The sequence below is a fragment of the Varanus komodoensis genome, unplaced genomic scaffold (assembly GCF_004798865.1).
Source record: "Varanus komodoensis strain SLA01 unplaced genomic scaffold, ASM479886v1 scaffold1, whole genome shotgun sequence".
NCBI classification, from domain to species: Eukaryota; Metazoa; Chordata; class Lepidosauria; order Squamata; family Varanidae; genus Varanus; species Varanus komodoensis.
The window spans coordinates 74,178,712-74,249,554 of record NW_025335268.1 but is presented as its reverse complement, the minus strand read 5'-3'; the positions used below and the strand labels follow the sequence as shown (position 1 = coordinate 74,249,554).

Below are 70,843 nucleotides of genomic sequence, written 5' to 3'. Positions count from 1 at the left end.
CAATTTAGAAAGAAGAACTATGATTTAAATAGAAATACAGGGCCCCCCACTCTGGTGGGGAAGAGAGGCCGGCGCAGACTCACCCTGCTGTCCATCAGCCGACTGGGCGATCGGCATCTTCTGGCTGGCCAGCTTGCCTTCCCACCTGGTTGTGGAATTCAAACTGGAGAGACTGGAGAAATCCCAAACAGATTCAAATGAGGCCGGATTCCCAGGAATCCGATCTGCAGATTCCCGAGCTGACTGACTTTGTCTCAGTTGCAGGGAATCTGCAGACAGGTTGTTTTGTACTTTCAAGAATTCTGTGCCATTTGTAGAAAAATAGAAAACACCAGCCCAAAATACACAAGCGCTCCCACAGGCTAAAGCATGAGAGAACGCTCGTATTTGGAGGAGGGGACAATAACGGGCAACTTCAAAACTGTCCTTAGCCAGCTCTCCCAAGCAGAGGCCCGTCCACTGTAAAGTAGGACACCTTATCTCCTTCCCACACCCCCCCCCCCGCCCTTTATGCAGCCAGAAATGGGGAGCCATCAAACCAGCAGAGAGCTTCCTCCAAGCCCACCCTCGGCCCAGCCTCGGGCACTTCCTTGGGGAAAGCAGAAATTCCAGTGCTGCAGTGAGGATCCTGCCCTTGGAAGGGCAACACAGAATGGGCTTCCACGGAGGTCGTTGAGGCCCCACCGGTGCGGGTGTTCAAGGATAGGCTGGATGTGCACATGGTGGGCATGTCATGAGCGGAGCCGGCTGGAGTCAGGGGTCAGACTAGATGGCCCAGGAGACCCCTTCTGGCTCGCTCGGTTTCTGTTTCCATCTTACTTTTCTCCACAGGAGTAGGTACCAACCATCCACATATCCATGCCGCTGGGGGAAAGAGGGGAGGTCCTGCAGAGGGGGGCAGGAGGAGACCCCTCGCCTGCTGCAGCGGAGGTCTCCAAGAGGCCCTCTGCGCTGGGAAGGCCGCCCCATTCTTTGTGACGGGAGATGTCGTGGGCGTGGGGCCAACCCAGCAGGCAGCGAAGGGCCACCCGCAGCTGGGCCGGGGCAAGGAGCGGGGCCTGGGGCCGGCCGAGGCAGCATCTCCCGGCCAGTCCAGATGTCCCGGGCTGGGCAGCTTCAGGCCAGCCGCCCCCGGCTTTGCCCCATCACGCCACGGCGGCGGCTTGCCCCGACTGCACAAGCTGGTCCCGTAGGAAGAGGGCTCCTTTGCCCTCTGTGACGTGGCTGAAAAAGTCAGGCGCATCCGGCAAGCCGCCCCATGTCCTCCCACAACCCGTGGGCTTGGCATGGCTTTTCCCTGGCCCACCAGCCACCCTGGCCGTGTTTCCGTGGCGCCGTCCGCAGCAGCACGGCGTGAATTGCGTGGCAGGCAACCAGCGTGCCCAGGGATTGTTAACCAAGCAGCGTCCGTGTGAACCCGACCGTTCCCAGTTCCCTGTCTGAATATGGAGGAAAGCAGGACCCCTTGACCTCCCCAGTCCTGGATGATTCCCGTGAAGCTTTTGGTACCTTTGAAAGAACTGGATCGATGCACAGTATCAGTAGAACATCGCTGACTTTCTTCGCTTTGCTGGGTAAATTTGCACCCGTAACTGAAGAGGAGACCCTTGTCTTATTCAGGCCAAAACAAACAGAATCAAATCCCGTCTTTAGCCCGAAGTCAGAATGTTCCGACTGGGGTGTCCCTTCAGATCTGGGGAATGGCAACTCTGAGGTCAGAGGCAGGGTGGCCAAGGACACCCGCACCCTGATGCTGTCCCTGCCTACAATTCTGATAAAACCGACTCCCGCAAATGCGCTGAAATGCGCTGCAAGGTTGTCTTTAAGGGATGCCTTGGTAGGATGTATCATAATTGCATCCTGTTGGGGCCCAGGGGCCTCTGTGAGGTCTTCCCCAGCTCCTGCCTGGCTTCAGCACGGCAACGGCTGGGCCAAAAGCACCCCCCACCCAAGTTGCTGCCTTCCAGGTAGGACTACCACGCCCGTCTTCTCCAACCAGCACGGTGCCAACCAGGCCATCTTTCGATCCTGACTGGTTGACAAAACCACACAGCCGGGAAGGAAGCGCTGAAGGAAGCACCACTGGATATTCGAGATAGAAGAAGATAAAAGCAGACATCAAGGTATTACAGTTTCCTAGCACAAACTTTGAATATACCCACTGCAATATATAATATACCTCATGTAACCCAATATATATGTATTTATATGGCAAGGTGAACTACTATTCTTTGGCCTAATTAGGCATAGACAAACGTCAGACCGAAGATTTGCTACTCAGGTTTATGACATACCTGGACTACAACTTCCACCCTCCAGAACTCACCCAGCCAGGCTGGCTGTGGAACATGGGTGTTGTCGGACTTCCCAGATGAGGCTTTAATGGCACCAGTGCCTTTTACTTCACCCAGATAATTTATTAGGAAGTGCACAGACATCACTGCCTTCCACTCATATGACATCAATTATTCACTTTCCATTGCAAAATAATCCCAAGGCCGGGAATAATCGGGATGCTGCCGATCTCACTGCTGATTTTAATTATCGTGGAACATCAGCCCAAAATGAGCCAAGCAAGGGAGGAGCGTAGGAGTGGCAGATCAGGACAGGATACAGCAAAGAGGGAAAGGGAGGGGGGATCCGGAGGGCACCAGGCTGGGAAAGGCTGCCCCGGAGCATGCACCGAATACGGCAGCTCAATCTGGAAGCTGGCCAAGGCCGGGCCCTCAGCTCTGCTGCACAGGAATTTCAGTTTGTGCTTCGGCACAAGCGAAGGGGGCGGCAGAAGGCTCGGAGGCTCCATCCTGCCCGCACCCTAATCGCTGCAGGAGGAGGGCTGGCGAGCCACAGGCCCAGATGTGGCCCAGATGTTGCAGGACAGAAGCCGGCTCAGTGCGCCCATCACGCACGCTCACCTGGACTCGGGGCGCTGGAGGGATCCGTCAAGCAAGCAGCAGAGAACTGAAGGAAGCCCGGTTCCAACATGGCACAATGGACGCGCCCCCATGCACCCCGCTGCAGACCGTGCTCTCCGTCCCATCCCGGCCGGGAGGACCCCCGTGGGGCACAAAACCAGAATGCAGTTGCCCCTAACAAGAAGGTCACCTTTTCTGTTTGGACTTTCTCAGGGCTTTGCAAAAGCGAAGGGAGAAGGGGTACATTTGTGGGCAGTGCACACAGAGAATAACAATTTAAAAAATCCATCTACAGCCTTCCTCTGACTGCCACTTCCAAGGGAGGCTCAGAGAGAGGCAACAAGGAGGGGGGGGCGCCTCTTCAGTGGTGGCCCCCTCCCCAATTGTGAAATGGTTTTTCTGCCAAGGCTTTTCAGGGTCAGGTTCAAATCGCCCTCTCTCCTCATGCAGATGGCAAAAGAAGGAGGGGGCGGCAGAGGATGAGGGGGCCGGATGGGGTCACTGGGGCAGTCGGCATGAGCTTAAGTGGATCTGGGGGATGGTGGAGGACAGGGGGGCCTGGAGGAGTGTTGTCCATGGGGTCGCGATGGGTCGGACGCGACTTCGCGACTAACAACAACAACTTCTCATGTAATGGCATAAGATGGGCTATGTCTGCTGTTTAAATTAGGCCTGTTTTTTTTTTTTTTAATGAAAATGTTTTAGATGTGAAACTGTTTGATATTTTTGTACCCTGGAATTTGTAGCTGTTTGAAATTTGCACACCGGGATTGTATACCGTTTTCATGCGTTTGTGTTTTAACTGCATCTTTTGCATTTGATGAATTGCTGCGAACTGCGCAGAGAGCTTTGGCCATTGGGCAGGATGGGGATGAAATAAAGAAACATTCATTTAAAAGTGCGCGGGTGGGGCGGGGGGTGATCGGACGAAGCAAAACGCCCCCCTAGAAATCCGGCGGGGCGTCTTCCCAAGAGCCGCTCCGAACCGCGTTGGTGGAGCGGGGGCGCCACCTCTCGGCGGAGCGCGGAACTGCCGCCCCCGGGAGCGCGGGGGCCCCGCTGCCTCCCGTGGCCGGGCGGGCGCGGCTGGGAAACGCGGAGGCTCCGCGCGGGGGCGGCGCGGGGGCCTGTGCGCTTTCGAGCAGCGCGCCTTGGCACAGCGGTGGGCGACGCCGGGCACGGACCCGATCCGGGGCTCGCTCCCGCGGGGGGGGGACGCACCGATGCCGGTTCGCACGTGCTCTGAAGCCTGCGTGTGTGCAAAGGGCAAGGATGGCCCCGTTCGCGAGGAGGGGAAGGGGGGGCGCCAGACTCCCGGGAAGCCCCAGGCGGAAGGAGCGGGGGGGGGAGCAGGGGAGGCGGGGGCGCCTTGGGCAAGGAGCCAGCTCACCCGCCTGGGTCCCGTCCCGCCGAGAGCTTCGGGGCCCCTGGGCAGCAGCGGGGGCGAGTGGCCACCCAGAGGCCCCAGGCTCCAGCCCCGCCACCGCGAGCACGCACTTTGCAGCCCCCCTCCGCCTGGGCCCTGCCGCGGGTGGGGCTACGGGGGGCTGGAGTTCCTCTACGGGGGGTCCCGCGAGGGTCAGCAGGGCCTCCGACGCCGGTGGCCCAGCAGTGGCAGCAACCGGCCCAACCCGGGCCAGCGGGCTGCCCGGAGGAAACCCAGCAGCAGGACAGGAGTGCAAGAGCACTCCCCCACCCATGTTCCCCAGGCACCGGTGGGCACAGGTGCGTGGCCTCTGCTCCCAGGAGCACCGCAGAGCCATCTGGACTAGCAGGCACTGCTGGGCTTCTCCTCCAGGAATTTGTCCGCCCCCTTTGGGAGCTGCCCAGGTCGGTGGCCACCCGCCGTGCGAGGGGCCATCCTGTGACCAGGAAATTCTAGGACGTGGCTGAGAACCGCTCCACGCCTGCTCTGCTCCTCGTCGGGCTCTTCTTGGGGCCTCCCTTCCCGCTCCGCATCGTCGCAATTAAACCGTGCCGCGTCTCGGAGGGGGGCAGGAGAGCAAGGTCACCAAGAGCTTAGAAGGAGCCCTGCTGGTCAGGCCCAGGTCCGGCCAGGCCAGCACTCTGTCTACCCAGGGGCCACCCAGCGCCCACAGAATCCTCCCAGCAGGATACGAGACCGTCACCCATGTTCCCCGGCAAGTGCTGTATGCGGGCTCATGGATAGCCTGCTCCTCCGGGCATTAACCCAGGAGCTCTCTAAAGTGGCCCGACTTGGTGGCCGCCACCTCCGACCCTCAGAGGAGTAAATTCCATGGCTTCAGTGTGTGAGGTGTGAAGAAGCCCCCCCCCCCGCTTTACTCTGAGCCCCCCACCCACCAGCTTCTTGGGATTACCCCTTCGGGTTCTGGCATTGCGGGAGAGGAGAAAAAGCCGGCCCCCCCATTTACCCCGTATCATACGCAAGTCTGAATCCCTCTCTTCTCTCCCCTCCTCGGCTGCTCTAACCTTTATTGGTGGCAGAGAGACTCCGACCCCTCAGTCATTTCCGTTGCCCCTTTCTGCACTTTTCCCAATTCAACAATGTCCTTTTCCAAGTAAAATCCTGGCAGATTTATTTTCAATTCCTTTCTTAATTATATGTAACATGGAATTGGCCTTTTTTACAGCAGCTGTACAGGGGTCTGTCTTTCTGTTGAGCTGTCAAACCTCGACCTGCAAAATCCCTGTTTGGTCCATCACCACGAGCTCAGATCCCATCCGCCTGTACTTGAATCTGGGATTCTTTTAATTTCTTGCCCCAATTAATTTACATTTGCTTATTTTGAGCTGCATTTGGCATGTTGATGCCCCGTTGCCTCAGCTTGGAGGAATTGTTTGGGGCGGACAAAAGGGGTCACAACACCATTTTTTAACCAGACTTTGTAAATGGCTCTTACAATTTTCAGTGCTGCGTTGATGCTTTTATTTTATTTTATCTAGAAATCTTAGGACTTTTTGTAAATTGCTGTGATTGGTCTCGGAAAGGTGGTAGAGAAATACTCTATGCATGGGTATAATTCTTGACACTCTCTGCCCAATATTCAGAAGCAGTCCATCCCATAATGCCAGTTGCAAGAGGAGGAAGCAGGAGGCGGCAGCTTCCAGAAGTGACCATCCAGCCCTGGCCGGAAACAAGATGGCAGACCAACAGATGCTCCCAAGGGCTGCCTAGAAGCGAGGAAGAGCTGCAGATGTTGGAAGTTAGAATTGCCATGGAAACCGATCGGGAGCCTCCGCGGATATCAGCGTAATGCTGAGCATCTGTTTCCACACCTGCCTAACACACGCCTGGCCTTGGCCACGCTCCTTGGTCTCAGGGCCTTGCTGGTTTTCTGCCTTGGGCTGCCACGCTCCACACAGAGCAGAGGCTGATCCAAGGCAGCAGAGAGAGACACGCCTTTGGGGGCCGCGGGAGAAAGCCCCTCCAGCCTCCCCTGCAGCCCTCAGGCTCTTAAGCAGAACTGAGCACTGCTCTGTGTTGCGGGCCCCCGGGATGGTGCCAGCCACCTTGGTCAGGAGTCTTTCCGAGCGCAACACCAAGCCCATCGTTAATGCCTGACATGGTTTGGGTGCAAGTTACGCAGAGGAGCTGCTTCTCCGGGACCAGCCTGCCTCCCCTTGTGGTCACGGAGGGCCTGCCCACCCGAGCACTGTCAAGAGGAGCTGGGCTCGCCAGTGCAAGAGGGAACGTCTTCCCGGTGGGGGCCCCCTGGCTCTAATCCGCTTCCAGCAGAGGCTCCTTGGTAGATCTTGAGGAAAACTGTTTTCACAGGCCTCCCATTGATTCGTTCGTGTACCTATTGAATTCCGGCCCCTCCCAATAGCGGTGCGGAGGGTCCTACACCCCCTGCCCCTTTCATAGCATCAGACTCCATAGTTTACGAGTGCGTTGCGCATACACACATGCAGAAGGCATCAGAGAAACGAGCGGCTTATCTGTTATCCAGGAGATTTGGGGTTGTTATAACTTTACATTTGAGTTTTGGGTTCACTGTATGCAGACGCAAAAAACCCGGAATAGAGTGTCCATGCAGGAAATTGTTAGATGTATTCCGAATGGATTCAGTACAATGAATTTTGTTATTAGGGATGCTAATGTGGCGTAATTAGTGGACCACATTCAGCGAGGGAATCGCTCAAGAACGATTTCTCCGTTAGGCGTAACACGGCATGCGGACGATGGGTTTTGGCAGGATTTATGTGGCATCCCCTGCAAAAGAAAAACAGTTGTGTCCAAAATGCAGTGGACAAAACAAGCAGCCAGACAGGGACCGGGCAGTCTAGGGAGGAAGGGAATCCAGACAAGTTTTCCAATCTGGCAGTTCAGCCTCCCCTGACCTGGTGGTCTGCAGATGTGTGGGTCACAGCTCCCAACATCCCCAAGCACACCCAATGGCCAGGCTGGCTGGGGATAATGGGAATGGCAGTCCCAACTGGAGGGTGCCGCATCGGGAAAACTTGCAATAACTGAATGGTCCCTCTGAGCACCAGGTGTAGAGGCTGAAGGCGCAGGAGGGGAGGTTGGATGGGCATTCGGTCCGAGCAGCAAAAGGGGGCTCTCACGAGTCGCACACGTTTCATGATTTCACTATCACGCTGTGTTTGTGCCCTGGTGTTTCTCCCTCTTGCACGGAAGTCAAGGCAGCTGACAAGCTTCTTCACCTCACTGTTTTAGCCTCACAAACAACCCTGTGAGGCAGGCCATGCTGAGAGACCGCGAGAGGCCCAAAGTCAGCCAGTGAGCTTCACGGCTGAGTGGGGACCGGCATCCGGATCGCCGGAGTCCCAGTCCAACTCTAGGAGCTGCTACACCGCTCTGGCGCTCAGCTTCCTGGGACTCCACACTCTTTCGGCTTCCCCGCTCTGGACAAACCTTCCTGCCCTCGGTCCCCTTCCCAGCAATTCCCGCTCGTTGGGTGGAGGCGCCGTCTCCATGCAAGGGTGGACCTTGTGCCCCTCCTCTGGGAAGGCACTCCCCCCGGCGGCTCGCTCCCGCAACCCTGGCCCACCTTGAGCCTCCGAGACAGGTGACCTGGCTTCTGCAGAAGCTCGTGCGGCATTCCGGTCTTGCTTCTGATGTTCGCACCACGTGGAAGGGCTGTTGCTCGGCGGGGAAAGCGCGCTCCGGAGAGCAGGTCTCCCGCTCCACGCCGGCCATCTCTGCCTTAAGTCCTGAGCAGATACTGCTCTCCGGAGCAGAGAGAAGCCGGGCGCAAAAGAGGCCTTGTCGGCACCGGGCTGCTTCCGATGCAGCTGACTGAACCCCCACTTCTTCGTACAGGTGGGGCACGGTCCAAGAAGCCTCGTCTTGTGGCACATGGGCCTTTCAGTCCAGGACCACCTTCCCTGCAGCTGCAGAGCCCGCAAGGATCCGGCCCCTGCGTCTGTGTACCAAGCTTGAAAAGGTGCCTTTTTTAGTGTTCAGAAGGAAACACTAAATCAGAGAACTCGGAAGGGAGGGCTTCAAAGGATCAGCCCAAGAATCTTGTCCCTACTGCCCTTTCCACATAGCATTTCCTCGGCTTTGCCTTCCAATCCCCATCCATTCAGCATCAGCTATAATTAAGCTGGCATTTCATTTTCTTTTAAGGAGACAATGCACCTTTGATTTGGTATCATAAAAACGGGGGAATCTGCACTTTGCAGCTGACAAATCTCGGTTGATTTTAAAACCAGCGCAGCGAACCACTTTTTACTGGTGGCCAGTGATGTGATGGCGAATGGTGAAGTGCAGATACTCAGCGTGACCGTCTCCACAGCTGCGGCCCAAGAAAGTCCAAAAATCCAGGCCGCCGTGCTAGTTCATGCCCACAAAGCAACTCCAGCGGTTTGCAGCTCTTTTGTAAAGCCAGCAGGGCCGGCCTGCCCTTCAGGAGCGAAGCTTCCTCGAACACTTTGAGTCCCGTTGCCAGGAAAGCACGTTTCCCCACAGAGGAGCTCAGAGCAAACGGCAATCGGGGAGAGTCAGGGGTCTCTGCTAGTAAAAGGAATACTGGTGCTCTGGGAGGCCCCGCTCCGCGGCATGCTTTGGGTGCCCTGGCTGTGGAAGACCCTTCATGGAAGGGCTTGCTTACTGCCTCTCTTCCAGGCATTTCTACACGATGCAAACAATTCTCCCAGCCTTTCCTTCGGTTTCTAAAGGACGTCATAATACCTTTCAGCCCTGCTCTCTGTTGTGAGCTTTATCTTGGTTTCACGCTGCAGCCATTTCCAACAAATATATGTATTCCCAAAACTTCAGGCTTGCACCATGTTTCAATATCAGACCGTTTGTTTTTAACCTGTTTTGCAAACCCACTGGAAGAGTATCGGGCAGTACAGAAATGCAATCGAAAGAGAACTAGTCTTCCATGCCAGCAGCAGCAATGGCATCGCCTGTTCCCTTCTCTGTGCACATCCCCTCTTGCTGCATGTTTAGGGCTACATGCTAGCCAGAACACTTGCCTGCTGCCATAACAACATAGAAACAGAGCGAGTTCGAAGGGGCCTCCCGGGTCATCTAGTCTGACCCCTGGCTCCAGCTGGCTCTGCTCATGACATGCCCACCATGTGGACGTCCAGCCTATCCTTGAACACCCGCACCGATGGGGCCTCAACCATCTCTCGTGGAAGCCCATTCCACACCCTCGGGGTCCTGACTGTCGGGAAGTGCTTCCTGGCATCTAAATGGAACCTGGGTTCCCTGAACTTGGCTCTGTTGGAGTGCGTCCTGCCTTCCTCTGCAGGGGAGAGCAGGTCTCTCCCCACCTCCGTCTGACACCCCCTCACATACCTGTATGTCGCCAACAGATCCCCTCTGAGTCTCCTCCAGGCTGAAGAGACCCATTTCCCTCAGTCCCGCCTCATACAGCATCCCCTGCAAACCGGCCACCAACCTTGAGGCCCTTCGCTGCACTGACTCCAACCTGGCTATATCCTTCCTGTAATGAGAGGCCCAAAACTGAGCACAATACTCCAGTTGTGGGTGCACCAGAGTTGTATAGAGCGGTAGTAATACCTCTCTCGATCTGGAAGCCACACTTCTGGCTATGCGACCAAGGGTGGCATTCGCCCTCTTGGCCACTGCTTCGCACGGCCGACTCATGTTCAGCCTGCAGTCAACCGGCACCCTGAGGTCCCTTTCACAAGCGCTGCTCTCCAGCCACTAGCCCCTAACCCGTACCTGCAACACCCATTCCTATGCCCCAAGTGCAAGACCTTGCACTTATCTGCACTGAGCGCCATCCTGTTGTCGAGAGCTCACAGTCCATTGGGACCTGGCATGTGCCCCCAGGGAGAGGAAATGCCCGCAAGGCCCCAAAGCAATATTGCAAAACTGGTAGCTGTCCCACAAACGGGAGGGAGGGAGGGAGGGAGGGACAGAGGGACGGGGTCTTTTGAAGAATGGTGCACTGAAGATCTCAACTCTCCCTGGGTAAATACCACTCAAGGGAACAAGGTATATACATATTTTATTTTTAAAAAAGTTTACAGTTTCTGTAATTATACACAACTATTTTGAGAGGTTATAATTCTTCGAAGAGGCATTTCCCTGGCATTGGACATGCCCACCTACATCATCACAATGCAAAGGGGGGTGGAGGTGGGGCGGGGAAGCTCAGGCTCCGATGGAGGGCCGGGTGCCCTGGTGCATCTCTTCAAGTATTCACACAATATGTACCAAATACAGTCAGTAAAAGAAAAATGGCCATTTCTCATGCAGCACACGCCAACTTCAAGTGCCAGCACAACTCAGACGAGCAAGAGGAAGCGAGAGGACAGACGTGTGTGGGTATATATATATTTATAAAGCCAGTGTTCCTGGGCCACACCGCCTCAAATGGTCCGGGGATGGGATGGCCAGTCACCAGCGGACATGCCGGATCGACGCCTTCCATCACCACCCGTGCCAAGTGAGCATCACTCCAGGGCCAAATCCTGGTCCACGCCATTGGGCATCCCCTGCCCTGCAGGAGGCCTTGTCCCCCTCCCCAGAAGGGCAGGAAGACACGGGCCAAGCAAGGGCAGAAGACCGATTACAGGAGCGCCCGTTTGGCCAAGCTGAGCTTGAGGCATGGAAGCAGGTGGGTCGCCTGCTTCCAACTCCGTAATCCATCTTCTTCAGATTCTGACCCATGTCATTTGCTCCCAGTCTCAGACCGCCTTCCAAGCTCCCTCCCTCCTTTTATCCAGCAATTTAAGAGCTAACAAGAAGAGCGAACGCGGGGTCAAGAGATGGACTTGGGAGTCCGGCAAGAGAAAACGCAAATAAAAAGCAACAAACATCAGAAGTCCTCTGATGAAGGTCAAGGACAAGCGAAGGGTTCCTCCTGTTGTGGGGGTGGTACTCAGAAAGAGGATGGGAAGGAGAAGGAGTGGATGTGAGAAATTAAGATCCCGTTTTGTCAAAATTATTTTTTACAGCACGCACACAAAACACGGCTGCTCATGTTGTGCACAGAATTTGCAGGCCCCGCTCGGAAAGGAAGGCTACGCTGAGCCAGCTTTGCGACTGAGCCATCGGATGGAGCAGGTGCCCTGAGAAGAGCCGAGAGCTTCTGAGGACAAGCCAAAGGGGCCCGCTTCTCCATTCCAGGGGGCAGCGGCTATCCGAACGGGGCGGGGAGCGGGCCCAGGAGACTGGCAGCGATGAGCATACCGGCGGGACAGGAGCAAACGAACTGCGACCTGCGCCTTGTCGGTTCAGGACTCCGGCAATTATTCCTCACCGGCGCCTCTTTCTAGGTGGAAAGGAATGCTGGGGCGCTTAGCTCTTTGGGGCCACACTGAGCATGGGCCTCGCTGGCTGAGGCCACGGGCGCTGCATCTCGGCCTCTGCAAGACCACGCCTGGATTCACCTGTCCGCCCGGATCACTCGGCAGGCGAGGATCATTGCCAAGGGACCACGAAGGTTTTGAGCCCAGCTCTGCCGCTGAAGGAGGGTGGGGAGATTCTGTGTCATTCCCGGAACCCCGTGCTGAGCTCAAAGCTGCCTCCCCCAGCCCAGCACCCTCCGGACGCGCTGGGCTCCAGCTCCCGGCCCCTCGCTCAGGGGTGAGAAAGGGCAGGAGGGCTGAGGCACAGCCCGGGGTGAGGGCGAGGAGGAGAGGCCGGCCAGCCGTCTCTGGACGCCCAGCTCGGTGCAGCTCAGGGCTGCTACCGGCCATCGCCGATTCAGGCCAGGCTTGTTGAGGGAAGGGGTCCGGAGGGGAAGAAGTGGGTGCCTGCAAGCAGGATAGTAGCTACGCCTCAGATTCTGTTTGCATGTCAGGATGGAGTTGTGGGGGATTTCTGAAAGGTTATCCACATAAAGGTAATTAGAACACTAAGATTTGTATTTACAAGACTGAAAAAATACACTTTCTTTCTTTTAAACAGGTACGACCATCACAACAGCCACCTCGGCACTCAAATCTATCCCTAAATTCATCTAAGAGGTCCTCGCGCAAGCAGGCGGCAAGCAGAGCCGCTAAGGGCTCCCCTGCCCCCCAGCTCAAGAAAATGGCTAGGGCAGGAGGGGGGGCCAGACACGCCTTTCGCAGGTAACCCCACGCCCTCCGGAAAGCCATGCTCACTAGGGCAGAGTATTTCGGCCCAGCTGCTCCCCGCAGCTCTAGATTAATGCTCTTTCATGTAAAAGAAAAGTTCATTTTTTTCTCTTTGCGCTTCATGCCCGTGATTCAAATACTTGGTATGCTTTTGCTTTATTAAAGGAAAATAATCATGCCAAAGTCAGATTCTACTATACAGAAGTTCTTTCCAAAAGGGAAAAAGCAAACGGATCACGCTTTAGGATTGTACTTTCTGACATCCCCTCCCACCACCAAAGAGACACACACACACCCCGACTCCAAACTTTCAAGGAAACAACCGGGGAGAAATACAATTTACTGAGCTTTGTTTGACATTCAGGGTTCTGCTTGAGTCACCCACGTTTAAATCCCATATTCTGCCTCCGGAGCCGACACCAACGGCTGCTCCCTACAAAGACTTCCCTTCGGAATCCTCCCCAATACAGCAGAGGCAGCATCCGAATCAGAGATCCATCTTGCTGGGCGCTCTCGCTCTGATCCATATTCAAGTATCACCGACGTCCCAGGTAGGCATTTACAGAATGAGGTTTGCTAACGACTAAATGCAAGGGCCGGGGGGAAGACCTCATGGGTTCAAAATGCACCAGAAGAAATTTTGGAAAATCCAATTACGCATCTCTGAGACCGGCACTCTTGCCCACTCCCCCTCTTGAAGAGAAGCCCCCACCCAGTCCACCACAGGGGGCTTTCCTAGGTTGCCTGGCCTGCCCACCGAAGAAAGGGTCCTTCAGAGCAGCTGGGGAGCAGGTGGACACGTGTGCCGACAGAGCTGCGAGCAGCGGCAAAGGGAGCGCACGGACACCTCGGCCTGGTCACAAGCCCACGCCTGCAGCCCACCTTGTGCAGCGCTGGCAGGCGCATCGAGAGGGCGCGCATGTGCATTGATGTATCTATGTAATGACTGCCCAGTGGCTTTTGCCAGCAGGACCGAGATGGGCTGAACGCTATGCACTCCGGGTGAGTCAAGCCAACCTTGAACAGTGCTTGCCTTCTGTGCCTTAGAAACAGAAGAGGACCCAGCGAGCATCCAGGCCGGGAAGGTGACGCAACAGCCCAGCCGTCGGCTTCCGGAAGCTCCTCCGAGCAAACCAGGCCAATTGCACCACCAGGCTCTAGGCAGGAAGTCCATACAAAGCGTACTTAGTAGCAAAGCCACCTTGCAAAATTCTGACTCGTCAATGCATTCAGTTGGTGTTTTTTTCAAAAGGACGACTCCAGTCAAGGTGTAAGCAGCCGGGAAGAAATGAAAGGGCACGGCTGACTTCACTGCCTCGTCTGTCTAGCATTTATCCCCCAATATTTTCCTTTTACATTCTGAAAGTGCTGTTCCATTTTTGCATCCAAGAGTGCCTGCCGTCTTTGGAACCATTAATTAAAAAAAGGAAGAAAAGAAGAAAAGGGAACATCCATGCCCTCTCCCTAGCAAAGCGTGTGGTTAGGTTGACAGTTCGGTAGCCCACAGGTTGACTCAGCTCAAATGGAATTATGGGTGGATGGATGCATGCACGCATCTGGGCTTCATATTGCTACCAAGTGGAATGTGGGAAATGCGCTTGGGTTCTGAGAAATGACCAATAAATCAAGATCTAAAGGGTGATATATATATGTATATATATCTCAATGCTATTATTCATAAAAACCTTGTTTAGTAATAAAAAATTGCTTTGTTTAAATATGAATATTATAGTCTGCTTCTCAGCGCATGGTTAGGAAGTCAGTCTCTCTGAAAAGCAGGGCGCTGCTTCTACTACAATTCCATATCTTGGGCCTCATCCTCTGAAAAGTCAGACATGGAGCTCTCCGAAGAGCTGTCCCCGGTGCCTTCTTCCTGTTCTTTCAGTGCTTCCTCTGTTGCATATTTCTGAATGTATTCTGGATGGGGTGAAACGGAGAGAGAGGGGAAGGGGAAGACGACACACGACATTTGAGGCCAGAGCCGCAGTATTAGCCAGACCCCAAGCACGTGGCTGCTCCTGGCAAGCCAGCGGCCCCTCCCCTCCCCTCCCCTCCCCAAGCGAGCAACCACGGATGGTGCTGATGCAGCACTGCCTTTGTTCGCAGCATCCCGAGAGGCTAACGTCCGCACGGGGCTGCCTGCCTTTGACCCTGGGATCGTCTCGGTCCGTTTCGCGGCGTCCGAGGCAAGGTGACTGCTGTGCCTTCCCGAGCAGAAATGCTGGGCCGCGAGCGAGCGAGGTGTTCTCTGAAGAACTGCCCCCGTGTGCCAAGCTCAGGAAGAGATCTGTGCTGGCGGGGAGAGGGGAGCGCAAGGCTTCAGAGCAGGCCGGGAGCATGAAAGCAACGGCCGGCTCCCAGGCTTCCTGCTTCACACTGCAGGCACAGAGAAAATCGCATTCCTGGCATGGCACTGAGAGAGGAGAGGAGAGGAGGAGGACAGCCAGAGAACGAAGAGGGGGATGGTGCTTAACCAAGCACTTCGAACGGCAGGAGCCGAGCGGGTCAGCGACGTGGGCAGCAGCCAGGAGAAGCAGGGTGCTATCAGGGGAGGGGTCACTTGGGGTGCTGTGCAGGTCCCAGGGGTTCATTTGGTGCAGCCAGGGCGGTGAGCTGGTGCGCAGAACTAGCCCCCCGAGACTCACCCAGCACCACGCCTGAACATGCCAGGTGCCTTTTGGAGCGGGAGAGCAGGTGCCCCCCCACCCCCAAAGCCACGAGCTGCCCCAGCCCTCCCGCAGATCAGGAAGGGGGACGAAGCCGCCCGCCCGCCACACCCCTTCCACATCGCTCCGCCGTGCTGCCTGCAAGGAGCAACGGCGCTGCAGCATCTTACAGGCCGGGCTAAGGACGGGCAAGCGAGAGCAGAGGCTTCGCGGTCTGTGGCGGAGGCGCCCGTGCCAGGGCGGAGGCTCCCCGGCCAGCCTGTGCTTCTGTGGGCATGAGCCCCATCGCCACCCCCGCTTTTCCTGAGGGTGCTCATGCTGTGGCCTCCAGGATGTGTGTGTCGGGCGGGGGGGGGGTGCAGACACTTGATGCAGAAGAGACCAGACTGCCAAAGGCAGCTGCCTCCTTCCTCGCTATCAAGGAAGTCCTTCTGAGCTGCCTCCCAGATCAGGGCTCCACCAGGTTCCAGGCCGGGACTCGGCCGGCTTGGGGAGCAGCCCCACCACGGAGCTTCCAGGTGTGGCAGGAAAGGATGGGAGGTGCCCGATATGGCATGGAGCAACTTCGACATGGGCTGAGCAGCCTGGGGGGGGGGGCAGACTGCTTTCAGGTGGCACTACCTCAGGCTTGGCCGGAGCACCTGCCCCTGCAGACCGGCCTTCCCCGGCAGGGCAGCCCAGATGCAGCAGCCTATAATTCCCAGGGTGGTTGTGGGTGGGAGGCTGGGCGCTTCGGTCCCATGCACCTGGTGGGCGGCGTGTGGGGGAAGGCTGGCCTCGGCGAGCCCCGTGTGCGTGCTCTGGCAACGTCCAGAGAGGAGCCCTTCGCAGCCCTGCCACAGCGATACTTCCTCTGGAACTGCGGGGAACTGGCGGGGCATCATCCGACTGCAGAGGCACACGCTACCCCAAGGGAGCCTCCCGCCCCCTTCCCAGAGTTCCTTTCTCCCTCAGGGAGGAGACTGGCTTGGCAACGTGCTGGCAGGATGCGGTCCCCGTGTGTGCTGGCGAGCCCCCTCTGGGGAGGGAGTCAGGACCAGAGGGTGGCTGAAGGGCTCCTGGAGCCATTCCGGGGGGTCCTGGGACTCACGGCGACGCCTCTGAGCAGCTCCCCCTGAAGCCCTGGTCCCCGGTCCTTCGCTCCACGGGCTGCATGCCCAAGGGTTCCCTGACTTAGAGGAGAACGTAAGAGGCAAGGAGAACGCCCATACTTGCAGCAAGGGGTCTCCCACGCTTCCTTATCAGGAAGTAAGTTCACTGAGAAATTTACTCCTGATAGACATGCATGGGACTGCGGAGCGAAGGCGGGCACCTGCTGCTCTCCCAGGCTGGAAACCCAGAGCCTGGCTTCCTTTCCTCCCCACCTCCCAGGGAAGAATCAATCACTGTGATGGGGAGAAAGAGAGGGTGGGGAGAAGCCGCTGTCAACACTAGATGAGGCTCTTTGATCTAGGCCCCTCTAGCTCTTTCGGCCTACAACTCCCATCAGTCTCATCCAGCACAGCCAGTGGTCAGAAAACGGGAGCTGCGAGCCAAACACCTGGAGGGACCTAAGCTGGGAGTGGTCTGCACTGGAGAAATAACTGATTGATTCAAACCTTCTTCTGGAGGCCGATCGCAGCCTTCCCTAGCCTGGTGACCTTCAGAGGCATTTGGACCAGAACTCCCAGAGCTCCCGTTCAGCGGGGCCATTGACTGGGAATTCTGGGTGCTGCAGTTCGAACGTGTCTGGAAGGTCCAGGATGGGGGACGGCTGGCCTCTCTCAGCACCTCCCCAGTATGTCCAATGTCAGATGAAGGCACCTCCTAGATATCACTTTTTTCCAAGGCAAGAGCTCTTTCACAGCACAAGTAACCGAAGGTTCATCTTGTGGCCATTTGGTGCATTACAGGATGTTTCCATACAAGGCAAAGTTCCCAGACACACCCCAGGCTGTTGACAAGGCGCCAAAGCCCTTACCTTTAATTTTCTGTTTGTATTCCTCTGGTCGGTGAAGGTACATGGCCGCAGCGTCACCATTAAGGGGATCTATGGGGTTGGGGTAGGCCAGCAACTGAGGCAGGAACGACTCGAATATATTGGTAAGATCTGAAAGTGCGAAACAAAAGAGCTGATCTCGGGCGAGTACCATCGGAACGGCTCTGCAAAGAGAGTCCTCTACACCACCACCGGTTTATTTCGCATCTGTGCTCCAGGTGACGTGCAGAGTGACGGGGCCCCTGCCCCAGTTCCTGTTAAGATGGGCGGAGGCGGAGCCAGAAGAAGGGATGACGGTGCAGCGACAGGGACGGCATCCCACCGCCTGCGTCTGGTCTAAGCTACAGGGTGGGCCGAGGAAGGCAGAGTAAAAAGCAGGGCTGCACCGTCTTCATTCCGCGTCTGTATCCGAATCTGCTCATGGAGGGCGCAACCTGCCCTGCGGTCACCCCTCCCGGGAATGAAGCGCCATCCTCGTGCCCGACTTCACCTGTAACCATACGGCCCCCTTTTAAGAAGGGTGCCCACCCCGGGGGCAGCCTTATGGATTCACATGCAAGGTTATTTACAGCCTACGAATGACAGGACGAACTCGGGCTCCACTGCTACAGAATCCTCGGCACCGAGCAGGTTCCACTCACCATAGAGAGCTGTCCAAGTCTGATTAATTACATCTAGACATACAGTTCCTGACCTGCAACGAGACAGACAGACAGACAGACAGACAGATGAGGGGGCAAGCTCCGGCTCACGGCCTGGCAGTGCTGGGGTGGCGCAGCAGCCCAGCTGAGAGTCCCGCTTCGCACCTCGCCTCTGCTATTAACACATGCCGTCGAACAGAAGCGGGCAGAAGATAACTGGGGGGCAGATGCGTGTGCTTGACGGACAGGGGTTCATTCCAAAGAACGGCTCTGACAGACGCAATGAAAGGGCCCGAGGAGCGCCAGGCGAGCCTTTCCGAGAACAAGAGCTCGGGCGGAGTGCAGGCTCAGAGGTGCCTGGTTCCGAACTTCCAGTATTTGCCTGCTCCGGGGGGGGAGGGGGCTATTTTGCACCTGGCAATGGCAGGTACGCCTCAATCTCTGAAGAAAGTGGAAGATCCTGCAAGCCAAAACTCTGCACACCTGTGCAGCAGAACATCTCAGCAAGAGTCCTATGCAAGAGGCAGAGGGCACTGCTTACATGGATCGTTAATTCATATTACCCAGCTTCACTGGCCTTTCTTGAGTTAATAGACCGTTACAGATAGTCCAGCAAACCTGGGTAATATGAACCTCAGTACTGCTAAAGATGGGCTGCCATTTTAAGCCGGAGCATCTCATTGTCCTCCTGGAGTAGCAGGGCTCGTACGAGTGGGCCCCCTCCGTTTATCTCAAGCCCAGCAGCTTTCGCCAGTACCTTGGGGAGCCAGGTGCGCCTCCTAAATTATGCCCCAACCTGCTGCAACATATGGGGGGTCCCCCCATATGGAAAAGGCCCCATCCAAGGCAGGCGCTGAAGAGCCAGCTTAAATCTATTAGCGTCGTATCCTATCCTAGGAGGGGAGGGAGTGAATAGAGAGCTCACCATCTGCATTTGCAAAATGTTTGAACTTGTCATGCCCGTTTGCCTCCCCCTCCCAGACTGGACTACAGAGGTTACATGACTAAAATGAAAGCCCCCCACTCAAAATAAGAAATCCTTAGGGCAGTAGATCTTAAGTGACTTACGCTTCATCAATGTTGGGATGGAAAATTTTATTCATGAATCCTGCAAAACAGAACCAAACAGAGAAGGGTTAGCAGGGACCTCTTGTTCTTAATTTGGGCACCGAGCAAATTACAGGCAGCAGCTACGGAGGAGGGAACGGACGCTTCCCAAGCTACCAATGGGATGCAGGAGGAGTCTCGCTGTGAAAGGAGATCCATGACCAATGGAAACGCTTTCTCCAGTTACAGCCCCCCTGCTGATGCCATGAACCCGTTCAGTGCTGCCCCTCCCAGCGCCACAAGGCTCCTCATTCTCTCAAAGGTCTGCCGGTCAGGCGGGATGAAAAGGGACACTGGCCCGTGAAGCACAGGCCTGCACTGCTTTACAAGGCAGACTCTGCAGGGCATCTGTGGGCTGTCATTCAAACACGGCGAGAAAATACGACGACGCAGCTCTACTAAAATCCATGACAGTCTGCAAAGGAAGCCATTAAGGGCAAGTGATGGAGGAATTCCGCAGCCCAAGACCCAGCGAAATAACTGGGAGACGGACTTATCTTTGGTGGTTGCCAAGAGACATGAATATGCCACTGCGGCAGACTTAATAGAGGTCGCGAGACACCGCTTAAATTTTTCAAGATCGCTCGTGATTTGCAGAATCACAAACAAGTGGAGACACTTCTAGTTGGCCGAACGCGCAGCCACTGTGCTGGGACTGGGCTGCGTGGCTCTGCAGTACACTGGATTACGACGTGCAATTAGGATGCCACGCAAGAGGCCGAGGCCAAGGCCAGCGCGTCGTGTTGAGACACCATACTCGCTAAGCCTTAATAACAGAAACCCCAATTAACTGATTAGCAGTCCCCAGAACATCTTAATCGTGGCTCACCAAAGCCCCAAATAGCAGCTGCCTAGCAAGCCAAGCCCATTTCAATGAAACATGAAGTTGGCACTTAAATACAGGCTTGCTTGCTGAAGAATTTATGGGGGATCCGCACGGAGTTGACACCAGATTGCCTAGAAGCTGATGAGCGAGGCGACAGATGGGAGAGGTGCTGGCCCTGTTCAGACTCCACTACTGCTGTGACCGTGAGGGTTTCCAGATGCCATTTCGGGATCGCAGATGGTGCTGGAGCCGAAGCCCAGGAGCCCCAGCTCAGACACAGGAAGCACAGGTCTGCTCCCTTCCCGAGCCCCAGCACTGCCGGCTCCCACCAGCAGGAGCTCCGCGAGGGCTCCCACGCGCTGGGGCCTTTCCTAGACGCCAAGCGACCTGGCTCCGCAGGCACACCGCGAGCCGTCAGCTCAGAAGACTCGAGAGCTGCCCTGAACCCATGGCCTGAGGCTTGCCAGAGAAAGATGCCTGCCAAGCATACCCTGAAGGGGCACAGGGCTGGGCGGGCAGCCTGCTGGGTGCTTTCTGGAGTTACCCAAGCAAAAGGCAGGCAGATGCCCCAAAGAGTTCACTACTGGGGTGGTTGTAAAGCACCGGAGCACTTTGGTGATGGGGAGGTACAGAAGTAAGAAGTAATAATAAACTTGGGAGAAGATAACAGAAGGAAGGAACGGTAATAGCAGGAGGTGAGAGAGCAGCATTCAAGAGGGCTGCATCTGCTTTTTTAAGCAGGACAAGAGTTCCAGCATTCCCGCGCGGTGCCAGATGTGCAGCAGCAGCTGGCACAAAACCATCCCTGCGGCGATCCGGCACTGGGGCCTGTGACCTCTCCCCTGCGCACTAAAAGCACTTATTTTTATTTATGTATTTAAATGTGTTGCATCCCACCCTTTACAGTATCTCAGGGTGGCGGCAGCACAGATAAATAGATAAATAAGACACAGCGTGTGCCTTGCCGTGGAGAGAAAAACAGACTGCTGCACCTGCACAAACAGAGATTATTTGTCAGGCACGAAGCCGCAGGGAATGCAATGTGGCCAAAGCAGCCACAGAAAAGGAGCAGGTCTGTGTTTGATCCCCGAAATGACACCCAGCTAACCTAGCCTATGGCAAAGGTGTCTGTGGGCATGTTCATTATGGTAACGCGATCCAATTTACATCAGTGCCCAACAGGATACTCCCAAGGCCACAGAAGTAATCAACTGATATACTTCTTTCCCTGGGATTCTTTCTCAGGCATTTGAAAAGCGGGTGGGGTGAGAAAGAGATGAACCTGGAAAGCTTCCCCAGTATTTATTCACCACGGGCAACTAGGCAAGGAAGGACTGTCAAACCCAGGCCACTTTTCCCTCCCTGGGATTTAAGCGTAATACCACCAGGCTCAAGGGCAAAATGTAAGGCAGAACAGAGACTTTAGATCTGGGATACAGACCTGGAGTACACGACATGAACACGGGCACTGGGGGGAAACAAGGCTCACCAAGGAAGCCGGCATTCACCACCCTTCCCTCTGCAGGACTGCCTTCGCTGCAGGACACAAAGCTTCCTGTCAAAGCAATGGCTGTGCTCCATGGGGAAAGCAGGCATTCAGAAGCAACGCACACACACACACACACAGAGTCAGGACCCATCCTCCATTTCAGGCACAGTTCCCTAGCAGGTCGCCTCTCGCCTTCTCCGCGACACGAGCAGGAGCTGTGCCCGTCCACTTCCGGATGCCTCCCTCGTGCAGGAGGGCCCTCGGAAGGCGAGCGCGGCCTGCTGGGTCACACCAACGGCCTCTCGCGCCCAGCTCACCACTTCACGGAGAGGCCGGTCGAGGGCGCCAGCAGCCACTCCCGGGGGGCCATGTCCCGTTTCTGGTACACGAGGCTCCAGGCGCAACTCGTGCACTGCAGCCTTCAGGCAAAAGGCTCTCAGGGAGGACATCTCAGGTCTCTTCCCCAGGTCCTCCGGGACCCTCAAAGGCAGGGACGTCCCACTGGAGACCAAGCCCGCGATCACGCATGGCACTGCATTCGAATCACCAGGCGTGCTGGGTGTGACTCTAGCCGGTAGAGAGAGCCAGACGGACGAGAGCAGGAAGAAAACCGATGCATTTGAAACAGGGGCTTCAAAGGCGAAGAGGTGGGCCTCAGATCAGATCAGATCCAGCCAGAGGTTTCCCTGAAAACGGAAACGATGCTAGTGAGGCTTGTGCTTCAGGCGCCTCCTGAGAAGGCCAAACGCCCTGGAGAAGGCAAGCACACCGAAGCTGGGAGGCAGGAAGCTGGCGGAGGCAGACCAGCTCTGAGAGGGTCCATCAAGGCAGCCACAGCCTCAGGTGTACAAGGCCTTGTACGCAGGGTCTTCAAGGACAAAACCTCTCGGAGGGAGCTCGTTCGTAGGGACACCCGGACTCCAGGATGACGTGACGGCACAATACAAACCCCAATTCTGCAACTCCTACAGGTGTGTCCAGGTAGCACTGCTAAGCCCCTTCCAGCCTCTCATATTTTTAATAGCACTTCGTTTTGGTGCTGTTTCTAACCCATTCAGTTACCATTTCTGTTCCTGCAGGCTTTTTGTTACTGAGTATTGTGCTGTCTGCTGAGCTTTATGAAGCCGCCCTGAAGATTTTTAAAGTCAAAAGCTAGGACCCACATCTCTTGAATTAAGCACATCATCCAAAGAAAGTGAATGCCAGATGAAAGGGATGCGGGGGGGGGGGGGGCAGCAGGGCTGAGAAGCAGGCTGAGCGAAGGCTGGGCGGCCCAGGGTTGTGCTCTTCTGTGCCAACAGGTCACCTCTACCTTACGGGGACCCCACGAATGGAAGCCTGCCAGGATGCCCTTTCCACGCCCGCTCTGCCCAGCTCTCGAGGCGGCAGCGGATTCCCTTATGGCTGGTCTTCCTTTCCTCCAGCCTGCAATTCCCTAGCATGACTGTCTGTCTTCTCCATGTACTTCTGCCTTCCTGGGATATGGCCGCCTGAGCGTTGCCATTCCTGCTTCTAGGGAAAGCTCTGGCTTGATTTGATCTTAGGGCCCACTTGTGGGTCTTTTCAGTCTGCAGTCTTTGCAAAGCTCTCCTCCAGCACCAGTCATCGGAGAATGGGCGTACATTCGATGTTCTTCCCCTTCCCCACCAATGGTGACTGTTCCGAGGGTTTCCGGAACTCCCAATCCGCACAAAATTGCACGGAAGGAGGTGCTGCTGCTGCTGCAGCGAAGGCAAAGCGTGACCCACTCTCAGGGGCTGTGCAGCAAAGAGGGAGAGGGAGAGGCCGCCCTGGGCACCAGTTCCCTGCATCCTGAGAAATCCTTGCACGAAGCCCCTTCCTCCTCACTCACACGCCCCGCTCACGCCCACGGTGGGCACACCCTGCTGGCTGAACCAGCGACCAGCATCAGCAACGCCTTGGAGGCAACTAGTTGTCCAGCCAGCATGAGCCCGACCACCGTTGGGCCAACCCCGATTTGCGTGGCTCCCCTCACTGAGACGCCAGCGCCTCTCTGAAGGAGCAGCCAAGCAGCACGGGCGCTTCGGTGCCAAGCCGAGGAAGACGGGAGACTCCTGCGGCCCCCCTGCGCGGCCCCCCACACCTCCGTCCTGGCCAGGGCTCTCAGGAGCACCCAAGCCGTGCACGCATGCGCAGAGGGGCGCTCCAAAGCGGGCGCTGCGGCAGAAGCGCGGCCAGGAAGAGAGGACACACGAAGCAAAGACACCTCCGGGATGCACCTGCTAGGCCAGTAGGGAGCCATGCCTCGGAGGCAGCACCTCCCGGTCGTGGGTGTGGGGTGACAGAGGCGCGGGGCTATGCGGCCCCCTCCTGCTGTTGGCTGCGGCGTCCCATCTCCAGTCTGCAGCACTCTGTCCCCCGCTTTCCCTGCAGCTTCTCGGTTCCCTCTTCTCCTAGATCCGGCGCTCACGTAACTCCAGGAGCCATGGACTCCGGCCCTGGCGGAGCTAACACCTCCCTCCCAGTGCAGCCTCCACCAAGGCTTTGCACTCCTGCTGCTGCTGCTGCCCCCACCCAGGGGCCCAGCCTCTCGCAGGCTCTGCTGCAGCTGCAGGGGCTGCTCTGCTTCTGGCAAGCTCTCCAGCGGCTTAGCGGTTGCTTTGATGAGAAGGCAGTCGCCCTCCGCCATGAGATGGTGCCCTGTTAAGGCAGGACGGAGGCTCCCCTGGATCGGCCCTGGCTGAAGCTGAAGCTGTGACACGCACGTCGCGCATTGAGCCACACAACTGGGGTCAGATCCGTCCGTTATCTCAGTTAAAAATCTGATGCAGGCCTTCTGAACAAAGTCCAGCCTTCCTACCTCGTCCGACCAGAAGCTCCTCTGGAGGGACAATGCCAACGTGAGCGAGACGGGGCAGGCCAGGGGCAGGCCCTCTTGCACGTCCTCCACCTTGCCTCCCTTCGCTCGCCAGAATGTTCTGCTCTAAAAATAAAATCTAGTTCTTTGACTAGGCAATCATTCTTGAAACTGTATTCTGCAGAACATGCTTTTTTCAAAGATGCACATCATTTTCTTTTGTGCACTCCTTATCTCTCTAAACTTTTATTATTCCCATCATGATTCCAGGCTCTGCTAGTCATGGGAGGGGTAAGGCCACATTCTGAATCTCATTCAGCCGCTGCTCAGGCTTTTCCAAACCCAGCAGCCATTTTCAAGGAGCCCTTTTCAAAGAACTCTGTAGCCACCATCCTCAGAAACTTACACAGCCCTGGATAAAATGCTGCTTCACAGGTAAAGGTAAAGTAACGGTTTCCCCTTGACATTAAGTCCAGTCATGCCTGACTCTCAGTGGCGGTGCTCATCTCCATTTCCTGGCCGAGGGAGCCGGCGTTCGCTCGCAGACAGTCTCCGTGGTCGTGTGGCCGGCATGACTAAACACCGAAGTGCACGGAACCTACTTGCATTTGCATGCTTTCGAACTGCAAGGTCAGCAGGAGCTGGGACGGAGCAATGGGAACTCACCCCGTTGTGCAGATTCGAACCAGCGACCTTTCGATCAACCAGCCCAGCAGCACAGCGGTTTAACCCACTGCGCCACCTGCAGTCCCTTCACAGATATAGGAGGCTAAATTACCCTAAAGGAAACACAAATTCCACTCTTTACTGCTTAACTCTGTTCAGACTGCCTTCCCTGCACCTGTGAACCACAAAACCATTCCCTGGCGTTGGAGGGAGGGTGCTTTTTCCATGGAGCCCAATCCTCTGCTCGAGGCAGGAAATTCAGACACAGAGCATGCCCGGATGACTTTCCAAACTCTGTTGGAAACCCCCAGCGAGGCCCCATTCCCAAGGTAACTGGTTCCCTTGTCAAACTACTATTTTTAGCCTCCCGCTTCATCCCATTCTCTTTGCCCACTCCATCCAAGATACTCCTGTTCCCAGGAACATATTCTAAAATGTTACTGACATATGCCAGATCGGGACAGCAAAAATAGGTGCAACTCCTTGAGGCCAGCCTTCGGAGTTGCACTCAGCTTGGACACTTCACTGAAGACGGAGACCAGCCCACGAGATCGCACCTTGCCCATCCTCGTTCAGCTGCACTGGTTGCCAGCTGAAGTCTGAGCCCAATTCAGAGTGCCAGTATCAAAATTTGAAGTGCTAAATGGCTTGGGGTCAGGGCGTGTGAAGGAACACCTTGTCCCGCATGTACCTACCTGGCCCCAAGATCATCTTTCGGGGTCCCTCTTAGGGAGCACCCTCCCATGGAAATAATGAAGATGGTGACCACAGAACCATAGAAATATAGAATATTAGAGTTGGAGGGGGCCACAAAGGCCATCGGGTCCAACCCCCTGCTGTTGCAGGACACCAGTTTACACCATCCCACTCAGATGACTGTCCAATTTCTTCTTCAAGATCTCTAGTGTGGGAGAGCCCACGACCTCTCTGGGCTGTCGTATTTCTCTGACAGTGAGGAAGCTTTTCCTGATGTCCAGCCTGAATCTGGGTTGTCACAACTTGAACTAATTATTCCATGTCCTACACTCTGGCATCAGCAAGAAGAGATCTTGACCTTCCTCTTTGTGACAACCTTTGAGGTACATACAGAGTGATACCATGTCCCCCTCAGCCTTCACTTCTCAAGGCTGAGCATGCCTACCTATTTCTCTCAGTCTCTTCTCACAGGGCAGTGCTTCCAAACCCTGGATCATTCTCGTTGCCCTCCTGTGGACCCTTTCTTAATTTTCCTGCATCTTTCTTAAATCTTGGTGCCCAGAACTGGACAAGTATTCCAGGTGAGGTCTGACTAGGGAGGACTATAGGGGAAATACTACTTCTCATGATTTGGAAGTAATTCTTCTGTTAACGCATCCCAAAATAGCATTTGTCCTTTTGGCAGCTGTATTGCATTGCTGGCTCATGTTTAGCCTACTGTCCACAATTACTCCAAGAACTTTTTTTCTTGTTCCGTTCTGTGGAGCCACGTAACCCCATCTCGTATCGATGCCTTTGGTTTCTTCTTCCTCGGTGGAGGACTTGGCTCTTGTCCTTATCGAATCTCATTCTGCTGGTTTCAGCCCAGAGTTCAGGTGCATCAAGATCGCCCTGGATCTTCTTTCTTCTTCCAGGGAGTTTGCGATCCCACCCAGTTTTGTATCATCTGCATATTTGTTTATCATTCCTTGTACTTCCTCATCTAAATCATTAATAGAGATGAGAAAGGTCCTCTTGGCTGCGGCACCCAATTTATGAAATGAGCCCCCAAAAGAGGTACTCCCGGTGTCTACTCTTGTTCTCAGCACCAGGGCAAAACCTTTTTATTTCCCAGGTAACTTAACCAGCAGCTTTAGTTTTAATACTGTACTTTATCGTGTATTGCTGCTGTACCTCTGTGCCAACTCCATGCGATTGCTGGGGGCTTATTTTTACTGCTGATGTCTGATAGGTTGTATTGTTCTATTGTTATGGTGTCCTGTTCTTTTTGTCTAATATGTTCCTTTTAACTTGGTTAACCACCCAGAGAGGTAGAGAAATGAAATGACTACATGAACGAATCCCATTGCCCTGGAATGCCCAGCTCCTTGAAGATGTTCTCACTGAGGAGAGCAGCCCTGCATTACAAACGGCTGAAGCAGCCTTGGTCCTCACTGCCCCTGTTTTATTCTGGTCTCACTTTACTGCTCTGGAGAATGAGGCAAGCCACGTTAACTCACCACAACGCTATTTCTACAAAGAACAGGCCAAACTAGGGTGGAGATCAAAATTCCAAAGCTCTGGGCTCCACACCCAAAACATCTCCTCAGCCTTCTCTCCTTGCAGAATACCTCCAGCCACTGACATATTTTGCTCTGACCTCTCTACCCAAAGCTGCTCTCAAGGCACACAGATCTGCATTTCAGAATTCCCACGCTTCTGTGGCTCTCGCCTGGCAACTTCCAGGGGGCAAAAGGACCCAAGGCAGTAGCGGCAGTAGCAGCTCTGGGACGGGAAGATGGGTGGACAGAAGGCAAGGAAGAGCTTTCTCCCTGAGGCAGCTGCTGTGCCTGAACCCGCACAGAAGGCTTTCCCAGCCCTCCAGGGCCCAAGAGGCCGGGTGGGTGTGTGTGTGTGTGTGAAGGGAGAGCAGTGGTGCCTAGGCTGCCCCCACCAGAGATGACTTGCCTCTCCATACACTGATCAGTGGCCAGACCAGTGTATACATGTGTTTGCCGGCAAGAACATGGCCAGACCGTTGAAGTGCGGGCTGTGTCGCGCTGAAGACCTGAGATGTCCCTTGTGCTTCCATGGATGAACAAGACATACCGAGCCAGCCGGGATGCACCAACCACCCCCCAGAGGCAGGCACACGATGGGAAAGCTTAATGGAGGAGCTCTGGCATTTTGCAGCGTCATCACCATGACCTGAATGCTGGACGTATTAAAAGAAGACGATCAAAGCAAACATCTGAGAAGCAGCTGCTCTAATTACAGCTCAAACCCTTCAAGACTGGGATGCGTGGCATGCATACGAGGCTTTATTGGGGGAGCTAATGCCGAACGCTATTACGATTTGGGATTTGCGGTTTTCAGGGTAAGCAACAGTTGGCTTGTCGACAGGTGGATACACCGCCAGACCTGCCGTGGTTGTTTCATCTCTGAAGAAACTGAGCGCGCCCAGAAGGCTTTCCGGCCACTCGGTGACAGCTGAGATGGCCTGGGATGCAGGTCGGACACATACTGCAGGGCAACGGTGCGCACGGGGCACTAACGGTGCCTCAAAAGCAAACCAAGGAAGCCTAAGAGACAGACAGTCTGGAAATAGATACTACGCAAAAGTCTATTTTAAGCCGCACAAGCCGCCGCAGCCTGCTGACTCAAAACCGAGATGCTGGAGCCGAAGAGGCCCATCCTGTTCAAGCCACGTAGGGCGTCATCACGCCCCACACCGGTTTGGCCCCGGGCAGCTGCTGCTCCCCGCGAGAGCCTCCGTGGGCTGTGCTAGCAGCCTGCACTTCGCGGCAGAGTGCTGAGTCAACGCCGAGTGTGCAGGCGCCTTCCCAAGACTCTGAGCAAGGAGGTTTAAGTTTCGCCCTGCGTTGTCTCCTCCCCCAGTTTTAGTTTAAGACAAAGGCTTACTGACAATGCTGAACAAAAGCCTCAATTTAGAAACCGCACACAACATGGGATGTACCACAACCGAGGCGCGTTTTCCACCTCCACCGAGTCTGCTGAAAATCGCATCTATTTTTATGAAAAGAAATGAGAGCGAATCCATCGCGCCGCAGCACAGCCTGGACCCGGCTGGGAAGTGGCAGGCAGCGCCTCCGTCACTGCAGTGCCGTGGCTCAAGAGCAGCCCTCAGGCTCCAGCCCGTGTCCGCTTTCTTGTCTCCCATGCAGCAGCCTTCCCCACTAGAGCAGCTCCGCAGATGCTCTGGGCCTGCTGGCTGTCCCAGCTGGGGATGATGGGAGTTTCAATCCAGTGCAATGGAAACTTATATGAAGTGGGGGGAAACTGCCCTAACTAGTCCTTGGGGAGAAAAGTGAGAGCAACCACTTGAGGACAAAAGCTGTCCAGCATCTTCCGGATGGAGGGAAAGCCAGGCCATCTCCCCTCCTTGCCGCTCACGTCAGGACCAGGTTTTGAAAGGCAGGCCTGCCCCTCTGCACCCTGCCCCACATCCAAAAAAAAGTGGGGGGTAGCGAGAAAAAATGCAACCTACATATGAGAGTATTCCAGAAATACGGAAAACCCATCAGTGGCTTTCCTCATCCGATCAGCCCGGTTTCTTCCGGTGTGGTGCACCTCCTCGCCCTGTAGGGGGCAGCCACACACCATATTACATTTTTCCACAGAAGTAAATGGGAGCTGCGGCCGTGGGAGGTGTCCCACATCTATTTGGAGAAAGCGCACGCACATTTCTCAAACTTACAGGGTATTTCTCCACTCCTTCTCCTCCTCTTACAAACCAAAGCAAACATCCCTACCAGCAGTGTTATCCGCAAGTCTGAACACTTTTACAGGAAGCAAACAAATGAGAATGGATAGTTTGGGGTTCATTACCTATTGATGGGGATTTGAAGGGGTATTTGTCCGGAAGGTCCACCCTAACTTTCCACACGCCACCTTCGTACGGTGCTGCAATCAAGGAGGGAACAGGGTATTAGTTGTGCAACACCCCCAAAAAATAAGAACCGCCCACACACAAAATTTGCCAGAACAGATTGCTCAGGGGGGCCTCTAAGACAAGCATGCAAAGGGCCAAAGGCAGCACCTGCCCACGAGGAAATTCTAATTTGGGAGCCCCATCAGAATGCACTGGAGTGCGACAAGACCACCCTTTCTGATGGGACTTGTGCAGGAGGGCTTCTCTGAGCGGTCACCCTGGCTTCTTGGACAACCCTGTAGCTGAAAGCAACCCTGCTCAGAAGAGCACTCTTCCCACCAGCACCGGTGTCCAGATTTGCTACCCTAATTCAGTCTTTGCTGCCCTTCAAACTCAGATTCATCTGGTGGCCACCCACTTGGAAGGACTGAGCTAAGCAAGCAACCCAGCCCATAAAGGTCCAGAACTACTGTAGGAGTCCACTCAGATGAAACTTGAGCTGTGCCCCCTTTTTAAATCTGCCACCATTATCCCTTTGGGAATAGATGACGGGAGAATATTTACATGTCTCTCTCCCTGAATATGCATGCACTGGAAAGCCAAGGTCATCCCAGTTTAAAGAAAAAGAAAAAAGAACTGGGCTGAACCTGGATGTATCCAAGCTTACCTGTGAAGAGGAAAAGTAATTATGGCTTGAGCCTCAGAAAGATTACCAAAATTATTTGAGGCTCTACTGTCCTAGTTTTAATTTTGCATGAGCATAAAAACAACAGAACAGGAAAGAGAAACCTACACGCTACATGCATATTCCTCTTATCTTACAGCAGACTTGCATTTATCTGCTGAGCTGGTCACCACCGATTAGGAGTTCTAGGCAGGGAAGTACATGAAATTTCCTCCAGGCAGTTGAATAGGCCAGCAACCAACCTGCTTGGCTTCCATCTTGGCCAAGGAGGAAGGGACTTCAAGCAAAGCTGTAGTACATTTGCAGGGCTTAATAAGAAAACCGTATGAGCAGAAGCATCCATCTTACATGAGAGGCAAGACTGGGGGGAAACCTCTGCATTTAAAAGACTGCCTTCATTCAGAGATGTCCAACATCGACTTCTTTTTTAGTCTGTTCTTGCTGCTTTCCCTCACCAAGCAGCCCAGCACATTTCCAGCCCGGTCCATAAAGGAGACCGCTTTGGTGATCTGGACAGCTGCTAAGACCCTCCTCCAACAGCTCTGGCAAAAAGCAAAGCCGGTGAAGGCCTTTCTCCAGGGAGGCACCACTGCTCCACGGTAGGAACACACCTCATCTACAGGGGACCTCAGCTTCACGTCCTGGCATCTCCGGTTGAAAGGATGCAAGGCCTGCAGAAGGCATCTCTCTGCCCAAGGGCTCAGGAGCTGCTGCGAATCAGAGGATGAATTTGTGCAACCAACCCCATCCCGCTGGCACCTGCTGGCTGGGGGATGCCAGGAGCGGTAGGCAACACACCTGAGTTGGCACCCTAATGCTGGCCAAGGAGTTTTGTTTCAGAAGACACATGGGGCATGTGCCACGTACAACCACATCTTCTTCCTCAGTGCTCGCTTTTCGCTGGCAAACTAATACACAGTAATTTCCTTTTAACATCTTTTCAGTACTCGCTCCATCAGCACTGCCAAGGAGTGGGGGGGGGGGGAATGGCACACTTACTTCCTTGTGGTCCATAGAACTTGACTACAAATTCGTTGAGTCCTCCTAGGATCGTGACTTCATGTTTACTTTCAATACTGAAGGCAAAGTAAAGGAAACATTTTACGCACTGAAGGTTTTATGTGCCTCCCGAGAACCCCAGCAAGCCAGGAATGACTAAGACCTGGAATCGTTAGAATACTTTGCAGGCGAGTCTGAAATAATCCTTCCATCAATGGAGCCCATTCAAAACACATTCAAAGTTATTTTCAGTGCTTTAAGCAGAACAAAGCGTCTGCCACATCCTGCAGGCAAAACATAAGTCAAGATATAAAAGCCTCTAACTTGGAAATTTATTTCTATTGATTGCATTCTCTGACTTGTATATCTATGCACCTGGCACTTTACAGGCTTACAGGTCTCTGTCCTGAGTGGCTTACAATCAAAAATTAGATAAAGGGAGACAGAAAAAGGGAAGAGATAAGGAAACATAGGAAGAAAAACATCTGTCTCATACAGACACTGTATCTGGGTTACGATGGGGCCTGGGGATTATACAAGATTTGCCATACTCCCATAAGGGAGAACAAACTACAACCTAAAGTGACTTTGAACAATTCCTTCAAGTTACTAGACCACAGTGCTCTCACTAGCCTGCAGGAGTGCACATGCACGCCCAGGTTGCTGAGAAGGGAGAAGCACAAGCCGGGACACTTTCCTGCATCAGCTCCGCCTCACTGCAGGGTCCATCTGCAATCTGGATATAACCCCACAAGCCGGCCCTGAGTCAAGCCGAAGCAGAACCCAGCGGGCCTGTTGACATGAAACACCACCAACTCACGGACTATGTAACTAACCTACAGTGAAGTGCATGCAGTATTTTGAATACACAACCCCAGTTTGGGGGCAATATCATGCAAACCCAGCAAGCGTGGGTTAGGTTGGGCTATGTGAGGTCTGTTTAACCATAATACAAGCCCAGCTCGCCAGGTCTGCATGACATGCCAACCCCTGAAATGACTGTGAACTGCCCAGAAAGCTTTGGCTACTGGGCAGTGTAGAAATAGAGGATAATGAAAGAGGTTGCCCATAAGCATGACAGGCTGACTTGGGTAAAATAATCCACAATGAAGGCCAGCATAGCATCTAGCCGCATCAGTGGCTTCGGTTCTCCCAGCTCTATTGAAGAAGCCCCACAAGTGCCAGCATGGGAAAAAACCTGGAAAGATGGCTTTCTTTCAAGAACCAAGTCGTGCGAACTGGCATTCCTGCTTGAAATGCTGAAGCAGGTTTCAAACCCTGGAGGAAGTGGCTTCTTGAACAAAAGTCAAATGCACCAGCACTAACGAGTTTGCTGAAGACAGAAGAGGTGCTAGTCTGGCTGTGACTGAAAGGCAGATATCTTGACTTTGCTCTGAAGCTGCCTCTGTGAACAGCAGCTCAAGGGATACTAACCTTCCCCCCAGCTTTTTTTTTGGGGGGGGGCAGAGTGGCAGGCAAGAGGCCAATGAGAAACAAGAACATTCCCCCCCACACACACACTCACATGAACGGTACTTTAGATCAAAGGCCGTATTCACAGAGCACAATGGGAGCATAAAACATCTAAGAGTGTGACTTCCTGAAAAATACGAGCACATTTTTATCATTTTGTCCTGGCCTAGGTAGGTCACTGACAGCACCCTTTGCTGGTGTTCCGGCATTTGTGCCAGCATTCCTGTTTGCTGAATCCCATTCAAGGTGCTAGTTTTAATCTGTGAGGTGTTGAACAAAGGGCTGCAAAACTGCAAGAGATTCCAGCAATCCTGGGCTGGAAGGCTCTCTAGGAGTTCCAGGGGAATCCCACGCACCCTAAATGGTGTGCCCCACAACCTTCAGAGGGCTGCCAGAGAATTTCCCAAACTGCTCGTTGGCTAGAATGGTAGCAACTCGCTTTAAATTTCAACGGAAATGGAAGCAGGGATATTCAGGAAGCAACTCCCTGCGCCAGATAGTGGGTTTGCACGGGGCATCTATGGGCACATCTGGTTCCTGGGTAAGGGAGGTAAGTCACTGTCAGGGCAACCCACTCTGCCCATGCTCAGAGACTGCATTTCTTAAGAAGGCACAGGTAGAAGATGCCGAAGGCAAAGCTTCCACTTTAAACCAGGACATGACTTCTACCTTGTGTTGCAGCAAACACATTTCATGGTCTGATGGGGTTTCTGCGAGAGAGCTATCAAAATCCCCAAAGGATTTGAGAGTCAACTTTAGCCCTTATGCACAAAGGAGAACTTGAAGTACATAATGTCCTCGCCACAGCAAACTGCCTCCAGGAGAAAACGGCACATAAGCGAAGGCGCAAGCTTAATTCTTGGTAAGGCTAAGACATTCCTTTGCCCTCAAATAACCTGTTGAAAGCAACCTCTCCGAAGCAACGATCATGCCAAATCTGAAGCCACACATGAGACAATAGACATGTTATTTTCAGAGAAAGCAGCTGCCGATTTCAGTTTCTGTGGGCTGATTTGGGGGAGGAGGGAGAAGACCAGTGTGCATTTTTTAAAGAAGTGAAGTGCTGTAAGATTGATCCGGGCTGTCTTTCGGGGGCTGCCATGAAGAAATGAAGAGAAATGGGAGGGCAGCGCTCTGTAATTTTGCGCACCAGTGAGGTTAAAGGACAATACTGGATTGTGCCCTGAGCTGGAGTGGACGGAAAGTGCATCTGGTTCCACTGGTGGATCTGAGTGATTTGCAACAGACTGGCAAGGATTTCTGACTCGCAGCTTTTCAACAACAGCAGAAACACCCCAAGCCTGAATTGCACGGCTGAAATAAAGAAAGTTTTGCATAACCAGAACTTGACTTGTGTGTGGAAAGACTGAGAGCCCCATTTTGTTTTGGTACTCAAAACCAGTTCCTGGGATTCAGAGGGTTTAATTCTAAGCGTCTGTTTTCCTGCCCCAGACGCAACTCGGTGCAGCTTGGAGTTCTCGTAAACAAAATTAAGCAGAACTCTGCACACCGAAGCCAGCCTGCTCTGGCACTTGGAACCGGTGTCCTCAAAGCCCAAAGCGTTTTTGTATCACAACAGCTCTTGAACAGAACCCCAAGAATCTAATTCTTCACACACACAGCACAGAGCCTCATGCGCGGCTGTCACAGCGGTTTCCTTAAGGCCATCTTGTTTTCAGCTCGTTTTCATGGAATCATAGGTTCGAGTACTTCCTTCCAGCAGCCCCGGCTTCTGCTGCTTGCTGCTGAAAGCAGAGCTGAGCGAGATCTTTGCCTTGGAGACACCCAGCCGGTTAGGTTGGACAGTAATGCTCCAGATCGGGATGAGGAGGAAGTGGATATCCAGACATTTTGGACTTCAACTCCCAGCATTCCTGACCACTGGCCGTGCTTCTTGGAACAAAGTCCAAAACTTCTCAAGGTCCTGCCCTCCACAGCCTGGACGACACGGCGATCCAGTTCTGCACACATACAGAAGCGGCACTGCTCAGCTCCAAAACCGCTCTTCTTCTCTTTGGGTCGCCTTCACCCCTTCAAAGTATTCCTGTCTCCCCAAAATCTTGCAGAAGCGTCATCAAATTGTGTCTTCCCCTGGAAACTCACAAGCAGGATCTCAGGCAGGCAAGCGCCTGCTCCAACATCTGGTACCCAGAGATGTGTCAGGACAGCTGGGATGATCTGGATAGAATTACTTGATACCCAGCCACACCAGGCCGCAGCTGTCCAGGCTTCTCTGGGGGAAGTCCGACCTGACTCTTCTACTCAAGCTCTTTTCACTAGCTGGCCTGGGTCACCCGTAAACAAGCCAGACTTTCCAGGTTCACATACACCAACAAGCCAGAAACAGGGATAATCACAATCAGAAACCATGAACGCCCAGCTCAGGCGCTCTCCTTTTCCACGCAATTCCTGTGCTAGGCACCTCACGAAGCGTTGCAGTCATTTGGGGAGCAGCCAGCCGCTGCCGTTCAACCGCTGGGCCCACCCTGTGCATACAGCCGGCACAATATCCAAACGCTGTGGACCCCTCCCAGCTGCAGAGGCCAACTTGCACGGACCGCCTGAGGTACGCAGCAAAGCATTTGGACCCTTGGCAGGGCCTCCCTCCGTTATTCCCAAACTGCCTAAACGTACAGGCCCTGATTCTCTCTTCTGACAGCCACACACCAGTGATTGCGACAAGCTGTCTCCATCACCACTCTCTGCCCCGGATCCAACAAGGGGAGCATCCTTCTCTGTTAGAAACTGCCTTCCCATGAGGTGCCTAAGGGCAGCTATGGGTAATAAACACACACACACAACGGCAAAAGTGACTGCACACAACATAACCTTGTTGGGCCAACATGACTGTGCTCTTCCTCCCACCCAAGCCCACAAGGGCGCCAAAACCAGTATGCCCAGTTCAAACATACTAAGATTTAGATTCACTAAAAGAAAGCCCCAAGGGTAGCTTAGAATATAAGCCAGAGGAGGAAATGCAAAGCTGCCCCTCAGGATTCTGAGGTTCCATTCGGTCTTGTGCAGAGCTTACCCCTTTGAACTTAAAGCATTTTGCCAGTCTCAATTAATCATCATTAGGACATCTCATACTGCTGAATTTTAAGGGCTGAAAAGCAGATGTGCACAATTAAGACTACTCTCTAGCAAGCTTTGAGCAGCTGCCTCTCATTCCAAATTTAGACCTGGAGGTGCTCCTATTCCTCACACTTGTCTGGCCCCAAGCAACAGTCCCATCAGTAGTCCAGCCGCACAACATTCCCCCACCTGGCTCAGCCACGCAACACGCAAGAGGCCTAAGCATGCAACAACCCAGCCCCCGCCCACTCCAAGCAACACAGCCTCCGATGGGGGCTTGCTCAGCCAAGCAGTATAAGCATCCGGGCATTTCTCATATTCAAAAGTATCTCCTTATCAACAGTAACTGGTTAAAGAACGGCAAGGAGAGAGAGAGTAGGAACACCGACGGAGAATTAAATGGGAACGTAAACACCGGGCTCCCACAGGGACTTGTACTGAAGCTACTTCTTTTCAGCTTCTCTGTAAATGAACTGGAATTAGGAGTGAGTGGTGAAATGGCCGGGTGCGCTGGTAACAACCCAATTATATAGGATGGTTAAAATAAGGGGATTTTGAGGGTCTTCCCGAAGTGAGCGGACGGGCCTCAGCCTGGCCAGTGCGGCCACTGCAAGCCGGTGGGCACTGACCAAGCGGCGACTGACCAAGAGAGAGCGGACGGCTCAATGAAAACGCCGACTCGGCACGCAGCTACTGTGCAACAGGCAAACCCCACGCTAGACAAAACCAGAGAAGGGGCCGAACACAGAATTGCCAAGGTCTTAATCACTTTATGCAGAACTGCGGTGCAAGCACTACTGCGAATACTAGTCCCTGAACCTGAACACGATGCTGACTGGAGAAAGTACAGAAAGCGGCCCGGACTGGGGCTGGAGCAACTCTCCAACGCGGAAGGGCTACAACAACCGGGATTATCTGTCTCCGGAAAAGCAAGGTAACGGGGCCACGACAGATGCCCACCAAGTGCTGAATTGCGAGGGGGTCTCCTCTCACAGGACTTGAACATGGAGTCATCTGAAGGAGAGAGGGATTCAGGACAGATCCAAGGCAGGCCTTTTTCACACAACACAGAGCTAAACTGTGGAATTCACTGCCTTGAGATATGGGGTGGCCCCCGATTTGGACAGCTGAAAGGAGGCTGGCCTAATTCATGCAAGAGGAGGCTGCCCAGAGCGACCAGTCCTGGCGGCTGTGTGCTACCTTCAGTATCACAGGCGGGGGGCCCGTGGACACCACTTGCTGGGGCACATGGGCAGGAGAGTGCTGCCGTCTCTTGCCCGGCTTGATAAATCCTGCAGGCAGCTGGCTGGCCATGCAGGGTGCGAACACAAGATTCAGCCAGATGCTCATTGGCCTGATTCTGCACAGCTCTTCTTGTTGCTACTCTTATCCTTAGATGGAGGCAGAGCTGGGCAATGAACGAACCGGCACACACGCACGCACACAGAAGCAGCTTTTTAAGGAAACACCAGGCAGAATGAGGGGAGAAACACCCCAGTGTGACTGAACCACAGCTGCCTTGGACGAAGCGTACCACGCAGGACAAGAGGGACCAACCCTTTGCTACATTCCCAGGAGAGCTGGTGAAAGCACGGACCGGCTCAAAGTAACCGCTGTCCTTCGCTGGGGAAACAAATAGACAATTCGGCGGCAAGGAGCTCTCCCCTTCCTCAGCATCAGCCACACAAGTCAGAAGCTGACACACGCCGAATCGCGAAAAGGACAGAGACCTCAAGCAAAGCCCAAGCCCCGGGATGCTGTCGTTGGGTAGTGTCCGTTTCCACGGTCGCCATTTTAGTGGGTTTGCTGCTGCTTTTCTGGTTTCAACGCCCCATCAGTTTTGATGTATGATCCATCGCGAGACACCACTCGGAGAGGACTCCTGCCCCGGACAGTGTTCAAGACATGTTTTAAAGCAAGAAAGCACACACCTAGTTTAGGCTTCACTTCAACCACAGACTCACTGGGTGACGGCTGTCCACCAGAGCTCCAGCTGGGCTACCACCCGCCTGATCCCACTGAGTTGTGCCAACAAGGCAGCCTTCCCGGATCTAACACCCTCCAGATGTTGGATTACAATTATTTTTGTTATTTATTTTATATTATTAATTTTAATTTTATATTGTTATTTTTGTATTGTATTGTATTTTATTGTGTTGTAAGCCGCCCCGAGGCTTCGGCAAGGGGCGGCATAGAAATGTTCTAATAATAATAACAACAACAACAACAACCACCACCGACCACTAGCCCTCATTGCTGCAAAGCACCAGTTCTGGGAAGGCTGGGAGACTGTCACCCTGTCCTGGATGGGGCTGCACTCCCCAAAGGACAAGGTTCGTGGGTTGGGGGTGCTCCTGGACCCAGAACTGTCACTGGAGTTGCAGGTGGACCCAGTGGCCAGCGGTACCTCTGATCTGCTTTAGGCTGATTTGCCAACAACCTTCCGACCTGGACAGGTGGAGAGTCTGCCCATGGCTGCCCATGCTCTGGTAGCCTCTCATCCGGGCTGTGAGAACCACATGGGGCTGCCCTAGAAAACGGCCCAGAAACTCCAGCTAATTCGGAATAGGGCGGCACAGCGGTTCGCAGGGCTGGTCCCTGGGATCACACCACCCCAGCCCCCCATCAGCTGCACTGGCTGCCAGCTGAAATCCAGTCCCAATTCAAAGTGCTTGTTTAAAGCCCCAAATGGCTTAGGGCCGGGTTTATTTATTATTTATTATTTAAAGTTTTTACATGCCGTCCCCTTGCTGCATAGCCTCGGGACGGCTCACAGAAATAAATACATACAAAATAATAACAGTTACAATTAAAACCCGAAAACACATTGGCTGCACAATTAAAACCTATAAATATTAAACATTAAAATACTGTTTGAATAAAAAGGTCTTGGCCTGGCGCTGAAAAACAAATAGGTTATCTGAAGGAACGGCTTGTTCCATACATTTCTACCCATCCTTTAAAACTGAATGCTGAGATCCTTATCAGTGAACCGCCTCCTAAAGAAATAAGGGGTTAGGACGTAACAATTAGAAAAAAGGCCTTTTCTGCAGTGGCACCCAGAGCAGTACACCTGGCACCATCTTTGTCATGCTTTTGGTGCCAGGTGAAGCCTTTTTATTCTCTGGTCATTTTAACTACTGAGTCACACAGGACTCTTGGGTTTTATTATTTGCTGCTGTACCAAGAGTTCAAGTTATTAACACTGCAATGTTGTTGCCTAGTTAATGTTGTCAATGGTTTTATTCTTTTAATATAATTTTATTGTATATATAATTTTAAATTGCACACTGCCCAGAGAGCCCATGGGCTATGGGGCAATATAAAAATGTAATAAATAACTGCAATTATTGCGATACCATGGTGCTTTCCAACAGTCTGAAGGGCTTTATGAACGCTGAGATTTCTACGCAACGATCACATCTACCGCATGAAATGCGGCTGTCCCATCAAACCCAATACTGCAAAACTTACATGCAAGTAGCAGTCCCTACGGTTTCCCAGGATTTTTCTAAAAAATGTCCCTTGACCCATAATATCTTTGCCCAGCATGCGCTCTCCTGAGATTGCCTCCTATGCTGAGGAATGCCCCGAAAGCCATTGTGAAGTGTCAGCCAGTTCACACACGGAATATACCGGGTCAGCAGGACATCTCCCCAGCCCCCTAAAGTCCCACGGAAAGGGCCCCCCCCCTCCTGGCTGACCAGCCAGTCGTCATTTGCCTCTTACAGCCCAGTGAGGACCAGCTTGTTTCTTACACCACCGAGGAAAAGAAAGGGAAGATCTGCAAACTCCAGACTTTAAAAAAAACCACTCAAGTATAGCTTGCAGCTGCAGGGAAAATTGCAAATCTGATCAGAGCAGCAGGCGGCAGTGGGGGGTGGGCTTAACCCCTTCCCCATGGGCCATTTTTCTAATTAAAACTGCCCCTCCCCATGTGCTCCCACTGAGAAGGAAAGGCAGCTTGAAGATATTTTGATTACAAAAACTGCTCACGGGGAAGGGATTAAGCAGGCCCCCTCCTGTCACCGGCCCAGTGCAATTGGCAGCCCCCCCCCCCCCATCCCCATTTCAGGATGAAATAAAGGCAGGGATAACCTTCCAGGCCTCCTGCAGGGTGGCTATTTGAGGCTCAGTGCACCCAGTTTTGCTGGAGGGTAGAGTCCAGCCTCTCCACGCCCCCCCACTCCCCACGGATGACACCAAGGCCACAACCTGTCTAGCGCCCTTCTGAAAGCTGAACCCACAACTTTAGTGTGTTTTGCAAAATTACTCCTGCAGGCGTGCAGGAGGATTCCCCTGCTGGTCAAGAGAATTAAGTGCACAATTAAAACTGGACAAGGAACCAAGGACAGTGACACCAAGCCCTCCCAGAGACACTCTCCCATGTGAGCATTTCAGGAGATGGGCCATCGCTTGCCGGAGAGCTGGCGGCGGCACGACAGAGACACCATCACCCACAGTGCTTTTCATGCTTTCACCAGCAGTCAAACAGGTCTCACAGGCTCTTGAAACACTGTGGGGGAAAGCTTACAAGTCCCGTTTAACCAGTAACAGCAGTACAGCAGAAAAGGATATGCATGCCACCCTAGGACCTTCAGTTCTCTCGAGATAGCTATATCCAGACTTTAAAAGGCTCCTCCTTTTAAGTCACATAGCTGAAAGGCGGGCTTCTCGTTCCCCCTTCGCTTCATTGGTGGAGGAGCATCTTTCGAAGTTTAGAATTTTGTAAGAGTACATGCAGTCCCACCAGGCACAACAGACTCCCCTCCATTCATCTTAAAATGGCCTGGCATGGGAAACAGGAAGAGCAGCTTCCACAAACACATTAATGCTCCGAGTGGTCCCGAGTAACCCTGGGACCCCGTAAAAGGCAGAGCCTGAAGTGAACTAAGGTGGCATTATCTGAGACAACTGGCTGCGCAAACCAGCCCAGATGTGAGGCTGAGCTGAAGCTCAGCCAGGGAACCCCACGGGCACATACACCTGTGCCAGGCCCCTCTGCCGGGTCCGAGTTTATCCAGTTCAGCATCCCCCAGTCACTCCCATGTGTGCTGGACTGCAATCCCCTGCATGGCTGGCCGAGGCATGCTGGGAATTGTAGTCCAGCATGCCTGGTGGTGCTAGCTTAAGGAAAAGGACCCTAATCTCACACACTGCTGTCCCGCTGCTCCTGGGAAGACCAAAATCAGGACGCAACAGCCCTCTCCTCGTTACCGGCCAAAACCAGCTGAACCACAGAGGCGTTCTGCAGATGGGCCCACGACCAGGTGCCCCGGAAGTGCCAGGCACGCCCCAGCCAGCTCGGCCAAGGACTGACGCAGGTGGAGGCTCCCTGCTTATTTTGCTATGAGTTGCGGGGCCTTTCCGCAGCCTGCTTCAGGAGCTTCCCCTCCGCAGCACCTGCCCAGCACGCCGGATTCGCTGTTTGGGAGGCAGGAACTTGGCATAAAATTCAAAGAAAACCAAACGTGCACGCAGCACCCTCGGAAGAATCGCCCCTGAACTTCCTAGGCCGATCACACCTCATCCCTTCCTTCCCTCCTTGGAAGAGCTGCTGACGAGGAGAAAGTACACCTGAGGTCGTTAACAAATGGGAGAGCAGGGAGATGCACAGGCATTTTGGGCTTAGGCTAAGGAACCATGAGAAGATCGTGCGACATCTTCTCCAACAGCTGGCGGGGCGGTCGTGCAACATGGATGGCACAGCATCACCCACGGGACTGTGGGGAAGCAACGGGGCACGCTCGCCAGCCTCCGCCCATCCTATGCCAGCGCAGACAGCTCTGACGTAAGACACGGGGACCACAGGTGCCACCCGGCTGCAGCGGCTGCACCTGCGCAAGGGAAGCCCCACGCAACTGAGGATCTTGCTGTGGGCAAAGCTGCTACCGTGGGCAAGACCTCCGTCCGCAACAGCCCAAGGCCCCCCGGCCACATGACGCCAATCATCACATTATGCCAAGATGGGCCTAAGAAAACACAAGGCCTTGGGAAAAGGATGGACCCCGTAGAAAGACCTGCGTCTGCTCCCTGCCCTGGGCTACACCTTACAGGGTACTTCCAAGTCCAGAGGGTCAAACTGGACAGCTGTTCAGAAGTTCGAGGTGGAAGTGCGGCACCTGCGGCGAGGCCCCAGGCGAGTGCTCTAGGAACAGGCTATTTTTAAAGACGAAAGCCGAGAGCTTTGGGCTCCCATACCAAGACAGTGTGGGGCACAGCCTTTTCTATGGGCATTTCAGTCCCCGTTGCCAAAAATGAAACAGCTCTGTTACTCTGCACAGTGCTCTTCCTCGGCTTCTAGTCCTATATTTATTTAAAACTTTTCTATACCATCCCATACTTAGATGTCTCGGGACGGTTTACAACAAATCAATCCATAAATAAAAATAATAGCTGCCCAGCATCCAATGTTAAAATATAAACCCACTAACTAAAGCAAGTTAACAATTGAAATACTGGGAGAATAAAAAGGGTAAATATATATCCAAACCTATGCATTGCAGGCAAAAAACGGATATATGCACTTCGCCAAACATAGGAACATGGAGTTTTGGACATTAGGGGACCCAGAAATGCCTCTACTCCACTTCTGAAGCTTACTGCAACCCAAGCAAAAAGCTCCAAAACTGTTGTTCCAACTCCCCTCTTCCACTAAAAACAAACACACATGCACACACCTATTTCCAGTAGCAAGACCCTGTGACATCATAGCCTGCCAGGGTTCCTAGAGTATTAGCATGAAGTCAGACGCTCTGGCAAGCTAAAATTCTTGGAGATCTTAGTGCAAGGAAGCAAATGAAAGCACACTGAGCTGTCTTCCAACAATCACTCCTGCGGGAAGGTACGTTATGGAAAAAAGAAAAGAGGGAGAGGGCTTGCTGGGCTGGGTGGGGAGAAGGCCTCAGACTGTAAAACAGCGTCACTGGACGCACCAGCCCCAAAGCGTAAAAAGGGGTGAGCTTTAAAACCAGCTAATTCAGGCCCAACCTGAATTGGCACATGGCGCTGTTATTAGCAAAACAGGAAACACTGCATATGTTTTGTTATTTAACCATACATGTGTTGACTCTGGGTAACTACCACTCCTAATAGTGAGCGGCACGTTGTGAGGGCTACCAGATCGGGGCCAAAGCAGGCACGCTCCGGAGAGCAACCGAGCTCGCAGAAGCGGGGAAGAAAGTTTCTGTGACCAAAATACTGCAGCCAGCAAAACACCCTGAACCAGCACAGTGAGGCCTGAGAATGCTCAGCAGCCCAAGGAATGCAGTGTGACAGATGGGGAAGAAGAATGGAATGAGCTGCCTGGAGGGAAGGGCTGGCTGGCACCCAGAACAGGAATGCTCCTTTTGAACGCGCTGCAACACTTTGTTGCAGAGCCCACTGAAAAATATGTAACTACAACTTCCACGCTGCCTGGCTTTCCTTCCGCACCATCTTGCACGTCCATTTGTACAAAGCCAGTTTGTCAATTTTAAAGACTGTCAAATTAACTGGAGCTGTAAAATATCGCGAACAGAAAAGGCGGCATCCACATTCTGCAGAGGAAAGATCATCAGCAATGTTGATCAGGAGGACAAGATTCCAGTCAAACAGATTAATTTCTCAGACGGTTGTTGCCCGGGTCATTGCAGAAATCTATAACGTAAGGGCCATTCCTGACTACAAAGTTCTATTCCTCACTAACCATCCACGGAACAGGTAGCTGCTCCCCATGAGCTATTATTTACACAATTATCCGTCTATTTGCAAGCAACTGTTAGGTGTGCGGAGAGAGAACTCAACACTAACTGGCTGTGCTCCATCTGCAGATTCCTAGAGGCAGCCTGGGGTGAGGGGCGTAAGCGACTTCAGAGTGTTACCAGTTGCAAAGCGGGCCCTGCAGTGTTCACACCACGGCGGCCCCCTTCAAATGCCTTTCCTTTCAAGGAATCTAAGGAAGTGCTTAGAACAGTGGCAAGATTCTTGAAGAGGGAAAACTCAGAATCCAGCTCAGGGCTGCAGCCTTCTGTGCACACATTTACCAGGCCGGTTTTCCACAGCATCGCCTTACTGGAGTCAGAAGCTCCTAGAGCTGAATGATTACTTGGTGCCAGACATGCTAAATCAATGGCTTATCAGAACAGTTCTTGGCACCCAGTCTTCTTAGTCTGCAGGAGCTGCAGTTGGGATCCTTTGGAACAGGAGAGCACAAGATTGCAGCTGGTTTAGCAAACAAATCAAGGAATGGAACAATATTTTCCAAACATTTCCATTCCCAATGACAGACAGCTTGCCCTGCATTCAAGTCTGGTTAAAAAAAGGTTCTGGGGCTGGTTTTCTGGTGAAAGGCGGGGTATGCACCTCCCAAATAGATAAACGGGGCACCCATCCTTTCAGGATCAGCAGGCAGATCTGAAATTTAGAGTGCTGTGGGCACCCTCACAACAGTGGCGGGGGGGCTTGCAGAATTGTAAAACAGTTGCCTCCATGGACATAACTGGTCATATAACACTCATCTTCCAGAAAGCAAACTAATGAGACTAAAAGAAAAGCAAACTGACCAACTATGAGCAAGGCAGAGATACAACACCCAGCCAACCTTTTAGACTCAAAGATGGTGCTGCAGGGCCACACTTAGCGTTGGGACACGGCAACTGCCCAATTTTAACAAAATTTAAATCCTAAATTTGGGGAGTGCGAGGAGCCTGGTGGGTGCCCTGAGGCTCCATGCTGGAGACCCCTACTTACTAAAACTTCTCACTACCGCAAATCTCCTCGACAGCAATACAGAAGCCTGAGAGTCAGGGCTCCTGACCCCAAATCCCTTCCACCCTCTAAAGAAAGAGATCCTTGGCCAAAGATCTTTGGGCACTATAAATACTGTGATCTGAGAAAGCCACAACGCCTGCAGCACAGCTCCAAGATTTAGCACCAGGCTAAGGGTGCTCCAGCTTTAGGCCAGGACGCACAGCGTGCAGTCGAACTCCGCTCAACAGCTCTCCCAGTCTATGTCCTTCAGAGGAGGGAGGTCTTGCCATTCTGATGCGTACTTTCACAAAATCGGGAAAGAGAAACTTCAGGCTCAATCTGCTTCTCATGTATGTTGGTACGACTGAATGGTCTCCTTACATCACAAACTCAAGCCAATTTGTTATTGAAGGAAAGCCTTATGCTCTATTTATGTGAGAAGTTCCAGTTCAAGAAAACATTCCCAGAGTTCCTTGGGAAGGAAAATCCTCTTAGCGAAGTCACTTTGCAGCTGCTTGGGCTGTGGAGATACGCCGTAACATTAAAAACACACCGCAGTTACACAAGATACTCCCAGGTCTCTACAGCACTGCAGCTACTTCTCAGGGCACCTTACAAGAATCTCGTAAAGACAGCTGGACTGCGCATGTTTTGTGTGTCTGTGCAAGGTTTAAAGCAGAGACTGGAGCAACTTGCCAAAGGCGACTTTTCTGCCTTAGTTAACTCTACAAAGTGATCAAATAAATGATCACTAAGGCTAACACTGTTTAATTTCTGTATCAAATGACTGTGAGATGAGTTTTAGATCTCTTTAAGAAGCCTGCAAATTGACTAAATAAGGACAGAACAGGTGTCTTCCAAGCTTAAATTGTCTCCATATGCCACTCACCATGAATTGTCACTGGACACACCATCCTCTCACAGAGCCCTTTTCTCCCCTTCTCCCCAACAGAACCTTCCATGCGCATATAGAAACAAACCTGGAGAGACCTATTCCTAGAGCCATGTACCTGAACAGGCCATTAGCTAAGCAAGACACATGCCAAGACAGGGTCCGACTTAATCCTTCCCTTCTAATCAATACCTAGGAGGTGTAATCTTTGGCCTAGCTAGGTTGAAATATTTCCAGAAAGATTGACTGCTTTTCCTAGCAAAAGTGTGTGTGGAAACACCCAGACACAGCAAGAAGGCAGGAAAGGAAGAGTCTGGGCTTCACACGGATGAAGAGTTGCGGCTTTGGGCAGAAGAATCCCAAAGGATGACCCTGAACAGGTGAGGTCACTGCAGGTAAGAGCAGCAACTCTGGTCCCACATCCAAGTCTTGGTTTACTCTGGAAGTTGCAGGAGGACATTACACCGCCTCCGTTCTCTCAGCACTCAAAAAGTCGGGGAGGGGGGACCCTGCTTGCCGAGAGTGAAGCGGCCTTCCTGCACACACCGGCTGCCGTGGAGCTGGGCAGGGAGAGGAATTGCACCCTCCCGGCTGCAGGGACCCTGTGGACAGACGGCTAGTCACAGTGCATACCGAGTGCTAGACTAGATGGATCTGGGCTGACTCAGCAGGGCTTCTTACTGGATTTATATCCCACTTTTACAACAAACTCAAAGTGGTTACATCCCCCTCCTCCTCCCCACAACAACAACCCTACGAGGTAGGCTGGGCTGTGACTGGCCCAAAGTCACCCAGCTGGCTCCATGTCTGAGTGGGGACTGGAACGCGGATCGCCCGAGTCCCAGTCCTGCACTCTTCACCACTACACCACACTGGCGCGCTAACTCTCCTATGTTCTCCGAGATTAACAGCTATATAGAAATGGGTTGGTGGGCATGAACATCTGTATATATCCTTATGCATTAATTCTACTACTCTGTTTCAACAGTGTCCTGCAGCAACTGCACAGCCGAAGTACTAGAACCCCTGGATCCATCACCAGTAACCAAAGATGCATTGGGTCACTGGCTCCAAAACACACTGCAAATCTTTCATTGTGTGACATTACTTCCCCACCTTTCTTCCTCTTGCAAGGAACCTCAGGCGGCTTACAGGGTTCTCCTTCCATTTTATCCTCACAACCACAACCCTGTGAGAGGGGTTGGGCCGAGAGTCTGTGACTGACCCAGAGTCACCCAGTGGGCTCCATGGCTGAGCGGGGACTCGAACCCGGATCTCCTAAGTCCCCGGCCAGCACTCCTAACCGCAGCGCTCCACTGGCTCTCGTCACACACATCCGAGCCTTCCGTCACCAGAGCGCAAGCTGACCGTTGCACTGATACTCCGCTTTTCTTCCAAGAACCACATGTGCTGGGTACCTAAACAGCATCCGTCCTGGAAACCAACATCACCTGGGTCTTAAGCCTGTGCCTTCTTTTTCACTCAAGGCACAACCTAACCCAGAAGCTCGCGTTCTCCTCTCTCCTATTTCCCTGAAGTGCCAAGCTCGTTCAGAGAAAAGGAGATCTGCACTTGGAAATGCCAGAACGGGAGAGTGGCCTTGGGGAATCCACGGTCTCTCTGCCTCAACGGGCTACTAGAAAAACTGCAGCACAGGCCTGCTCCACAGTCCTTGGAAGGCCAAACAAAAAAGAAAACTGCGGAGACCCTCTGCACATCACAACCGCTGTAACTCACAGAACCCCGTGAGCTTCCATCCTTTCTACCTCAACTTCAGTCATTTTAAAATAGCTTCCCATCTGTAGATGAAAAGAAAAGGCTATACTGTCTGAACACAACTGACACGAACGCTGTTGCGACTGCACAGGTGTTGACCTGACCACTGTTAGGCAAAGCACGGGTTCTTGTCATGCTCAGCAGACCTGATGTCATACTGATCAATACATCTTGCAGAACAAGTTCTAAATAAATATATTCCCCCATTTTTAAGTTAACACTTAAAGCTAAACAATGAATCAAGCCATTATTAAATTGATGCTCACTCTCTCCTGAACCGGGATCTCCAAGTGGGTAGCCAAATCCAACAGGTCAACAGTGGGTTCCCCCTTCTGTCTGCCACTCTTCAAATTATCTGTAGTTCACGGCTGCAGCCACCGCCCGCGTTGTGGAACTTCTGCTGCTTGTGTTGCTGCATCTTTTTTTAACACAGGCTCTTCGGGATCCACTTCAGGGCTTACGACCAAGAACAACAAAAACAACTGCCGTTTCCCGCAATTTCTCCTTGTCACGTTCACGGACAGACCCTCCACGGATGTCCAACCAGCACTCGAGAAAAAAAAATCACTGGTATGCCACATTTTAATTTTGGTCCCAGGAAGTTGCGCAAATATGCTACTCTTATTTTTAACTTCTTGGTTTTTTTGCGGGGGGGGGTTCTTTTGTTTTTGTTTGCAAAGGCTGCAGTCTTGATTGGCTGATTTCCTTGTATGTTTCAGCTGTGAAAGGTAACAAGCAGGAGGAGCAGCTAAACCACATGGAAGCTAATAAGGAAGGACTGCCTACAGACAGATTTAAGCAGAGTTGCCAGGGACCAATTGCCAAGCTGGGTGGCCAGTGTGGTGTGGTGGTGAAGAGCTGGGACTGGGACTCAGGAGATCCGGGTTCGAGTCCCCGCTCAGCCATGGAGCCAACCGGGTGACTGTGGGCCAGTCACAGACTCTCAGCCCAACCTACCTTGCAGGGTTGTTGCTGTGGGGGTAGGATGGAGGAGGAGAATGATGTCAGCTGCCTTGAGCCCTTTGAGGAACAAGGCAGGATATAAATCAAAAAATTAAAAAAAAGCTGCCAACGGAAGAGCACAGAGGAGGAAAAGGGCAAAAATGCGTACACCAGAAGTGGGGGAGACACACAGCACCTCCCCCTTGGGAATATGGTCCTCCTGCTTTTAAGTGCTGAACTGACATTTCTCAGCGCTCTCTGCCTTTTCAACCCTTGCAATTTCCCCCCTTTTGGGGGCACTTGCTGCTGCAGATTCAAATAAAGAAACTGTCAGAAGGCAAATGATGGGGTGCCAGGGGGGTGCTGGTGCCCATTCGCTCCACCCTAATCTGCTACCTGCTTGAGGGATTTTAAACTGTCAGGAACACTTCTTATTTTACACCGGGAAATATACGCCCATTTAACAGTTGGGAAGTAAATGGAGGGGAATTCTGCATGCACAACAGGCTGGGAAGTAAGTGAAAATTTATACACTCGCAAGAATGGAGCTGCTAATGCTGGTATGCAAACTTCCTTTCCATTTAGACCCCCAGCCCTTAAATTTATACAGATTTTCCTTCTGTTTACTTCGCAGCCATTACGTTTGCATGATTCTGCAGGGTTTCTCCTTTCCTTATTTTTACAAATGGAACAGGAACCACAGCAGTTACTGCTCTGAATGGAAGCCACGAAAGCAGTGCGGGGAGTCGGTGCCCCCTGGTTCTGTGGAAGAGTCGAGGAAGGCTTGGGCAGGCGGGAGGCTCAAAGGATCAGGGGTGCATCAGCTCAACACCCAGAAGTGAGAGGGGTGCACTGAAACGGCGACGCCGCTGCCCTTCCCTTTTTGGTGCACCTGGTTTGCTTCCCAACCCTCAGGACTGGTGCTTTCCAATTGATAACGATGCACAGATTAGCCTACATGGAATTTTTCCGTCAGTTTCCCTGCTTGCTGCTACTTACATCTCCCTTCGACAGCTGAAACACGCAAGGAAGTTGACTGGCCAGGGGCAGCTGTAAGAGCGCACTTCGGAAAGACCAACTAAAGCATTCAGAGAGTTATGAACTCATTTGTGTGACTTCCTGGGCCCAGAATCTCCCAAACTGCTTAACTTATTCATAGGGTGGCTTACTGTGTCATGTGAATCCACCTTTTATGCACCTCTGGAACAATGCCGTTTCCCATGACCCCTGGCAACTGCTTTGTTGAGGCATTCAAAACAGGTTTTTAAAGGCACGAAAAGCCCCGTTCAAATTAACCACATCTAGGCAGGAAGTTTTTCTTCTCACTTCCAATTCAGGCTCTTCTACAACTTAAACAATTTTCTACATGGATAAGTTGCAAGGCCCTATAAGTATAAAACTGGATTTTATCTTCCTTTGAAAAGAGAGAGGTAGAAACTCTGTGAAACTGATGGCTGTGTTGGGCTCCTTGCAGGGAAAAAAGGCTAGGCATTAATGTAATATAATAACGAGGAGGAGGAGGAACAGATTGCAAATATGCACGCACTTTGGATTTTAAAAATGAGACTCCTGCCTCTATAGTGATAGTTATGAATCCATGAACAATAGCCCACTCTTTAAAAAAATTAGTCAAAATGTAAGTCCGACTATACTAATGGGGATTTTAGCCTAGATAAGTAGGGATTGCAGCCTAAAAGCCTGCAGGGCACCATTCTTCAAGGAGTTATTTCTCCAGGGGAAGTAAAGTTGTGCCCATTTTTCTCCTTCATACTGCACACCTTTCAAACCAACTTTAACTATCCATCATTGCCCAAGAACACACTGCCTCTCTGCACAAACTCTGCCCTGGATTTTGCTGGGCTCTCCGCCATGCGGGGGCAGTGCTGGATATTGCAAAGATCCAAGGTTCAAGTCAGCAGGAGGAAAAAGCACAAATGAATGCATACATGCCCCAGTCCGTGGAGGACTGGTCCCTAAAGGACATGGCTAATGGCAAAAAAAAGCGATATATGGATAGAGAAGAGGGTGGTTGACTTCAGAGGAAAGCCACAGGCAGGGCAGCAGGAAGGGAAGCTCATGTGGGAAAAGGCCAGCTAACCCCGGGGAAACATGGCCATTCCACAGCTCCTGCCTTTATTTCAGCAAATGCTCATGGACAGCAGACAGCTTGCCAGAGATTGGGGCGGTCTATACGAGATTCAGGGCTCCAGCCCCAACAGGCTGGCCCTGAGCACCAACTTTGCTGCCTGGTAATTGATCACTGCAGCTGATCAAACTGTATTCGTAACTAGCTCTCAATTCCCTCGCACATCCTCAGCCAGGTAAGTTCAACTGACCAACACACACCGGAAGCCTCAAAGCAGCCCGTCCGTTGCAGAGAAGACCACTAGGAAAATGCAAGTCCCGGTCCCAAACCATCTGAAGACCATGCAGCCATGAAGCAGAAAGAGACTTCCAAGTCGGGTTCTGTTTAAGAAGAGGGAATGCAACAGCCTCTCTCCCAGTACTTGGAGAATTCTAGCAAGACTACAAGAAAGCTCATGAGTTCCAGACATCAGGTTTGAGGCCCATGCTGGGGCATACTGAGAATTAGTCTGTCCAGGTGTGCCTGGGAAGCAGAAACCGGATGCTTAGGAGAAGGTTTCAACTCAGCTCCTCTGCCAGGTGTACTAGCTTTCACACGGAGAATTCCCTTGCACCTCCACAGGAGAATATTCAAGCAGGCAAACCACCACCTGGAGAGGCTCTTGGACTTTCTTCCTTAGTACATTTCCCCCAACCCCCAAAAAAAGGTTAAACGGGTACCTACCACGAGTGCAAGCCATGGGAGCAAGGTGGTGACCCTTCCAGGCCTAACAATTCTGTTAGGTTCCCACCAAGAGCTCCTGGGCATGCGACTGTCCCGAAGCCAAAAAAGCACAAGTTATTTAGCAAATTACGCTGGTGCACATGGTGCTCGCTGATGTTCTAAACAAGAGGTGGGCTGCATCAATTCAGCTTGCAGATCTCATGCTCATAAGCCAAAAAGCTAAACATGGCCCGTCTATCCAGACTAGGACTGTGCTCTTATTCTGATGAACAAAAGCAGGCATTCCCAACGAAAGCATCAAGGCTGTGCTGGCACAGCCAGGGCAGCTCTACCATCAAAGGCAAGGCGCAGCCTTCCAGGCGTTGGAGCAGAGGAAGAACTGGCTGGAGCCAAGGATGCCCTACCTTGGAGGCAGCCATGAGACACGGCCTGACCATGCGCTGCAGAACAGGTTCCCCAAAGCACGCGGAGGAAGGCCTGCGCGCAGGGCATGTTTCGTTCCAGGTGCTCTGGCGGGACCAACAGGGCATCCGAGGCGGCCCAAACCTCGCCGCGGCAGTGAAAGAGTCGCATTCACAGCCGCGCACACAAGCGGCAGCCAGCGAGTGCTTTGTCTCTTCCGTGTATCTGCTGCGCATCCACTAGAAAATGAGGCACAATGGCAGCAGGGGAGTTGAGCCCACACAATGCAAGGTATGCAATGCGCTAGCACAATAAATACCTCCACACACACACCCAGCTGCCCAGCCACATCCAGTCCTCACTGGCCAGTGAACACTATTCCTTTCATCTCTCTTGCCAACGGAATGGGCAAAGTTCCAGGGAAAGAAAACAGAAAGCCAGGCTTCCTCAGTCGCCAGCCAGTTCTCCTTTGCTTCCCACCCCCTGCTCTGGAATAAACTTTGAATCCCAGAAAGGAAAGATTCATCTGAAAGGTTCCAAAAACCTATATTGTGGCCCACCTGTGAGCTGGGAGCACGGATGCCTTTCATTAAGGCCCCCCCCCCCCTTATTATGAAGTCCGCTTGAGAACACAATGATTGCCAAGGCGTTGCATCCTTTGCACCTATTAACGAGCAGACAACACCCCACAAAAAGCCTGAAGTGCCCCATTTGGCTATGAGAAGCCCCCGCCTAGCCCAGCTCTCCACCACCGTTGCCAACTCCTTGTTATGCAAAGTTCGTAACACAAAGTCAGAATCGGAAAGGAGGCTACTTGGGGGTCTAGTGAACACGTTAGCCAGTCCAGCGAAGGCAGTGACAGGCTTGACCCTGCGAGGTTTGGGTCTTTCAGATATGCATTACAACCTGCCCTCCCTTTGCCAGGCCAAAACCGGGATCTTCCTTTTTCGAGCCGCTCCCAGATTTCCAGAGGCTGAGGACAGGGTGAGAATGACCACTCGGCTCTGCTTCTCAGCTCCCCAGGAGAAACTGGCAGAACGCAAGAGCAGGTGAGTCACTTACCTGATGCACTGAGATTAAGCCCATGTTCTAAACACAAGAACATAAAGGAAGGCCCACCTGGATCAGACCAAAGGGGTCTCCAGCCCTGCAGTCTAGTCATGCTGAGGTCAACCCGTTACACCCAAAGGATCCCACCACCAGGTGACTGCAGCCGCCGCCTCCTGCCCACGTTCCCCAGCACCTGGTGCGCACGGGCCCCTGCCTCTCAAGCTGCAGGCAGCACAATCTAGTCCACAGAACTAGAAGCCACCGATGGCCTCCTCCTCAGGGCCTGTGTTCAGTCCCCTTTTCAAACTGCCCCAACTGGTGGCCACCAGTACAACTTGCGCAAGGGAGTTCCACAGATTAACTCCGTGCCATTTAAAGTCCCACTTCAGTCACTGCCTGGCTGATCTGTGAAATGGGGAAGTGGCCCCACTCACAGAGGGAGTCAGAGGTTGAACCACACACGGAACACCTGCAATGTCCACGCTTGTTGCTTTGAGACAGTTGTTGCTTTGTCTGACCCGCAGGGATGGACAGAGACCTGTAAGGCAGGCATCAAGTGGCAAACACGCACCACACGGGCCCAGTAAGGCAGGCTGGGACTGAACTGTGTTATTCAGGTTTCTCTGCAAAGAGCTTGAGTATTTGCTCTCTGGCTAATGTCCCTCATAAGAGGTCTGCAGGGACAGAAAGAATATGTGCCCAAGAAGGTAACAAAACTGTTTCTCCAAACACACTTGGGCACCAGGCCCTGGTTCTCCTACGAGAGAATTTAAGATCTTGTCTTCGATTGCTTAGAAAAGCTCACCACATTTCTCACACAGAACGATTCAAAGTTTACCTAACAACGTGGGAGTTCTGCTGCTCTTGACTCTTTCACAAAAGAGCAAATTTGCTCAGTGGAATTTTCAGGTTTGGGGGTGGGTAGGAGCAAGGAATTTACACAACAGCAGTATTCCTCCTCACAGAACCTTTTCTCTGCCTCAAAAGTTACTTATTTAGCTTGTCCCCCCAAAGAAGAGGAGGAGAATGAGGAGATGGCGACAAAAAGTCCAAGCGGCAGAGAACAAAGCATGCATATCAGCACATGAGTCCCCATTCGAATTCAGTCATTATAGAATCGCACCTGCAAAACTTCTGCAAAGCCCTCTCCTCTCCGAGTCAAGATGAGAGGGTCCCTTAGTAAAGTCCACAGTGAACAGTTGGTAAGAATTCTTGAGGACAGTACATATGGACGCCAGCCACATTCCACGCGCCCGTATGTTCAGATATTCGCAGTCGAACATGCCAATTCCCTCCCCGAGATGCTGCTGAAGTCTGTTCGGCTCAGGGCCCAGAACGCAGCTTCAGTCATCTGCAACTGAAAGGAGAGGTGAGCCCGCGAAGGCCCCCAACTCGGAAGACAGTAGTTCCTACCTGGTCAATGGAGGAGGCCAGAGAGTTGGACTGGTTCAGCGTTAGCCAAGCTATTTGGGGAAGGCGGCTGGGAAACAGGCCAGGCTATTCAACATGAGCTGGCGGGAAGAGGGGGCAGCTTACCCAGATCTATCCCCAACACACGGTTTGTTCTGCACAAAATGCTTATTTTAGAGAGAGCGGAAGCATGGCCCTTCTTTCTGACTGACCTCCTTCCATCTCGATTTGTGAAGAGCAGTACCTGCAATTTTTCAAGTTTTCCAGCACACCCCACTGCTTCATCAAAGGAACTCACACACCTTGCTAATTTGCCAAACAAGCCAGATTAAATAATCGGCCCCATATGTTAATAAGGGCAGGAGAAGACCAGTGGTCTCCCGGTTTGGAGACTATTGAGCATTTTAACCACTAGCACTGGATTTCTAAGAGCCGCATGTACAACCAACCTTTGCCCTGGCAAATTCACCATCTTTCAGTTTGGGGGAGTACCAAGAGAGGCAATAACTTGAAAGAACTCCTTATCAGAACCCCTTTCTTCTTCTGAGTGCACTTCATTTCACTCTCCTGATCAAATGTAGCAAACCCATTCAGCCCGGCTGTGGGCATGCTCCTGCCCGAGCCCTCTCCCCTAATTAACGAGCGCCAAGGGCACAGCGCTTGGAAGTGCTGCGGCTCTGTCACTGGGGCTTTCAGATTAATGATCAACTTGAGGCCCCCCAATTACGGCAGGCAGAACAATGGCTCGGCTTAGACCGTCTGGCAGATGCAGCCTCCGTTTATTGGGGCACCCACCACGACGAGATCACAACTATTTCTCCAGACATTTCTCCCTCCCTCCCTCCCCACCCTCTCGTGGCTCAAGCCTCCCCATGTTACTGGCCAAAGGCTGGCCCATCAAGCAGAGCCCCCAAGTTATTAGCAAGCAGCAGCTCTGGGGCTGGCAAAGCAATCCGACGGCCTCGGTTGGAGGAGCAAGCCTTTGCTCACGCGCTCCGGCATCATTATGCGAGCCGAGGGAAATGCCGGCATAATAGCAACAGGGCGAGCACACAGCAAACTTCAAGGCCTCGCTTCCATGAATGGGGCTTTCAACAGGCTCTTTTTAGCGGGCTCAGCTATTTTTTGCAAACCCCTGCCCCCCGCAGGCATCAACCCTAGTGATGATCACAGGGGCCAGCCATCTCTGCAGTTGGCCCTGGGCTTAAGGCGAGAGAGCTCTCCATTTTCCTAGGCCAACGAACCGCACAGTTCAGAGCTTCTGCAGGAGATGGGCTGTCAGCTAAGCAGACACTCGCCCCCCGAACCCGGAAGCCTTACCAGGCATAAGACTGCTTGCCTGGGCAGCCTTTCCTCACCTCCCACCACTGCCGCCCCAGAACGACTCTCGTTAGCACCCGTGCTAGCTGGGGTTCGCTTACGCACCAGCGCAGCCAGCATCTCCCCAGGTCCCCTTGGAGACAACAGCCCGGTCGTGCCACAAGTCGGCAGGCGTGGCACCGGCTTCCAAAGTGCTCCGGGCTTCGAAAAGGCAGCCTTCACGTCCTAGCAAGTGCACGATCTGTGTCACCGTGTGAGGAGGAGGACGCGGCGAGTGGGGAACTGGCACAAGCGCTGCCACTTTTTACAAATGTAACCTTCAAAAAAATCTTGTGCATAACGCAGTGGTCCAAGTGCTTGGTTTAATCAATAAGCCTTAAAGTACATTCTAAGCTATTTAATACCAGTTTGGTCTTGTACAGCTTTCGGGAGCTGCGCACATAATACCAGGACACAGCGAAGCCCCATGCGCTGCCTCAATCACTCCCCTCCGGCTAGAGTCCAAAGTTTGCTGCCAATTTTTACCAGCCGCACCCTCTGTTCCGCTCACCCCAAACAATCTGCTGCATTGTCCCGACCACAACCCGGGAACTGCCCAGTCCTCAGCAAGATCTGCTCTGCTGGCCAGGTTTGTGGGCACTACAGATAAACCCACAAGAATTGATTTTCCTCCCCGACTTGGGTGGCTCCTCGCCCATTTTGCAAAATACACAACCCAATCTGTAGTTCTACCACAGGAGAGGGTGGATGTTATGAAAACGCGTTACTGTGGACTTAAACTGTGTTTTTCCACTCGCTCTTCCTGCCAGTGCACCAGTCTGCCCATCAAGGGATCCACCAGGTGTCTGGGGCAAGTTGGCTTTTCCCAGCCTTGCCCCCACCCAGCTCTCAGCAGCACCTGGCCATTGCCCCAGGGAGACAGATTCCTTTTAACCTCGCTGAGGAACTGCCAATACATGCCCACGGTTCCCCGGAACAAGGGCAAAAGCCATCTGATCTGAAGGCGTGAAGCAAAGATTTACCAAACCTGGTAGGCAGACCTGACGGACGAAGGCCCTAGCTTCTACCTGAAGCACAACACTCCCTGCCTACCGGAGGACAAGGCACCAGGCACATCCTGGATGTGACCTCCTGTCTCGAGGCACCTGCTGACCACAAACAGCGGCTCGTGTAGAATGTCTAACAGGATTGCCAGGTGGAAGCAAGGTTCAGTCAACTTGTTTTCAACCCGCCTACTGAAGAAAATACAAGAGCATCAATAGGTGCGCATTTTCACATGCACTGTTGCTCCTCAAAAAGCAAGCACTGCTTCTAAAGTTAACCAACATTGCTCAACTTGAAGCTTCCAGGAGCACTGTCCTAACCAAAGACCTTTCAAGAGAATAACTTCCAATTTCACTTTTTAATGGATTTCATATCTTTGAAATCCGATTAATGCATTAATTGCACTCACTCAGTTCCTGCTTTCAACTCGACTGGCTTAATGAAGCTGAATCCACAAACAAGCGCTTATTATAAGACACACCAGAAAAGCTTGCAGAGCTGCTCTAAGTCAATTCAGCTCCAAATAACCATTTTAATGGTGTTTTAAGTAGATGCAGCAATCTTTCAAGTCCGTGGTACAAGGCTAGGCTTCAATGGGATATGCAATCAAAGCAGCAAGGAAACCTTGACTTTCACACCAAAGCATAAAGTTCTTCCGTGCACACAGGCAAGAAACCGGCCTACCAACTTTATTTCTGAAAGCAACACAGAAGTGTCTTGAAAAGCTACAGTTCATGAATACGCAGCATGGCATGAACAGTTACTCAGTGTGTTCAAGCCACTCATTAATTGCAGATTTGAGTTATGAATTTTTAATCGGAGCCGTCCTTCTGTGAAATAGCGCTCAGTGCTTACGATATTGTTGCGAACAGACCGATCCTCCCAACTCAGATAAGAACGGTTAAGATTTGCCTGGGGGGTTTGGCTGAAAGAAACAGAGATATTGTTTAAACACCCCACTCTGTACTGACGTTCCTTCCAAAGGAAAATCAAGTCAGAAGACAATCTGAAAGCCTTTTGAATTAGTCAACAGCCCCATCCGTAAACCTATGTGAAATTTAAAAATCTTATTTAAAAATCCTCAGTTTCAAATTAGGATACCTAGACTTCAATGTTTGTCATGGTATTCTATATTTTTCTGCTACAGATTGGTGTGGCTATTTTTCTGCAAAAAGAAAAATAAAGGCAGGAGTGCCAACCATGAGTCACTCAGACTGGGAGTGAAGAAGTATCTTGAGTTGCTGCGACCGATTATAGCAGCATCCAAGGGGGAAATAGAAAAAAAAATCTGAACATTAATTCTAAACATCTCAACTGTGAGGAAGCCATCAAAGATGTTTCATGCAAATGCTCCCCTCCCCACCCCCAGATTTGCTTCTGAAAATTACCACAGGTGTGTTGTCTGCCCTGTAACAACTAGGATACTTTTCCTCAGTAAAATGCTCCCTATTTTCTGGGTTGTTTGTTCATCAAAATGCTTCAGCCTGCCTTTAAAACTCAACAGAATTCCTAGTTACATTTTTCAAAGCAGGAAGTCAGGGTTCTTTTTCCCCAAATCACACCCAGGATATACACAGAAATAAAGCAAGAGTTTTGAAATCCACAACAACTCTACCGGTACTTGAGAACCTCACTGTTCAGGCAGGCCTTTCAACAACTGTCTAAACTTTTTGGTACAGTGCTGGAATTGCGGATTTGCACTCGATTTCATTTGAGTGTCCTGCTCCACTGCATCGCTTCTACCCTGCTGTAACATGGTGGGGGTTAAAAATGGATTTGCAAACGACAGCAGAATGGTACTGGACCCATTAACAAGGGGCAACAGTTAACAGCCCCAAACGAGGGGAGATGGGAGTCATTCAAATGCCCACCAAGCACCCTTGGCCAATCGCCATGTCTCATTTCAACCTCTCAAGGATGCGTAAGACCGCGATACCCGGGTGAAGCAGGGAGACCCTTCCATGTCCCTTGAGCTTCAGGGGAGAAAAGGTGGACTACAATTAACGCTGGGGTTCCAGCAGCCATCCACAGGTGCCCCCTTGGCCTCTGACCTAGCTCCCACAGACATGCGCTTGGGATGTATTTGGCACCTCTCCAGAAAGCGGCTGGAAGCTCGCATGGCCACCGGTCAAAAGATCCCTCCACTCAGAAGACTAATGCTTCAGGGGAAAGGACTTTCGTCCGGAACCTTTGCCTGATGTACAAAGGGAATGTCTGTCTGTCTTAAATTGGGGGGGGCACTGAGTCATGTGCACTCTCACTTGCAGCCTGTAGTGGTACAGTCCAGAAACATATTTACTCCTCGAGGAGAACTAGGCCTCAGTCTAAAGGAAGCTAAAAGCTCGAGTATGTTGAAAGCCACCAAGCCTACTCACAATTACAATCCAAGGCACACTTCCTTGGAAATAATCTCTACGGAAGGGGGAAAGATCTCCAAGACACTGCTCTGGTCCCAAGGCTTCCGGTACAATTCCGGCATCCATGCAGATCCAGGACAGGCTCTGAAACCCTGGAAAGCCATTGCTGATCTCTGCTCTGCATAGATTCTGAGCCTGACAGCCTACGGGTCTGATCAAGTGCAAAGCTACGCCGTCGTGTTGCCAACACAATGCGACATTCCCAGGCAAAACTGCGCAGGATCAGGCTGCGCAAGCATCAATGCAACCATTATAGTTGCGCATCTGCCACAAATGCAACAGCTGCAGGCTAAGCAGCTGCTCTAGAAACACTAAATCTTACTATGGCCCCCATCTTGCTCACCAGAATCGGGAAGGTGAAAGCGAGAAGCAAGAAGCCCTAGTCGATCAAACAGTCTGAAACCTGAATTCAGGTTTCCAAGGTCAACCCAAGCACATCAACTCAGGCACGCAACAGGAGGTGTCCCTCACTGCTGCCCACCCTCTCCTGAGGTCTCTTTAAGATTGCGGCCTTTATCTGGTCTCGCCAGGGCAGATGCGCACATTGGGAGAAAGCGCAACAAAGCTTCTAAAGGAGCATTGCTGGGTTCGGAAATACACCCCATGGGTTTTCCCTGCAAAATTTCCCTAGCGAGGATAGAAAATCTTAAGTAGTACTTTAGCTCCAGCAAACGATGAATTAAGAATAATATGCAGATATTGTCATTAAAGCATAAGTCTGTGTCTGCCTGTGAAAAAATCCATGTGCTCCTTCTTATGCTCATTTTACAGAGGACGACCCTAAGGCTCAGAAAGCCATTCCCTGAACTATACCATGAGGCAATGGCAGAGAGCAGACACCATCCAAAGCCTCTCATGATCTGTACCTACCCACTTTAGGATCGCTATTTTCCTGGAACTTACAGTTACACTGCATAACTCTGCAAGCAGAGAGCCATTCCGAGCTGCCGGTGGAAAGTCACACCCCGCTTCCTATCCCGAATTTAGTCAAGTGCACAGAGAACCTCTCCATATTTTCATACTATTATGCATGGCGTGGTTTGCTCTCTTAGCACAATCCCCCACTTTCAAGCTTTCAAAAATTTAATCCAGCAACCTGGATTGTGTGTGAAACCACTCTAACAATTTTGATATTGCCATGAGTGCTCAACAGCGCCCAGACATAACATAACCCTCCTCCAAGCAAGAGAGCTAGAGTGTTGTACTAAGACTCGGGAGCCCATGATTCTAGTCCGCACTCGGCAGTGAAATTCACTGGGTGCCTTTGGGCCAGTCACTGACACAACTGGAACTTGTGAGGATGGAGAGAGAAGAGTATCTACTGGGCTCCTCAGAGGATATAAATGTAACAATAAATAAAACCTGAACCCCCAAGGAGGGTAAAAATTAACTGACGAACCTGTGCAGCAACTTTGGTTCAGACTGTTGCAATTCAGACACTTCGCTCCTGTGAGCTACAGGTCTTTCAACTCAACGTAGTTGGTTGCTGCGCTGCAGCTTAGCCCCAAAACCAAACCCACCGCCTGAAAACCTCCTGTAAACCCACCGGGGAGACAAAGCAAAATCCCCCGGGATCCCGCACAGGGAGAAGGCGCAGAACTGCACCCTTCTGTGTGCTGGACCTTCTCCCCCTTTCCTGTGCCGAGCAGAGATTACCCTGCACAGATTGCTCTGCTCCTACGGCAGAGCTTTCCAAGCAGGCCTCCCCTGTCCCAGCCCTCCAAGCTCTTGTATATAAACACGCTCTTGTCACACACTCCATCAGCTGTTTGGGTTGCTCCGCCCAGGCCTCAGTTTCCGGGTAGTAACAGGGCAGCCAATCGGCTGACTTGCAGGCCTGCCCAGAGGCCTTTTGCCTGCAAACACTTTTCCAAAACAAGTAGTCCCTCTGGGCTCTTCCAGGTGCTGTGCGGGCGAGGGGGATTCCTTCACTCCTTAGCTCTCAGGACCACATCCCCTTTCCACCGGTGGCAGACTTGGAAGTTGAGCGATCCTGCCCTAAGGTCACAGAGGCACGATTCCCACATTCTAGGAAAGGCGGCCGCGCTGGGCCAGCAAGGTGCCGCTGGCTTTTAAAGAGAAACTTGCTGCTCTTTCATGCCCAACAAAAAAGCAGCCAAAAAGAAAAAAAAAAAAAAGGAAAAAACCAAGAAGCTCAAACTCCCCCACAAGGTTGAAATGCAAAACTCACAAACAAGCTTCTCATTTCCTTCGAAGGTTTGCACAATGTTTAGAGAAGCATCCAAAAAAGCAGCTGAATGACTCAGTTTCAGATCACTGTCATGCAATTACCGAGATGAGGTTTTCTTTAAATTAAACATGTGAACAACTTGCCCCTGTAATACAGAATGTAGGCCAACCAACCTCACCCTCGGCGGGTTGCACAAACGTGTGTACACAAGACACAGGCACGTCGAGAATAAAACAGGAAGGGAGCAGAGGAAGGGCACCATCACCCCAACAAAGCTGCTGGAGAAGCCGAGGGCACCACGCACTCCCGTGGGGGCCAGGGATACCCCCCACCCAGGCTGCATCCCGGAGGTTCTCTGGCCATCCGCCAAGTTCGGAGAGCAGAGGTGCTGTGAAGTAGGCCAGCTGGAACTTGCAGCGGCGCAGGAACAGACGGCGAGGAAGGAGATGGACACCAGAAGGCACCCCTCGCCTCCCCACAGCAGTGCTGGCAGCCTCCTTATCGATCCCAGGGCTCCCATCGCAAGCTCGGGAGCAAGCCCTAGAGAAACCAGTGGGCCTTCCAAGCCAACATGGTTAGGACTGACCTGTACCACAATAGCTGAGGTCTGTGCACACAACACACTGACTGGACAGACGTAAAAGCGAGCCAGGCAAGCCACGGACAACAAAAAAAGCTATTTGCTCATCACATACACAAACTTGCAGACGCAGGAGAAACTGGCCTGCCTCAGTTTAAAATACCAAGAATGATAATAAGAGGTCTGGTTTGAGGACTTTGTATTTGAGCTGTTCCTTTTGTTGAGCAGAAAGAGCAGCAGCTAACCCTGAACCGAAAAGGAATGCCCAGCTATTTGCTTTTCTCCTATGCACCATCAAATTAAACAGCAGCCTCACCATCACTAAGCCAAATGAAATCTGGTGTGCATGTATGTATGTTTAAACCCTGTTCTTTGTCTCCTAAAATGCTATGATCTTTCAGCAGCTCAGTACCAAGTGAACAGAAAGTAGGGGGAGCGGCAGAAAGAAAGGATACCCCGGGTCACAGTGGGCCTCTTTTCTCTGTTATCCCCTCTGCCTTTTCAAAATTTATGCATATATCTATAAAGAGAATTTTTTTGGTCACTAAACAGCTGGAGTTCTAGCCTTCCCTCAAACCAGGAGAAATTAAGCATCAAATGAAGTCTGTATTTGAGGGAGGATACGACATACATATGCAACTCAAGTCGAGGATAAAAATAGCTTTGATTCCAGAGCAATCACGAGCCACTTCCTAGTTGTTCAAAACAACATATTAAAAGGAGATCTATAGACAACATCGTTTTTTGTTTTTCAAAATAAACACGCCAATGGTTGAGCAGGAGTGGAGAACTCACCATGCACCGTCAACATCGACGATAATAATTCCACCCCAGCAGGCCTAATCTAAACAAGTTTGTTTATCTCCGGAAACTAAACGCTATTTGTAACCCGCTCACCCCTCTACATAGTTAATTCCTTCTCGATTAAATTCTCCTGGGGGAGGTTAACGCATTCAATAAACATCTCTGAAAGCATTTCAGTTGGTTATGCCAATTCCAACCGATCCTTCTTTCCCTCCCCACCACCTGATAAACCAAACTATTAATCAAATAATTCTATAAGCAATTTCATCACCGTAATTCAGACATTCCACCCTCTCCAAAAACACACACACACACACACACAGATGGGGGAGGCAAAGGAGACAATACAATTTGGAAAACAAGAATAGATCCTTTGGAAAGCCGTAAAGAAAAATCTACACTGAACTGAAGTGTTACATAAACAAAACCAGCAGTAAGAAAAGGGAGGAAGAAAAGGAGGGGGAATTTCCGTTTCATTTTAAGTCTCTTTCCCACCGCTACCACTTTTATTCATGTTGTTCTCCAGGTAACCACCCCCACCTTAAATCCACCTACCCCCACGGCTGGGATCAGAAGCTTCCCGAACAGCAGTTAGAACTAAATTGAGTAAATAGTAACACCACCAGAAGCTGATCACCAGATTGTAACTGCCAACAACTAGCCCCCACACCCTTTCTCCCCAACAAAATCTGCCCCATTTCCCCCACCCCGCAAAGCAGCCCGAGTTGATTCTGGACTGGGGGGGGGGGGGCATTTGAAGTGTTGTGCGTGCTGTGCCTTTATTCCAGGACTGTCACAACACCTAAAAGGGGGGCACAGCACTTGCCCTGGCTACAAACATTCGGGAGAAATCCCCCCACCATTTTGCTTTCTGTGGTATAAGAGAAGTTCTCTTGAGATTCCTCTCCAAGCCAAGGGGGGCATTTATGGGAGGCAACAAGGGGTCCCATGAGCCCCCCCCCCCCAGCTTTGGAAACAGGTCTCCGCATAACAGTGGTGGGCAATGCCCCCGCAGCTGTTCTTGCAGCAGGGGAGACACTAACATGGGAGGACAGCCATTGGCAGGGGAAGTTAGTTATAAAGGCAGAGGCCCATTATTTGCTCAAACTTGGGGTGGGGGGTGTGATTTAAAGGCATCTTCTTTGTAATTTCCAAAGGAAGCCGGTGGGGGGGTGGCAGACAGAAAAAGCTGCTTTGAAAAGATCTTTTTGGGGTGGCAAAGAAGGGAAGGCTGATGTTCACAAGGAACTGGAACCCTGTTTGTAAACGCTGAAGGGAAAATGTCTCCCAATCCCTGGGGGGGGGGGCGGGAGTTGGTGGGAGGGAATTTGTTCTTGATTCCCATATCCGAAGCCGGATTTGAGAAGTTTTCAACAGGTCCACCATTCTTGGTGCTCCCAACAAGGTTGGGTCTCCCTCCCTTAAAAAGTCCAGGTCTTCCTGCCTTTACTTGGTGGGAGGGGAGAAATCCCTAAATGAGAATATTCCCAGGGAAGGGGTGGGTGAGATTTTGTTCAAGCCAGACCATGGCTACCTCACCTAGTTTTTTCTGCTCTGAATGAGACCCTGTTTTGGAAGGCTTACCGGGGTCTCTTCTCTCTCTCCTCCCACCCCTGCAAAATATCCTGGAGCCTCATTAAAAATATAAAATCCACCTGGAGCTGGGGAAAATTATCTCCAGGAGTTCAAAGTCTATCCCCTGAACTAGATTACTGGACAGATGCCACTTCTCCAACCCTATTCCAAACATGTAGTCCTCTAACCCACATTCTGGGGAAACGGGAGGGCTGGCCCTTTATTTTTTTACCGGGTTAGAGAGCCATACTTCCTGTGCCCCTTGTAGGTCAGGAAAGCCTTTGTACCCTCTCATATACCAGAGGGTGTGTGTGTGTAGCAAGGGTGCCTACCTTTTTCATGTGGAGCTGGTGGCTTTGACGGGGGGGGGGAGGAGGAAAGCCAGTTCTCCCCAGTGGAATTCATATTCATTCATCTCCAAGAACTGGAGATGAGCTGCCCCCGTTCCGAAAGCGCCCAGTTCGTCCCCATTATTCCCTGGGGGGGGAGTGGGACAGCTCTCCTCCGGACCCACCCCCCATTTACACAGCTCAGCTCCCCAGGGAGCTAGCCCCCCCCTGCCCCCCAAGCCAATAAAGTCTTCATTACAGCCCCATTCCTCGAGAGGCCGCCTTCCCCCTCGCAGGAATGGCCCTCGATCGTCCGGGGGGGCTGTCCCCCTCCCCAAAGACATTCCAGTGGGGGAAGGGGGTGATCCCTCCCCCTCCCCGCCCCCAGGACCCCCTCCACATTCCAGGTAAGGATACAGCTTGACCACGTCGGTGTCCATACGCCTCTTGCCCGGGCTGGGGGAGGACATGGTGCCCCCCCCGGCCGGCGGCCCCTCCCGGGCGGAGTCTCAAGCTGCCTCCCTTGTCCTGTCAGGACCCCTCGGCGCGGGGGGAGGGGGCCCTTCCAGGAGATGCGAGCGAGGTGCTCGAGCCCGCTCTGCGCGTGCGCGGAGGCCTCCCCCCTCGCCTCTGCGGCCCCTCCCTGCACGAGCCGGCTCTTCCTGCCCCGCGGGCTTCCCCCCCTTCCTCCTCCGCTGCCGCCGCCGTCGCTCTCCTCTGCTCAGTTTCCTGACCCCCTCAGTTTCCTGCGCCCTCCCGCTCCCGAATTGCTGCTCCTACTTCGGCCGCTGCCTCGGCTCTGCCGAAGCCTCTCTCTAGACCCCTGACGTCACCTACAGTGACCTCACCGCCCCGGCCGCTTTTTATTGGACAGAGAGGGAGCGACGCCAGGCGCGTCGCGTCGCGGGCCCGCCCCTCCGCGGCCTGGCCCTCCCGTTCGGCATGCCGGGAGTTGTAGTCCGGCCCCGCTGAGGGGGTTCGCAGGATCGCGGAGGCCTGGACTGCTGTGTCTGGGAATGAGGGGCGCGGCCGGGCCCCCCGCACAAAAGGGCCCCCTGGCCGAGCCGTTGGGCAGCGCTTCCCCTTGCGCTTCTCGCCCCGCTTGGAAATGGAGGTGTTTTCCTGAGCTCCAGAGTACAAAGAGCCCACCCTCTGCTAAGACATGAGTGCACACAGGTGTTTCTGAACATACGTAGAGGGCTTTCACCTGACGCTGGGCTGGCTTCCACGAAAGTCAGGCTTCAGCTGGACAGGTCTGGCCGTGGTGGTGCCAACAGCAACATCAGCAAGCGCTACCACATTTCGGGAGCGGCTGGGCCGACGCTGGAATCCTCGGGTGACCTTGGACCAGTCAGGGACAGGCAGCCCAGTCTTCCTTACAGGGTTGCTGTGAGGATAGCATGGAGAGGAGGAGGAGGAGGAGGAGGAGGAGGAGGAAGACCTGGGCTCCTTGCATGAAGAAAAAAGCTAGGGCGGAAGTATAAGAAACGAGAATGCATTCCACATCCTGCCTGTGGGCTTCCCATGGGCAGCTAGTTGGCCATTATACGAAGAACGTGTTCGACTAACGAACCCCAGCGCTGGTCGGGTCCAACGGAGCTCCTGTGTTCTTACTGCTGTAGGTGGACTGGCCTGTGAGCATGCACAGAGTGCCAGTACCTTTGCGTGATGGCTAACCCACCAAAGCAGGGCTAAAGGAGAAGAGCTGCTTTGCTGGCAGGATCAGGATCCAGAACCGCTCCCATGAGAAAATGAGATGCTGAGCTCAGCCTGGCTTTGGAATTTACTAGTTTTTAGACTTTCCATGTGGACTTGCCACATGAATTAAAAAAACATAGATTTTATTGTATTCACTGTGCATTGTTGAGAACAGAAAGCAAAATTAGCCTCAAATGCATCTGGTGAAATGGACAGTACCAGGAAAGCCAGCATAAATTTATTAAGGGTGCAATCCTGTGCATATTTATACACAAAAAAATATCGCAAAGCTCCCAGCATGCACCAACTAGCGTGGTTGTCTAGGGCATGCTGGGAATTGTAGGCTTTTCCCCCATCCAAATTACGTGCAGGATTGTTCCCTGTTTCACACACCAAAGGTCACTGTGATTTTTTCTTATCTCAAGATCACCTAAGGATTGAGCTAGATAACTTTTTAAACTGATGTGATTTTACTGCTGCTTCCAGTTAATTAAGCCACACTTCTATGAAATTTTGACAGAAAAAAGGTCTCCCAGCATCATAGAGTTATATGTAGGCCCTTTTTTTTTGTCTAAACTCACTTAAGATTGTACTGTTAGATACTGTTTTATTGTTGCCTTTTATGATTTTGATTGCTTGGATTTTTCTATAAGTTCTTTTGAGTGCTTTTAAGAAAAGAGAATTATTATTATATTTATGTATATCCCACCTATTCCCAGTCATTGGAACTCAAGGCAGGCTGAAACATTAAAATCCATACAATTAAAAAATTCAAAAATATAGAAAAGTTATAGAAAAATATAGAAAAGCTCTACCAAAAATATAGAAAAATAGAAAAGCTCTACCAAAAATATAGAAAAATATAGAAAAGCTCTACCAACAAGGTAAAGAAGAAAGCTGATACAATGCAAACTCACAGGCCAATTCCCAAATGCCTGCAGAAAAAGTGTTTCACCTGCTTTCAGAAACCCAACAGGGAAGGCAGAGCCAGAATGTTGACAGAGTATGGGTTTAAATCAAAGCACAATTGGTTAACTCCTTCCAAATGCTTAATCTTCAGTGAACGGGAGCAGGGAGCTGATCCGCGAAAGGGCTGTTCTTGCGTACGCAGGAGACCTTCCAGCTGGGTCGCGTGGTCTGGGTGGTTGGGGCCCCACGCACTGGGTGAGCAATGCCAGCACCCAGCCCTACAGATGAGGATGGCAGTCATGGGGAACCCTGTCGGCATCCTGTTAGCAAGACTCGCATCCTGTGTGACGCAAGCACCGTGAGCATAGCCTGTTCTGCAGCTTGTCACCTCCAATCCCATCGTAATGACTTCCTGTGCTGATGCACGAGGAGCCTGGCTCAGAGAAGAAGCCGGTCCGCCCGCCCGCCCTGCCTCCCGCTGCCCTGATGAAGCAGCACACTGGGTGTTCACACAGTTGTGTCGACATATGTTTGTGCCTGCTGCGCACACGCCGTGAGCAGCCAGGCCACCTGGATCGGCCTACAGTGCCCTGTTAAATGAGATGTGTCAGGAGGTTGAGGCCGAGCTGTGGGGACGGCTAGCTGTGCCATGCCTGGACCAGAGGCTGCATTCTCCAGCCCAGAAACCCAGTTTAGTTTATAATGGAGTGTGAATCATAGGAAGCAGAAGGCAGCACCTGGCCCAGCCACTCCAGGGCCCTGATCTTGCCTTTCAGGCCTGGGTGATGTCACATTCCCCTGACTGTCTTCTGGGTCTCCAAAGAGCCTCATTACACATGTCATAAGCAGGAATGTACCACTGCAGGAAGTAATTCTAAAGGGACTGGAGGAAACAAATCCTCATAGCTCAGGAAGGTAGATTACCTCCTAAGGGGGCGATCCTGTGCATATTTCGACAAGAAAACATCCTACCTGAGCAGGGGTGGTAGGGCTTTATTTTTGCCTAAACAGACATAGGATTCCAACTCTAGACCCTTAAAGTCCCGGACAACCTGAGTCGCTGCCATAGGAATTAGAGATCATTTTTAATGTGTTCTTTGGCTTCTCCCAGCCTCCCTGACTTGCTTCCTAAAAATATGCAGTACCTTTTGGGCAGAGGAATATCTTCATTTAATTTCAGTGACACAGCAAAACAAATCAGCTTTTATTTCAAAAATGCACGAAGGAACTCTCCAGCCTCCAAAATGCCTCCTTGGAAGTTCGACAGAGACAAATGGCTGTCGGCACCAAAAGTGTTGTGTTGTAGGCCAGGTGCTAATGCTGAGCGTGTCTCTGTGCTGGTGAAACAGGTGTGCGGCCTGAGTGAACCTAAAGATCTGTGTTCTGCCTTTCCACTTTTCTTTCCAATGAGCATTGCTAACCAGCTGGGCTTAGACCAGTTCGCTTTTTATATTTCTTTACTAGATTTTAAAAAACTCATTCCATATCCAAAGGATGACGATGGTCAGCCATCCTGATTTCCTTCTTTCGATGGTGGAGTTTGCAACCCATGGCTTGTTTTAGGGGGAGCTGTTCCCATTTTGGATGGTCAGTGTTGTCCAGATGGTGGATACAGGGAAGCAACAATCAAGCACCACTCAGGTGAGCACCTTGATGTGACTGTCAGTGGCTCAGCCTCCCATTTGCTGACCAGGACCTCTTTTGTAGTCGTCACAGCTCCACCCTCCCCTCCCACTCCCAGGCCTTTCCCTCATGTTCTTTAGGGATCACTTTTAGGGATCACTAGAGACAGCCAGAAACAGCTGTCAAAATTCAGTGTTCCCATAAATGAGCAACTCACGCTTGTTCACTTTCCTGAGCACCTGCCCTTTCTTGAGAAAAGGTGGGAGAGGATGCTGAGAACAGCCAGGTGCTTATACATATACACACCAATAAATAAACAAATCCAGAGGATTTCGCTGGGAAGCAAGTTGTCGCACCTTGTGTCATCCATGATCTCTTAACAGGTTTGCTTCTCACTTGACAGTTTGACAGCTGTCGAATGATGAACGAAACAACAAATTAACTTATTTGTAGTTTTGCTTTGTCATGACCATGGATAGTGCTTCCTGTCCTTTGACAATCCAAGGCTGCTCATTTTGGCTGTGCATGTAAATATTTTTTTGAAAAATACAATCATTTCTCCAATCTCAAGTACCATTTTTTGAAAAACAAAGCTGGTAACAGGCACTCCGATGTGCTACTTGGGCGCTTTGAAGGAGTTGTCACTGGATGTCAGTGTGGCGATTGTGAAAGCCAACTTTGGAAACAGAAAGCAGGGCAAGCCAGGGCAACTGGAAAAGGGGGTATTGTTGGCAAATGAGGGGAGACAAAAGCAGTGTTGCATAGTGGTTAGAGTGTTGGACTGGGACTTGGGGAGATCTGAGTTCTATTTATGTATTTATTTATTTAGGGGACTTCTATGCCGCCCCATTCACCGAAGCCTCGGAGCAGCTCACAACCATAAATAAATAGAATCCAATAAAACAATATAAATTAACAATATAAATTAAGTCACCCTGGCCAAAGAATAAAATAAAGAAATAATATTAACAATTAAAATAACTTTTGAATAAAACGGTCTTGGCCTGGCGCCGAAAAACAATGACGGCGCCAGATGGACCTCTCTGGGAAGCGCATTCCACAGATTGGGCGCCCCCGCAGAGAAAGCCCTCCTCCAAGTACTCACCCTCCTAATTTCCTTCACGGAGGGTTCCCGGAGAAGGGCCTCTGCCGCTGATCTCAAGGGGCAGTCGGGCATATATGGACGTAAGCGCTCCTTCAGGTAACCAGGACCCAAGCCGTTTAGGGCTTTATAGGTCATCACCAACACCTTGAATTGGGCTAGTCCTCTCTGGGCCATGACATCCACTGGGTGACTTTGGGCCCCTCACTGACTCTTGCCCTAACCCAATTCACAGGGGTGTTGCAGGAATACAAGGGAAAGGAGGAAAGATGGTAGGAAATAAATACAATAAATCAATAATACTGCAGAGTCTCCCAGGATCCCCCTGGGAGGACTGAGCAGAGGACCACCTAGAACAAACATTTCATTTGCACTGTGGGTTCTTCATGGAAGTCACTTGCTGTGTGAGTTGCCATGTCGCACAAACTCGCCCTCTAGAATCCTTTTTAACCCTGGTTTGTCCAAAGGAGCTCACTTCAAGCCATGGTGAGTGAGATGTTCAGGCACATCACAGCTGATGCTCACCACAGCTCCCATCTCGTTCATGTGCAAGGACAGACAGCCGGGAAAAGAAGGAAATGCTTCTAATCTTCTCCTTCTGGGCTCAGTAGAAGAAGAGAGACTCAGGCATGGATTGCCACGAAGGCTTAGTGTTACGACCAGTCCTGCTCACTGAATTCATGCGTGTGTGGGGGGATTACATGAGCGGAGCTGGGTAGAGCTGGGGGTCAGACTAGGTGGCCCAGGAGACCCCATCTGACTTGCTCTGTTTCTATGTTTCTATATTGCACACAACATATATATTGTGCCTTTTATTATGTCTTTACGGCAAAGATTTGAGGTTATTGCAAAGTTTTATAGCTGCATTTTGTTGTTTGACTGTTAAGATTTTACTGTTGTATTTGTTAATTTGATATTACATATTTTATTATGTCCATTGACATATTTCTGTAATCTTGTAACCCTCCCAGAGAGCTTTTCTGGCTAATGGGGCTGGGATATAAATCTCATAGATAAATATAATAGCGACATACTAATAAACCAGTCTGCATTTTTCTGTCATTATAAATCCCTCCTCCCCAGTGTGAGGCTAGTCCCAGCCTTCGAAGGCAAAGCTCCCCGGCTCCCTGGAGCAGCCCAGGATGTTGATCTGCTGGACTCCTAGGTCTCAACCGTGAGGGAGATAACATGTCTCAAGCTCTGAGCTTTAGACAAGGAAAACATCCTGTTTTCAGCCCAGTCTACTGTAAAAAGTTGACTATCTGACTGGAGGCAAGGTGACTCACCAGGCTATGAAACTTGCAGGGCTTGTCGTGGTTTTGCACCCTGGCCTACCTCACAGAGTTGTTGTGGACTATTGTATGCTTCACAAGGTAAAGCCTTTTTCTTATATCTGTGCCTGCTCCAGTTTTGTCTGTGCCACACAGATACCAAAGGCCACTGTTCTTCAGACCGGCTGCCTGTGATCTCTGAACCAGCTTGCAGGAGTGCATCTGCAGGAGTGCATTTTTCCATGTGAATTTTTCACAGATCTATTTCTCCGCTCACTCCAAGAAGGCTTTCGCCAATCCCCTCATGCATTATCTGTTCAGCCATCCAACTCCAGTAGCCAAATTTGAATGGAAGAAGTCATCTTTGGGATGCTCTGCAGAGAAATTCTTTTGTTGGCAGGAACATGTAAGAACGCCTCGTACCCCCCGCCAAAAAGTAGCATTTAGCTCTCGAGATGGCAACCCATCTGTGTGGGCTGCAGACAGTGGTGAGGGACAGCTCGTGTTCACCGAGACGGAAATGGGGAAGCATGTTCTCAGGTGGTTTATGC

General features: G+C 52.0%; 1 protein-coding gene across 2 annotated transcripts; it reads right to left on the bottom strand.

The window, feature by feature from the left end:
* Positions 1-12,567: 12,567 nt before the first annotated feature.
* Positions 12,568-64,487, bottom strand: UBE2H (ubiquitin conjugating enzyme E2 H). Of its 2 annotated transcripts, none has more exons than XM_044429237.1 (7): positions 64,107-64,487; positions 30,871-30,947; positions 29,144-29,218; positions 18,782-18,821; positions 17,714-17,766; positions 17,055-17,183; positions 12,568-14,345 (listed from the first exon to the last, which is right to left on the bottom strand). In XM_044429237.1, exons 1-7 carry the CDS (start codon positions 64,157-64,159, stop codon positions 14,221-14,223), a joined length of 552 nt encoding a protein of 183 aa, XP_044285172.1. In that variant the 5' UTR covers positions 64,160-64,487; the 3' UTR covers positions 12,568-14,220. The 2 variants fall into 2 exon arrangements, with proteins under 2 accessions (XP_044285172.1, XP_044285163.1); XM_044429228.1 differs by lacking the exon at positions 64,107-64,487 and adding an exon at positions 31,034-37,435.
* Between the last annotated feature and the right edge of the window lie 6,356 nt (positions 64,488-70,843).

Coding starts and splice junctions, on each gene's coding strand:
- UBE2H (XM_044429228.1), bottom strand. CDS start 31,095: ATGGGCTCCATTGATGGAAGGATTATTTCAGACTCGCCTGCAAAGTAT. Junction 30,948..31,033: donor AAGTATTCTAACGATTCCAG/GTCTTAGTCATT, acceptor CTTTGCCTTCAG/TATTGAAAGTAAACATGAAG. Junction 17,767..18,781: donor CATCCCAACATTGATGAAGC/GTAAGTCACTTA, acceptor GTCTCGTTGCAG/GTCAGGAACTGTATGTCTAG.